Here is a 71,501-nt window from a genome sequence, read left to right on the forward strand (position 1 = left end):
TCTGTGGGAGAATACTTTGACTGACTTGGTAGTGAAGGGATGGAAATTATTAGATTAATAAAAGGCAAAGTGCCAGTGAACAGTCATCCTCAAATTATACCGTCTAAAAAAGGTTTATACGATTCTGTCATCAAATGCCTGTCTTATTCTATATGTTTATCGTAACATTCCTGAGTTCCTGTCTTGTTCTTACCCGGGGCCATGATTAGGATTCCCTGGGGATAGATGAGGAGCAGTGTCTAAAATCTAAGCCTTAGGCTTTCGTAAGTATCTTTCCCTGGAGTTTGTAGATGCTAAGCTTATCCAAAGTTCCTTAAATAAGACATTTTCCTTTCAAATGGTCAGTGTTACAGACCCAAACACTAGACTTCCATCATTTTTATTAAAGCAGCAATACATTTAGAAACTGAAAAAAATTATAACTTCTTGATTTAAAAAAAAAAATTAAATACCTATTAAATAAGAGATTTCCCCCAATAGTGATCATCTGTTTTTGATTGTAGAACTTGAGTGTCTTGCAATGAGTACTTTTCCTTTGGTCATCACTTGATTAGAAAAACACTCGTCCCAGCTCAAACATTACCTTGGGATGACAAAAAGTGAGAATTATTAATTTCATGGCAAATCACAGGTATGATTACTGAATTCTGAAGAAGAGTATATTTTGTGTTTCTCATGTGGCAAGGTGCAGATCAGAGGCACAGGGACTTGCTGTTGGACTGTACATTATACATTTATAGCCAGAACTTTAAACCCCATCTTTAAAAATGTGGAACTTCAAAAAAATCACAATGCATTTACAAAACACTACCATAGTCACCTGAAACTTAACTCACTTCCAAATAGACGTAGTAATTGGAATAAAGTTATGCTCTGTCTCGCTAGCATTTTCTATGTCAACTTTATTATTTTCACAAAAAAGGTATTCACCTCTATGGTGATAAGAATGACTATCATCCACTCCAGCCGGAGTGCCCTCTTCTCAGCCAGGTGGTTCCGCATTAGATCTGTTAGCTCCATGCAGTGCTGAAGTTTTTCATTCATGACCTGCATTAGAAATACAGTAAACAGAAAAATAAAAAAATAAACATTTAATTAAGCAAATAAGTAACATGGTCATATACTTCATAATCCTAAAGGTTTGAAATAGGTTTTCAGTGAAAAATCATTCTTTTAATTCTTACACCTCAGTCCTCTCCCAAAGGCAGCCTGCCAGTGCTCCCTGTCTCCTGAATCCATCTAGAGACATTCTGTAATGAATGCACAGATTGAACTGCAAGAAATAATTTGCATGCTGAAGCTCTTACATTTGTAAGATTTTGATGGAAGATCTAAATATAGTTTCTGAATCCTGGTTTATGGTGGCTGCCTGCGGGTTTTTAACAGTTAAGAAAGGCAAACTTGAAACGTGATTCTTTCAGCATGGCTTTAAGAAAGATAACAAAAACGATTACCTTATACTAAAACTCAAGTCTCACTGGCAAACCCCCCAAACACCAGTGACCTGCTGCACACTTACCACTAGATGGCGCAGCTTTTAGCGCTCACCTGCAGAGGTTCTGCCTGCTGATGCCTCAAGTTGGCTGAGAGGGTTCTTGGAACACAGTCGTTCAGACTTTAATGTAACCACTGGCAAGTTAATACCTCCTCAATCTCTGCAGCTCATTTTCTTTTGGAAATTGAAGTCCAGAAACAAGTTTTTACAAATAGTTTGATTCCCCTTGATTAGTTACGGGGTATGCTGAGGGTGCAGGTTTGGTCAGTGGGAATTTGAGACAAATTAAAGATGCATGTTTGGGGTTCGATTGAAATGTGTTGGTGCCCCATGTTTGTTGCACAGAGCACTGACCAGGATACATGGAACCACACTGGTGGCATATATAACACCTGCCTGTGTTGCCAGGCCTTGAGGTCACTATAGTTTCTTGTGTATAAATGTTTAGAGCAAAGCCTTTTCTTTTTTATTGCTCCCCCTTCTTCCTCTTCCTAGTCCTGTTGGCTGCTGGATCTTGGTCTATAAACATGGTGCTCATCCTTAAGCTTCTTCAAAATACTGATCCAACCCTCTTCCATTTCCTTTCAACTTTGACTAAGGAACTGACATTTTCTTCCTCTACATCATCATCCAACTTATTCCTTAGCCCTCACAAGTTGTATATATTATCACAACTCCCCTGAAACTTTCAAATGTCTAATAGTAAATCCAACAACTTTTCTTGGTTAGAAGCTAAACCTCAGTTAAGCACTGGATAACACTGAAATGGACATTTCCCTTAGCTTCCCTCGCGAAGAACTAAGCTCTGCCTCTGACCGCCACTCTTCCTGAGTCTTCTCTACCCCATCTTGCCTTTGGATGACATTTCCCAAAGTCCTGATCTTGTCCTTGTCTTCTAGCTCTGTACACTTCTTATGTGACCTTACGCACTTCGGTTTGTGTAGATGCTTTCCATCCTGCCATCACTATTGCTAAGATACATGTGTGCCAAATTAAATTCCAGAAGACCATTCTTAGAAATACTAATTTTACAAAGAAACTACCATTGGCATAAATGGAAAACCAGTAGTAGTCCATGAAACAGTGCTTGTTGCCCACACAAAGCTGTGCCCCACACATGTGAAGGGAGATGCACCTATGATGCTCCAAAACCAGAGAGCCTCCCCTTGACAATAAGCGTGTATTGGCGTCAGTGTTATTTCAGGGTCCACGTGTCGCCTAAGTTAATATACTGTACAAGTGTGTGTCGCACATTTTGGGAAAGACAAGTTATCTGCTTTCTGATAAGTCCCAAATGTAAATGCTTAATCCTGATTTCTCTCTGAATTTCTAACTGCCTGTAAAACATCTTGGGAAGTTTCCTGCCAGCACCTCAACATTTAGCATTTCTCAAACCAAAATGGACATCCTGTTAGTCTATCCCGCTTGGGTCCCCATCTCAAATGAGGTCACACTGTCTTCTCACTCAGGACAGAAACTTTTCATCTTTAATCCCCACTCCCTATAGTTACTCTGGGCTCTAAGAGGCGTCAATCCGCCCCCTGCTTGTGTCTTAAATACTACCTGGCAGACCTTCAACTACTCATTACTGCCTAAAAACTTTTGTTTGCAGGGGGAAAGATTCCCTCCATTTTTATGCATGCAGTGGCATCAGAGTTCTCACCCCAAATAGGCTGGATCATGTCACCCCTGCTTAATCTTTAAACCTCTGCCATTGCCTTCTCCGTAACATAGAACCGTTTGACCATTTAGTCCAGTCACATTTTAGATGGTGGCATCCCCTTCGGTCTGGAAGGCGCAGTCTGTGAAATCTCTCCACCCTCCTGCCCCTCCCCATCAGTGCTTCTATGGCACCTTTGTTTATAGGTGCCATAGCAGCTCAGTCATGTCTGCCCAGCACCTCCCCACCCCTGTTACGGAGTTACCCTTTCACTATTTCCAACCATACAATGCTGCCAATCAACACCCACCTGACACCCTCCCCAACCCTCCCCTGAAAAGCCGGATAGTAGACTCAGGCTCAGACACACGTCCCAATCCTTTGAAGCTGCCAGAGTGAAACGAGCTTGGCTCTTCCCTCTCCCCACACCCCCTTGTCCCCATCTAAAAGGGAATGCCGCTGAGAAGGAAAGGAGGCCAAAGTGGCACAGAGGTGCTTGGGGTGGGGGGGGCGGCAGTCCTGATGGTTTGTGCAATAGACTCCCCATTCCCACACTCCACCGCAGTTCTGTAGCGTGAGCCGTACGTGGTGAAGAATGAGGACCATCGAACCGCTTTTCTGTCCTGTTCCAGCAAGAGCAGCCGCCACAAACGCACACTGCACACTTCATTTGGCCAGTCACGCATGTTCCATGCACAGACAGAGCAGGAGAAAGTGGGGACATGCCAGAGGTGGTCGGTGGGAAGTAGGTTCTAAATAGGTGCCAGGAAGGAAAGGTGTGACCCTGAGGGAGACCGTTTCCAGCCGTGAACCGGCAGAGGCAAGCAGTCAGAGCGGGCAACCTGGAAGACAGTGCTTGACTGTGAGACCCCACCCGGTAAGTTAGTGCCAAACTGGGAAAGACACTGCAGACTTACTGGTGGGCAGAATAACCAGAGACGGACATCCTAATCCCTGGGATCTGTAACTGATGCACCAAAGGAGGATTAACATTGTATAGGAATTAAGGTGGCTCATCAGCTGATCTTAAGGAGATAATCCTAGATCATCCGGGTGGGCCCTGCGCAATCACCAGATTCCTTAGAAGTGGAATGGCAGGCAGGAGAATTCCGAGAAACAATGAGCCAAGGCATGTGGGTGGCTTTTAGGAGCTGAAAGGGCAAGGGAACAGACTACCTAGAGCCTCCAGAAAGGAATTACTCATACCTGCCAACACCACGAGTTCTGCTCAGCTCCTGTCTGACTCTGAACTGCAGGATGGTAAGATAACGTGAAGTAAAAGCCGGTTTGTGGTGATTGGTTACAGCAGCAATAGAAAACCAGACCACCCTGCTATAACGTGCTAAAATGGTGGGACTAGAGGCTGCAGGTAATGGGGAGTCCTTCAGTTAGTCTCAGAGTATTTACTATTCACTCTACTGTGTTGGGCAGAGTCGTCTGAATGGTAACACAGACATCCCTGCCTTCTGGCTAAAACGTTCATCTAGAGGCTGGGAGACCGTGAGTTAGAACAGTCCAGGTGAGAAGAGGGGGAATAGCGGGGTGCACGTTAATAGTCAGGGGGCTTGAAGGCAGAGGTCAGTCAAGTATGGTATCCCTCCCTGCTTCCCGAGCCCAGGATTTATCACACAGACCTGCAGTATTTGTAAGTGAGTGAAGGACACTTAGGAGATGAAGGACAGTGAGTGACGTGGAGGGTTAAAGCAGGAAGAGTTTCGAGTTTCAGGCAGACAGCCGGCGGCGTTGGGGTTGGGGAGGCTAGGTGGTCGGTCCTGCCATTCGCCAACATTGAGGATAGATTAGGTCCAGTGTTTTCTGGGTGCAGACAGTGAGTTTCATTTTGGAATCTTAATCGTTAATTAGTGCTAAAATATTTATTCAGCATGTACTCTAGGTGAGGCCTTTGCCAAGAATGGGGACTAGAGCAGGGAAGGGAGTAATTCGGGCCTCCTGCAGCCTGCGTGCTAGTGGTGAGTGACACATGCATTTAACTTAAAAAGGACGCCGAGAGAGGGGACAATGGGGGAAATCTGAGAGACAGCGGGCATGTGGAAGCACCTGGGAACTAAAGGTGAGCTTGTGGTTAGAGAGACATACCTGAAAATTATCAGGAAAAGGCGGGAGCAGAAGTCATGAAAGTAAGACTGGTCGTGGCGTGGGCTATACAAGGACAGAAGAATCCACGGCAAGATCTTTGAGCAACATGAGAAAAACATGGCAAGGGACCCAAGGCTGACTGGCTTCTGTCCTTATCCGCACTCCTGTAACAGCTCTGATCTTTTTCAGTGAGCTCGTAATTACCAAATGAAATGACTTTACCTCCATCCTAAACAACTGGCAATGCTTTTCAGCACATCTCATGCCTAGTCACCGAATTATTCTCAACTCTTTCCTCTAGGAAAAAGCAAAAAAATAAAGTAAAACAAGGAACAACCTTCTCCTGGCACTAGCACCACCCTTTCTTTGATCTGGAATCTTGTAAGACTTGAAAGCTTGTTGAAGGTCAAGACCACTTTTTTTGTTTTTGTGTTTGTCCATTATCTATAATGCCAGAATTGTGCTGAACACAGTAAGGCCAGGTAAATTCTTTTAATTCCTAGTTAATCTTCACTTAATCCAACCAGTCTTGATTCCCTTTGGGATGCTAAGAAAACACTCTGAGAAACGTAGTTTGGGACCTGTTAGGTATGTTTCATAACTCGTGGCAGATGTCCAAAGCGACGTCTCAGAGAGACCAGGGAGTGAAATGAAGAGCATTTCCTTGTGGCGACTGCATCAAGCCAAGCAGGTGACAACAGGGAAGAGAACAGGGCACCTCTGATGCTGGGAACACAAATTCAATGCAGTGTGGGGACAGTTCATGAAACTTGTCAGCTGCCAAAGGAATTTTCATGAGCAAAAGTTTTAGTAATTATATACTAAGTTTTCAGAAACAAAAGTCCAAGTGTTACATAAGGTGAAATGTACTTGAACCCCATGTGTCCATCATGCTCAGCAGGCCTTTGCCCACTATACGTCCTGACCCACATGCCTTACTCTATGGGCCCACCAGCCGAAGCATCCCTTTCTTGGTGTACCCATTCTACATTTAGGGGTAAGTATGTATCACTTCCACTGCTGAGTTTTAAGGCAGGAAGTCCCCTCCGCCTGAATACATTGCAGCTACTACTTTAACTCCTAAAGAAAAATTAAAGTGGATTTTCAGGGAATGTTGGTATTAAGGAATGAGGCTTTTATATTTTCTTCCTGTGTTTTATAATTTTTGCTTTTATAGTAGGTCTCATATTTAGTTCAAAATAGTGTGGCGTAAAGGATAGGATTCAATTTTTTTACATATGGCTATTGTTTCAGCACCATTTGTTAAAAAGATCCCCTTGCTATTGAATTAACTTATATTTGTCAGAAATCAATCACCCATGTGTGTACAAACCTATTTCTGGATTCTCTATTCTGTTCCATTAATTTATAGACTTATGCCAGTATTCAACTGTCTTGATTACTATAGCTTGCTTTAACGCAAATCTTAAAATCAGATAATAAAATTCCTCCAACTTTGTCCTTTTCTCTAAATTGCTTTGGCTAGTCTAGGCCTCTTGTATTTCCATTTCAAAATCAGCTTGTTTGTTCTAAAAGTAAAAGAAAACCTGCTGAGATTTTGATTGGGATTGAATTGAATCTACAGGTCAGTTTCCGGGAGAACTAACAACTTAATAACACTGAATCTTCTACAGACATAGTATATGTCTTCATTTATTTAGTTTCTCAGCCATGTTTTCTAGTTTTCAGGGTACAAATCTTATGTTAAAAAAATATTCCTAAGTAATTCAAATTTTTGATGTTACTGTAAGTGGTATTTTAAAAAGTCATTTCCAATTCTTCATTGGCATATAAAGAAAAACAGTAATTTTTAAATATTCATCTAGCATCTTGCCACTTTGATAAATTCACTTATTAGTTTCAGTGGCTGCTTTATAGATCCTTTAGGATATTCTACATACAAGATCATACTGTCTGTGAATAAATTCAGTTTTACTTCTTTTCAGAGGCGATTTTAAATTTGGGGGCTACAGGTAGAGCCACCCACAGGGACCGGTGCCAGCTTCTCCTGGGTCCCGGCCCGGCCCCTGAAGCCAGCCCCTCAGCTCGCTACCAGCAGAGGGGCAGGGGCGTGGACAGCCCTCTGGTTCCCACTGATGTCCTCCTTATGCTTGCACTGCATCTTCGCCGGGACACAGCTGACCTTTGGTTGTCACCTATTCTTCCTCAGGGATGTGCCGGTGGCTGTTGCAGACTTGACGTGAATAATTCCGTCTTGAACAGCAAGGACAGACAGATAAAAAAGGCCACCTCCCAGGTCAAAGATCAGAACATCTCTTTTGAAACACACCGTGTCCGGGCCAGTGGCAGTGGCAGCTGACTCACTTGCAATGAGGAACACAATGAGACCAGTGGTGGCGGCAGGGCGTTTGGTGGCCTGAAGCTGGGAGTCATTAGGGACAGTAGCGTGAGGGTGACCTGTGTCACAATGGCTACAAAGCAGGTGCCCCTCCTGGGAGTGTGCCCCCACCTTTCTATCCCCTAGGCAGCTCTAAGGGGCCTCGTGGGGCCGGCAACCAGGGGAGCAACAGGCAGCGGCAGCTTGTCCTGGAATAACCCCCGGATCTGTCTCCAAGGCCCCTTTGCTCTGACTGTGCAGTGAGCCCGAGCAGCCCCGCCCAGGCTCTGCTGTTGCTGCTTCTGTCCTGAGCCCGCCCTTGTTTCACTGTCCCCACCTTTAATAAACGTTCTCTCAAAATCAAAACAAAACAGAACCAACCAAACAAAGTAGGCTTTTAAGGTTTTCTCCACTTTTTTCAAAACCTGAAGTCTGCAGCAGGGCGACTTCTAGCATGCGGCCCGGATTTCACGCTCTTGTGTAGTCTCTGCCCCTGGACTGCAGGCCAGGCCAGTGCCTTGTTTCTAACGGGGCAGCACAAATGACGGCATGTCACTGCTTACAAAAGACTGTGACTCCATCCTTCCAGCACATTCCCTCTCTCTCACCCACCGATGCAGCAAGCTGCCACGCCGTGAGATGCTCTACGAAGAGGCCTATGTGGCGGAGCGCCGGGGGGGAGGGGAAGGCATGACAGTGACGGGGCAGCACAAGGGAGACCTTTGTGGTGACAAGTCTGTATCAGTGGCAAGGTCACGTGGATCTACACGTGATAAAGTGCTGTAAAACTGTGCGCACACGTTGTACTACTGTCCGTTTTGTTTTCTACCTGCTTTCCCTGTGTGCTGTACCCCCACTATGGCCGCCCCACCACTTCCACTGTTCCTTTGACAGAGATGTGTCTTGTCCACGGTATTTCTGCACCGCTAAATGCCTGAGGGACAGTTCTACCTGCACGTCCTCTTGCTACTCAACATTAGCTCCTCATCTCCCCCCCGTCCCCACCTCTCACTGTTCTGTCATCTTTCTGCCCCATCACTCAAGGCAGACATCAGTCATCCTTACTCTTCTCTCTCCTGGACTTCCATGAGCAAGTACTTGATTTGCTTAGAGGCTTCTTTCTTAAAGAATCCATTTCTACTCTCGCTGTCACCACTCCAGTGCCAGATCCCACAAACATTGTCTGAAATGTGTGGAGTGCTTCCTCATGGGCCACGAGGCCGCCAGGCGCTCACCGGTCTAACCTCTTCTGTAGAGCGCATGTCAGAATATTCTCTTACACTGAAGAGTTGAAACTTATATACAGAACAAGAAGGGAAGGGGAAATCTACAGGTCTGAGTAGAAGACAGTTCTCCAAAAACAGTTAAGTACAATTTCTTAATTTAAAATTTGTCTTCACATACTTGTGCAAATTATAGGCAACACTGTGCCTTTTTCTATAAAAGTGAAAAATACTTACCTTAACTCTACGAGTAATGCTTAGGAACTGACAGGTTTTATCATAAAGTTCTTCCAGGTTTTCTCTGTCCCAGTAGAAATCAGGAGTGATCAGGAAATCTGAACTCAAGTTTATACGGTGTCTTAAAAAAAGGAAAATCATAAATTATTTTGTCTTGAATTAAAAATCATAGTCTCTTATTTTTTAATTTTCATGGTGCTTTAAGACAATTGCTGACATCTGTAATACTGAGAAACATAATAAAAAATTTAAAAGAATTTTAAGATTTGCAACCAAATTAATCCAATCTTTAATATATTATTTATGAAGTAAGTTAAAAACAAAATGAGAGGTTTTTCTACTTCTAAACTTTTTCATTAAAAAAATGTATAATATACACGAACATATCCTTTTTTTGTAGACAGGTAAATCACATGGCTCAAAAAGAAAAAGGCTTTTATTCACAGATGTACCACATTCCTTTTAATAACACATAAGCACCTTTACTGTAAAGAGAAGGAACCTTAGGGTAAGGACAGCAGGACTCTATAGAAAACTATTCAGAAACCGAAGCAGATTTAGTCCTAACTTCTGAGGTTTGATAACTGGCTGTATCAAATTCTGCTTGCATTACCAAGAGAAGAGGAGAGACTCGACCCCACTTCTTAGGGTTCTTGAGCTATCTCTGAGAAGCATGTAGACAATGAAACGCAGGACCACTGCTCTCCAGGCCAAGCATCCAAAGAGAACGTGGAAGACAACTCAGGTCAGCTACTCACAATGAACTCTATAGTTATTCTTCCCCATACACTGGTGGGGACGAACTACTAAATAACATTCAAGATTTTCCTCCCATGGATCCTCGGAAAAGTAGGAGAAGAATAACCTGAAACCTTTTCACACGCTTACTCGAAATGATGCATTACTACGTTGCATCAATTTTAAGTCACAGTTCTTTCCAGTTTAACATCTCTGAAAGTGGGAGGCATCTTTGTAACTGACAGTATCTTACAAGGTGACAGCTGTAACTTGACTGTCAACGCCTTCAACAATGTATGCCTAAGAGAGAATGTCATGGAATCTACATCCAAATAAAACTAAAAGCCATTTCAGCGAGTGCAAATGTAGATTCTGTGATCAAAAAGCACTGTGTCAGTTTCAACTGGCAGCAGCATTCCTCTCCTGTGGGCATCTTAGGGCGTCTCAGTCAATGAATGTGGTACCTAACTTTTCTGTAGCAGTTAGTTCATTAGCATTATGATGCAGTGATGTATTTTTACTGAGAAGTCCCATTATTCAACTGCTGGAATGTATCTTCCTACATTCAGAGAACGTCTACTATGCTCTCATGTAGGTTTCATGTAGTTTAACTCTGATCTCTTTGCGCATGTAGACTTTCTCCTAGCGGCCCTAATACAGCCCAACTGCTTCTCTCGGGTAAGAGTTCTCCACACTTATGAAGAATGAAATGAAAACACCTGCAATTCCCATAAAGGTGCAAATGCTGGCTCTTTACTGTAGAACTACAGGTATGTCTTCCTGAGATCATTAAATATATGAAACATTTTATTTACTGGGAACATTTTTACCTTAGGGCAAAGAGTTCACCCATTTTCTGCATAACTTCTTCATGAGATAGTTTCACTTTCCTCCCAGCTTTTAAAGCCTATTTGGGAGGGAAAAAGAAAACGTCCATACATACACATGTATCTGCGCTAAGTAACAGCACCGTAAAGCAAATCCTGACATAGCATAGTTTTAATCCAATGCAAATGATAGCTCTTGGATGACTGTCTCCCAGTCATCTCAGGTGAGAGAATAGATAAATAATCTTATCAGGGAGAAATTTTATATTTCATTTTTTCATTTCCCTTCTCCCTAGCATTTTCTATGATGTACATGCCTAATCTCTTACTGTAAATTCTGGGCCTCTTATCCCAAGTATAATTAGATTATTCTTTCACAGTAAAAACAAAATTACAGTAAACATGACTTTTAATGTATTTTCAAACTTTGTATTTTTAATGCCATTATTTTTCTCATAATTTAGCAAAATACCTTTTTTTTAATAAAAAAAGCAGTCACAATCTCTTCCTTAAAGAGGAAACAGTTTGCTATTTTTTCTTTAACTCAGTTGCATTAAAAATATTGTAACACCTGAGGAAAGTAATCTGAATTTTATGCTTGAAAAAAACAAAAAACAAATATGAAGCTTCTTATTCATCATTTTATGTCACTGGGGGTTCCTTTCTTTTTGTCTTTGGTAAAATATAGCTTTCCTAATGTTTACTATTATTTCCTTGTACTCCTAAATATAGTTAGAGTGGGAAATTTGTATTTTACCCAAATACAAATCAATCCTTGAAAACAAGCATAAAACCGGTATAATTACCTCTGGAATGGACTGAATGGATTCCACAAACTTATCCAGTGATGCTTCCCAAATAGCCAGTTTCACTGGGGAAAAATTTCACAATGGATCATTTCTTTATTGTCACATTCACGGTTATACAAAACGCAGAACTGCACAGCACCTTCCCCGCCACTTCAACAATACTTTGTTGCAAATGTGCTAACAATTTGAAACTAAAACTTGAGAATAGTTAATTATCATAAAGGACAGCACCGAAGTAGAAAACGACAGAAGAAACAAAGTAGATTTCCAGAAAGGGCTCCGCTTGGTGGAATTCCTGATTTTCTAATACTGTAGCTTGGGAAGCAGAAAGTGTGAGGTACCCCCGGGACGAAGGGCACCCCGTGGATGAGGCAGGCACGGGCTTCCCCGCCTTTCCTCACTCTAGTGGGGGCTGTGAGTGTAGCTCAGAGGCGTCTGAGCCCCGATGGGTGAGGCCAGGCCCCAGCAGCAGCCTGGGCAGACTGAGGGCAACAAAAATCTTAGGGAACTTGTCCAGATTTATTCAGGTGCATGGCTCTTTCAAAAAAACCTTATAGCCATGGTGACTCTCTCCCATTTCTGTGAAAAACAAGTGCATTCTTCTCCACCGAGGCCTGAGCCAATGACACAGGGCAGGGCTTTCTCTGCTGGCATCAGAGACGGCCTGACGCTAATTGCCACACAGAGAGGAGGGGAAGAAGAGGTAGCATTTTGGAGAGGGTAAGCTTTAACAATGCAATTAACAAAGACTGAGTAGTTTCACCACAGATACCTATTTTATATTCTATCATTTTTTTTTCCCGTAGAGGGGGAGAAAAAAGTCAAAGGAATGCTAACACTTTTCTGAGTATTCTGTGAAAACATACCAAACTCTACTAACAGTTAAACTTTCCTTGATGAAATGAAAATTATGTAACCCTTTCTCTGATGAGGAGTGTTAACTTACCCGAAAGGCACAGAGCATTTGAGAAAGCAAATTTCTCTAGAACGGCCTCATCTAAATCCAGCTCTGAATTTAATCTGATTTCCCCACGGTGAAGTTTCGACTGCCCCCTGTGAAAAGGGAAAGAAATGGATCTTCTAAATCTTAAAAAGCACTTTGTTTTCTTTTGAAAAAGTCATCTCATAATTTTTCTAGAGGTCATTTTAGTAATTTCTATCACGAGTCTTATACATGTTCTCATACCCTTTGATCCAAGTAATTCCACTTCTTGAAATTTATTCTAAGGAAACAAAAGATGCAAAGAAAGATTGTGTACAAAAAACGTTATGGTCCAATGTTTAAGAGTAAAAAGTTAGGAAAGAAACTAAATGTTCAATAGGAGAATGGCTGATTTATAGTAGCCCACACGACAAGAACTATAAAGCATATTTTGGAAGGAAATTAATGGAAAGGGAAAATCATCACCATAAACTGTTAACTAAAAAATGGTGAATACAGATGTATATACACACAGTGTAACCTAAAATCACACTGACATGTGGGTGGGGGGACGCTGAGCAGCTGTGAAGAATTAATGTATACACGTAGAGGACTCGGCGAGGGACCGGGGAGATGGGGGTGGACAGGCAGAATCTGCTCTGACCGCGTCAGGTGAAGGGAAACAAAGACAAGAAAGTGGAGGTGACAAGATGCTTCAGGAAGGAGCTCAGCCCACGCCACAGAGCTGAGTGAGGCAGCGGACATCCGGGGTCAGAGGCAGGAACCACGTAACAACCGCGCGGTGGTCAGGAAGCAAACCACTGAATCTGGGCTCCAAAGAGTGAAGGACTTCCCTCCTCCCTGGACTGGAGGAGGTGAGCTTGTGGGCGGTGTGTGTGTGTGTGTGTGTGTGTGTGTGTGTGTGTGTGTATGTGTGGGGTGAGAGGTGCCTCCTAAGTAACCGTTTGATCTGGAGGCAGAGCACAGAAGGGGGACCCATGGTAACTACGGCCACAAGGATTAATAATGAATAAAATTCTGTTAGCCCCTCATTTTGCAGTTTCTCTTAGTTTGTATTTGTACTTTCCGCTCCGACCACCGGCACTCTGGGCCCCTGTCCTCACCCACTGGTCAGGCGCCCCTGGGCACCAGAGAAAGCTCCTTATCTCTGTCGGGACTCAATGAAATGTGCATGAAAAGCAAAGTGTGCCTGGCACAGGGAGAGCAGTTAAGCTTACTGGCTCCTGCTTCTTCGCGCTTATCCTATCTGGTCTCTTCCCGATGTTCCTAAAGCGTGGCTTTCATCACTTCCTTTCTTAACACAAGACTTTTTTCCCCGTTCTCCTAGACAAGCAGCTCTCTGAGGACAAAGACCTCTCTGCCTGGTTCCTGCTGCCTTCTCTTTCCCCCTAACATCTCTCTTCATTTCCTACTCCTCGCGGAGACAGGCACCAGCTAGCAGCTGCCCACCCATGTACCTTACCTGGGAATAGTATGTCAGGACCCCATTTCTACACATGGTCCTCTTGGATCACCCCCTCATTACATTTCCCACCATACCAAAAACATATCAACAGGGAAAATGGATTTATTTAAGAGAAAACTACTGGAATAATCTGAGGGGTTCATTCTGGTTGAAGGCATACTATTTTACTGATTTAGGCTGCTTAAAAACCTTACCATGTTGGGGTTATTCTATCTACTTGTTTTAACTTACGCGTAGTCTGAGAAAGTAAAAAAAGTGATGTCTACCCATAATATTTAGTATACAGGGGTGAGCAAAGTAGGCTTACAATTGTGAATATGCGAAACACAAGTTTATTCTTGTATTATTAATTATTGTATTATTTTCCATATGAACTGTAAACCTACTTTTGCCCACCCCTGTATTTTTAGGTTTCATGTTTGTAACAATTAACTTTTCTTCTTAGTCTCCAAATTCATAAGTCGTTTATTTCCTTTACTACTTTTACCTCATTGTTCCAAGTGCTTTTTGTAAATCTGATAAGTTGCTTACTCTGTTTTTATGTAGTTAAGCTCTTCATTTTCCCAGTGCACCAATGCAATTTCATAGGGCTCAATTTCATGTTTTTCTAGAATTTGCAATACATGCTTCATCTAGAAGAAAAGGAAAATTTACCAGAAATTATTCGACTCCTTCAGTACAGAAGGCTGTTACAGTGTTAATGCTTATAACGTCTTCATTCCATTTGACAACATTTCTTCCATTGTTCAGTTTTTAAGGAAAAGGCAGATTCACTGATATGAGACTCATCAGGAAGATATATTCACTTGTCTTTGCATTTGGAAACCACAAATGGGCGTAAAGAAGAAAATAAAAATCATTATCCCACAGCCCACTGCAAACCACCAGCAATATTAGGGTTTGAATGCTTTAACACAGAGGTGCGTGCAGAGAGTGATGGTCTTCTCTGCTCTCGTGGGCTCCTCATCGCCACACATTAGATCGGGTGCACAGCCTTCCAGGCTTGTTTCTACGTGTGTGTATATGTACATTTACTTTGCTTTTCATAGAAAAGGGGATCACAGTGTGCATACGCATGTTTCCCAGACTATTCTCCGTAATGCAGAAACCGCAAGGCACGCACATCCTTATGTGTGTATCTTCACGGGCTGGTGGGACTATTTCTTTAGGAATTTGCTAGATCAAGACATGCACACGCACAATTTTTATAAATATTCCTCAACTGCTCTCCACACATTTTTCCCCCAATTTTAGAATCCAAACATTTATGAGAGCCTTCTTTAAACATTGGGTATTGTCAGCCTTTTATATGACCTCAAATAGCCATTTGTATTTTTTTCTTATATTTCTTGGTCATTTATATTTCCCTTTGCTTTAGGAAACCACTCCAGCCACCTTCCCATGCATGTGTTTGCTCTTAGTAAAACTGGGTTTGTATAAAGTATGGTTTTTTAACCAGCTCTGCTATTGGTGTATTTTTTAACAGGCTCTTTTAATATAACTGTATAGTAAACACAGTCTCCACCATTTCCTAGTAATGTTTTTCCATATAATTTTTTTTCTTTTTTTAACATTTTATTATTTATTTAAGTATATTTTATTGACTATGTTGTTACAGTTGTCCCAATTTTTTTCCCCTTTGCTCCCCTCTGCCCAGTACCTGCCTCCCTTCCAGCAATCCCACCCCCCTTAGTTCATTCATGTCCATGGGTCGTGCATATAACTTCTTTGGCTTCACCCTTTCCTATATTATTCTTAACTTCCCCATCTATTTTGTACCAACCGATTATGCTTCTTAATCCCTGCACCATTTCCCCATTCCTTCCCCTTCTCCCTCCTAGCTGATAACCCTCCAAATGATCCCCATACCTATGATTCTGTTCCTGTTCTGGTTTGCTTAGTTGAATTTTGTTTTTACGTTTTAGATTCAGTTGTTGATAGTTGTGAGTTTGTTGTCATTTTAGTGTTCACAGTTTTGATCTTTTTCTTAAATAAGTCCCTTTAACATTTCATATAGTAATGGCTTGGTGATGATGAACTCTTTTAGCTTTACCTGTCTGGGAAGCACTTTATCTGCCCTTCCATTCTAAATGATAGCTTTGCTGGATACAGTAATCTTGGTTGTACGTCCTTGCTTTTCATCAAATTGAATACTTCTTGCCAGTCTCTTCTTGCCTGCAGTTTCTTTTGAGAAATCAGCTGTTAGTCTTATAGGCACCCCTTTATAGGTAACTCTCTGCTTTTCAGATTCTCTCTTTTATCTTTCACCTTTGGCATTTTAATTATGATGTGTCTTGGTGTGTCCCTCTTTGGGTCTAACATGTTTGAGACTTTCTGTGCTTCCTGGACTTGAATGTCTATTTCCTTAGCCAAATTTGGGAAGTTTTCTTCCATTATTTTTTCACATTAAGTTTTCAAATTCTTGCTCTTCCTCTTCTCCTTCTGGCACCCCTATGATTTGGATGTTGATATGTTTAAAGTTGTCCCAGAGGTTCCTAAGCCTCTTCTCATTTTTTCAACTCTTGTTTCCTCACTCTGTGCTGGTTGACTGTTCTTTTCTTCCTTATGTTACAAAGCATTGCTTTGAACCCCAGTTTCCTTCCCTTCACCATTGGTTTTGTGTGGATTTTCCTTCGTTTCACTTAGCATAGCCTTCACTTCCTCCCTTACATGTCTGCTGTACTCAAGCATATCTGTCAAGCCTGTGAGCATTTTTATCACCAGTGTTTTGAATTCTGTGTCTGTTAGGTTGGCTATCTCCTTGTCACTTAGTTCTCCCAATGGAACCTTGATCTGTTCCCTCTTTTGAGCCAGAATTCTCTGTCTCCTCATCTTGACAGGCTCCTGTGTTTGTCTCTGTGTCTTAGGCAGAGCTGTCGCCCCCGTTACGTTGTAAGGGGCGGAGCCTTAGGGGTTCATCAGTACAGGACGACCTGTTTCACCACTTTGTGGCACTGTATGTGGGGGGTGTGCCCAGCACTTGCCCCTTTTCCAGGTACTTCTCCCATTTCCGTATGGGACTGGTGCCCCTCTAGCTGTTGACCTGGCCATTGTTTCCAGAGTGGGTGGGTCTACGGATGTTCCCTTTAAACAAGCGGACTCTGCTGAGAGACTGGCAGTTTCTTCCTCCACCCCAACCCCCACTGGTTTGCACAGTCAGAAGCAATGAGGCTTGATTTTCCCCGGTGCTCGGACTGTGAGCTGCGTGGTCTAGTCAGGAGCTGGGAACACTCCCCAGGTGTCCCTCCCGAGTTTTTAAAACATGTGACTGTGCTTTCTGCTGGCCTGCCACTGCCGCTGCTGCTGCCACCACACAACTTCCTCTCCGCCCCTCCTGTCTGGATGAGTATTCTTCTTTATATCTTTGTTTGATGGACTTCCATGCAGCTCGACTTCTGGAATTTCTAGTTGTCTCTAGTTTTGAGGTAGTTGTATTCCTTCTTAGTTGTTGAGGGAAACCCATTGTATCTGTCCAGGCCTCCATATTGGCCAGAAGTCTTTTTCCACATGATTTTTAAGAGCTGTTGTATAATCTACATTTACTATAGTTGTAGTTAAATTCGTAGTGTTTATTGGACTTCCTACAATTTTGTATTTTGGTTATTTTTCAATTTTGCTATTGTAAACAATGTGTTGATGAACCTTTCTATACATCATCCATTATGCGTAACTGCACTGATTTCCTTTGGATAACTTTCTAGATGTAAAATTGCTGAGTTAAATATAGTAAGCTTTAACATGTACTATCAAATTGCCTCTAAAAAAGGTTGTACTAAATAATTTCTTCAGTATCCCAATCAGGATACTGAAGAAATTATTTCCTGTAAATGATAAAGTTCTAGAAAACTGATCTAAAAATTAGAGCAGCCAGCTTCCTGTTAACTGTGTGTACATTATTAATTTTATAGATTATCATGTACGGAGTATATTCCTTCTGTCTGTAGTGTAGCTGGGATTGTTCTGATTCTCTAAAAATTACCATATGTTCAGAGAATGGAGAATGCAGGAATTTATAAGCCAAAAAAAATATTATGGAAGATAAAATTGCTAGGATAAATATCAGATAATGCAGAGAAATTAACTGGATTATCTGTTAATTTATATTCCAATGGCTCAGACTGTCAAGTGCTAATTAACAATTCATTTTCAGAAACCTGTACTTTTATACTTTTATAATATATTTATACTTACAGTTTTGTCTGTCACATTCCAGAACACAGCAGATCCTTCCCTGATTTAAAAGAATAAAAGAATCAATGAAGTTAAAGGTAGAATACATTCTTTAGGGCCAAACATAAAGCCATGCTTAGAGATAATTTCCTGAATGTATCCAGAATGCAATTAAGAAATATATGATTTATTACTGATTTGACATAATGGTTCCTAGATGGATTTGCCAAAACAAGAACTATTCTTTGAACTCTTGATAAAACCAGACCTCTCAAAAATTCTCTCCTGGTTTTCAGAATAACTTATCGTAACACTGTATGAGGGAGGACCGACCCCCCCCCCCCGCCCAAAACAAAACAAACCAGAGTTATCTTCTGGAGGGTAGGCCCCTTGGAGTAAAGGCTTCCCCCTCTAGGGAAGTGTTCTGGGAACCCCCCTGTATCAGTGCACCAGCTGGAGTTGCTGTGAGGGGCTGCATTCAGCCTCAGTGAGTTTGTTTTGAAGAGTCTTTCAGTGCATTTGCCCATTTCATGACGGGTGATCTACCAGTGCACCTGCCCACACTGCACTGAGTGTTCAGCAGTTTGACCAAAAACATGGCGTGACCCCTGTGCCCGACCTCCCGATTCCCCTCCTGAGCAAGTCTTTTTTGTGTCCCTGGATGAAAAAAGTGCTCAAAGGGAAACATTTTGCTGAGGTGAAAGAGGTGAAACAAAAATGGCAGAAGCACTAAAAGGCATTAAAATTGATGAGTTCAAACTGTTCTGAGCAGTGGAAAAAACGTCTTGAGAGGTGTCTTGCATCAGAGGGAGAGTGCTTTGAAGGTGACTGAAGTTTAAACATGTGGGAATAAATACACAATTTTTTATAAATAAATCCCGGGTTTTGGGGGTCCCTGCCTCATATAACTTGGTGTAGCTAGACTATTTCATACCTGATTCAATTCTGAAAATCAGAGTAAGGAAATTTTTGAGATTCGTCTAAATTCTCTGATAGGTTCGGCTATCAGAAGAGAATGGAGGGTCATGCTTTTCATAGTCTGGGATAAAGAGACTGAGATCAATTAAAGCCTCAGGCGGCCACAGGCCCCCGAGGAGCAAGGCCACCCGTCCCTACAGTGCTTACAGCAGAGCTACTGTATAGTGAAGCCACAGCAGCCCTCTGCGTCCAATTCTGGCTTTAATAGAATTTAAAGCCCCCAAACTATAAACCGACTTGTTTTCATTTCTGAAGTCTGATGCACTGAGCTGTTTAGGTAGTAAAAAAAACAAAACAAAAAAACGGAAATTAAGGCTCTGGGTTATCTCCCTAGAGGAAGGAAAGGTGGAAATGAAAGGAAGATAAAACTACGCTTGCCCTGTTATCAATCTTCAGACATTTCTTAAGCACAGCACTTAGTGTATGTATGGGCCTATGCTGAGCATCTGGGATACAAAGATGAGTATGGTCTAGTTCCTATCCTCAAGGATCTCCCAATCTAGAAATGACTGACACCCAGACCACCAATTACGATCGCATGTGATCAGTGTTCTAACAGAATCAGGCGGCATATACTTAGATGTGCTTCGGAGGGTCACAGTTCCCAAAGGCCCAGCAGAGCTACTAGCCAAAGGGGAGAATGAGAGGAGGTAACTTGGCAGAGGGCACGCCATGGGCAGCCTCTCAGAATAAACAGCCAGGAGTCTGAATGGCTGCGGATGTGCACAAGTAACGGGCACGCAGGGTAGAGGCAGGGAGGAGCCAACCCCTCAGGAACTTTGTGCTTTGATAAGGAATTGGGTCAAATGCCACAGAATATTAAGCAGGAGAGTTCGGTGATCAGAATGACCTATTGAAAAATCATCCTGCCTGTAACAGAAAGACTGGCGGTGGGTAAGAAAACAGGCAGGAGACCAGTCGAGCAGATAGTCTCAGAACGGGGATCTAAGAGGTACTCAGCCACAGGCAGAGCATTAATTCAGAGAGTCGCTGCTAGGCAGATGGGAGGCCTCGGGCACTGTGTGCCCTCTGCCTGGAGCTGGGCTCTGCACTGTGGAATGCAGAAGCCTCCTGTGGCCACTGAGCACTTGAAATATGCCTGGTTCCGACACAGAGATGCTGTGATGCAAAACACTCACCAGGTTTCAAAGACTCGGCATGAAAAGAAGAATGTAAAATTTTGTACACACGAAACTAATACAAACTAATACTGAATGTAAATTGTAATTGAAAAAAAACATTAAAATTACCCTGTCATATTCTTAGGGAAGAAAATGTAAAATTTCATTAGTTATTGACCAAGTACACATTGAAATGTTAATATTTTATGTATATTGCATTAAATAAAATGCACCATTTAATTTAACTTTTGGCATTACATGATATTATTAGTGTTGCTCAAAATTAAATTCATCTTTTTTAATGTTAAAAAATGTGGCTATCGGAAAACATATCATTTCAGGTGAGGCTGCATCTGTGGCTTGTATTATGTTTCTAATGGATGGCGCTCACCTGGAGGAGGGGAGAAATCAAACGCCTCACTGAGGCCAAGGGGACACCATTACACTTGGACTAAATGCTGAATTCTTGATTATCTCCAAAGTAACATCAAAAGAAAGGTGAGTCATCAACAGGAACAATGACAGGGCTTCCAGTCAGCATCAACAACAAGGATGAGGACCACAAAAACTTCGTCGAAGTTTGGATCCTTATGGATGTTCCCTTTGCTTCCGGTCTGCCACCGATCAGCCCCCCAGTGGTGGGTAATTCACTTACTCCCCGGCTGCAATATGGGAATAACAGGCCTCTCTGAAGTGGTGCGGGGATAATACGGAATTATTCTGAGCGGTTTTTATTCTCATTACGCTTCCCCTCAGCTACTCTGGAGTATTTGATATGAAAACCACCTTTAAATAAAGGAATAAGTGTATATGAGTTAGAAGTCTCTGGACAGGTAGTGGGCGAAAGCCTGGGCTAACGAGCTCCAGGCGTGAGGAGGAGGAGGGAGAAGAGACAGCACGGCAGGCAGCCTGAGTCTGAGGAGCAAGGGCCCTGAAGATGCAGGGAAACAGGACGCTTTACCTCTCCCTGGTAAGTGCAAATCCAGGTTTACAAATGGAGACAGCCAGGGGAAGATTATTTCCTGGTTTAAAAAATTATTTTACAAGAGGATTTACCAGAAGATTCCTAAGCTGACAAACCCTCCCAGATATTAATAAGAATCAAAGGCTGAATTTAAGTCGCACATTTTGAAGCCAGTTACTGTTGAGAGCGGAGGGACCACCTTACCTGACCAGAGGCCAGTGAGGTTTTTTTCTTGTCTTACCTGAAGAAGAACATTGTTCCAGGATCACCTTCTTTTGCAGAACTTTCCACACCCATCACCAAAATATTTGATGCGTCTGTGATTTAAAACAACTGACTGAAAAGCGATGTCATGAAGGGACACAAGGTTTGAGAGCCCCCTATAAACTTTTAATCAAGAAATCACGACCATTTCTTCATAGACCATCAGACACTCCGTAACACACTGCCCACCTCTCTACTAAGGTTTCTCCAAGTATTTACTACATGAACACGAAAAGGCCGTATGAAATTACTTTCACAAAACATTCAACAACCGGTGATACTATTATTGTGCTATTTGAAATTGCTCATTCATACCCATTCTGATGCAGTAATTACCAGTGCAGTTAATAATTATTAAAGTCTTAGTTTCAATACAACTGGGGCTCAAGAAGTAAACTTCTTTCTACCAAATTAACTTAAAATAAAATGTAAAGATCCATTAATATAGTCTCATCCTTTAAATACCATTTTATTTACAATTCTCAAACTACTAATCTTCCTGAATTTGAAATGAATCGTGTAAATTGTGGGTAACAGAAAATATACAGAAACAAAGCTACTGACCACTTCAAAGTTAATTATGAGAACTACTACTGTAGTCATCAGTAACATTTAAATATTTTAACTTTTTGAATATTATTAAATATATATTCATATACAATACTCAATAAGAAGCTACCTTTATAATAGCATAGTAATTGTTATAAGTACGTATTTTATAATATAATTTTAAATGTTAATTTATCAATTAATAAACATACTAACATTAGTATGTAAAAAGTATATATAATTTCTTAACCTAAAATTAGGATCCTCAAAGTTTCAGAATTCCTGGTAGAGGCTGGGGCACAGGGATAGAGACCCAATCCTAAACTGCCTTTTCTGGGGAACTTAACTTAGCCCTAAGTCCTACAGAGGGCGAAGTTCACCTACGCAGGCAAGAGCAATGTAAACAGACATAGAAGATGCAGCAGGGAGAAGGGTCCATGAAGCCCCCAACTGCGTGGTGCTCGGGCCACCCTGCCCGACGGCCAAGGACAATTTTCCATCTTAGGGTCCCTGGACATAGCTCTGTTTTTCTAAGTCAATTATGTCTGTTTTTGCCATCAAATAGGACAAAAAGTCTGTTTGGATCATCAAGGCCGAAAAGGCAGAATGACATTTCAACTATTTCTTCTGGCATCAATGATTTTTAAAAATCTTCTCTGTAGTAGTAGGGTTTTCAACCTACTGCTTTTGCTACTTTGAGGTAAATTCATGAATTTTCATCAGTGTTCCATGTTACTTAATTTTTAATAAAACGCAGACTATTTTCTTAAGAATCCTTCCTGATACTATCTAATATCCTCCGTTCATTTTTAAAATATTGTGATTATCTTTTAACTAATTTTCTAAAAGTATTGGATTGTACTGGTAAATTTTTCTTAAAAGGCTCTCCCCAACATTTCTATCACCTTTTTGGTTCTTCAGTAACACTAAAATAACTTTTTAGTGAGACAGAAATGAAGTGTCATGGCCTTTGTAATCCCAAGTATATACTATTGATGCTACACAGCTTAATAGAGTTGATTGATTTAAATCTGAGAACCAAGTTCTCTGTGAATACATTTTAATTTATCTTTGTTATGTCCTTTGTATGAAGAGGTTCAAGACCACTTTTATGATGCCATCTCTTAAACAGAAAATGAAACTTAAGCAAATGCATATTTAAGACAGTAGCATAGGAAAATTACTTTCTAATGTACTTTAACATACTTGGCCCCAGGTTCAAGAAGATGTACCTCTAGGCAAGCTCGTTACTTCGACGTATCCACGAGAGGTCAGGTCTTGAGAAAGAGGGCCGAGATGATACTCATCCGCAGTGGCAAACGCTGTGCAGTGCATCAGGTTCTGTTCCAGGGACATCAACATGGCACCAGTTAGCAAGAGGCTGGAGTATTTGCCATGGTCGCTGTCAGCTTACAGGGCTCCGTTGTGCAAAGCCACCATTTTTTTCAAACAGCTCCAAGGCTCCCACAAGGGGTATATTAAGGATGAGAACAGCAGCAACAGGGAGATGGACTGCAGCTGAATCTACGGAAGAACTTGCTCCTGGAAGCCAAAAATCACAGCACAGGCTGTCCTGCAAGGAAAGCTGCTCCCCCGCTGGCAGTGGGTCAGGCACAGGCTGATCAAAAGGTGTGCGAGGATTAAGGCGTCATACGGGTGCCTGGGTGAAATGCTATTGAGAAAGTCTCTCCTCCCCTGAGTTTCCGTGACTCTTTTTCACAGCAACATTATTATTTAAGGTCACTGAATAGCTTGTCGTTAGCCTTGTATTGTATAAGCAGAGCTGACTTTAAACCTACAAAAAGAATTACCAAGCTTTTACTCTGGTTGGTACTAAACAAAAAGTTCTGTCCATCTGAGAATGCATCCAGGTTTGGTTAGTGCTTTGGTTCTTGCACTGAGACCCGTCTGTGTGTACATGTAAACGTTCATGGTTTCTGTCTGTACTGTACACACATGGACAGTAATACGTCACAGTGCAGTGTTTTTGTCAAACTGTAAGTCAACCCGTTAATGAGTCCTGGTATCAGTTTAGTGGCCCAAACCAGTTTTGAAAAATACTGGAGTACATTATTCATAGTAAGGATAAATTTTATTGTATGCAGTTTTGTGTCACTTGGGTATGTCTAAGTATGTATACATGGGTCACTAGGTATGTATAATATAAAATATGTTTCTCACTTTGGGATGTGGTCACGTTCAAAAGCTACCTGGCACAAGTGCTAAGAGTTCAGGCACGGACTGACTGAAAAAAATCAGAATAACAATAATGCCTGTTTTGTAGGGTTGTTGTGAAGTTTAAACAAGCTGATCAATGACAACTGCTTAGAACCATGGCTGGCTCAAACGTTCAACATTTCTCAGATTGTAGTTTTTAAACCATCAAAATTATGGGAGGTTAAAAAGTTCGTCAAGTAACTTACATCTGAATAGTCACATGTTCATAATTTTGTTTTTAGTATCTGCTGATCTGAACATTAGTGATTCTATCCTTTTGATATATACGGCTGCTTTGGCCCATCACTGGTCAAAAGAGGTTCGTGAGTCACTAAATCAAAATTTATTCCTGAGATTTACTCATTTCAGCTCCTAAATCCTTTCCCTGCCTGTTCCATTCCTAGTGTGAAATTCAAGAAAAGTAGTACATTAATCCCTTCTTCCCCCCTTCTTTTGTAACTGGACAATTGGCCATTTCTCAAGAAACGGCCTAGCCCTGCTTTGCCTCTTCTTCATGCTGTTACGCAGATCTACCATGTGGTTCAAAAAGTAGCAAAGGAATTAACAGAGGATCTAGGGATACTCGCAAACTGAAAAACCTACAAGTGATAAAATATCTACTCGTAAGCAAAATGATTTTAATGTAGTTAAAAGAATTAAAACCACACAAAGCTGAAGTTGCTGTTCACTGTCAGGATGAGTGGAGGTAGTATCCACCTTTTCCAGTTAAGCTGATTCCCATGGTCACATACAAAGGTAGGAACGCTATCACACAGATCTACACAGCCAAAGTATAGATACTGGAGCACAGGAGTCCGTTAGTTACATGCTTAAGGCTTAGGACTGCAAGTACTGTTTGTTCTTTTAAGGGTCCATAAAGTTAAAATGAGCTGACAGGAAATGAGTGAGCTGGCTGACAGAGGAGAATCCTGTTAAGAAGCATCGGATCAGGTAAGAAGGCCACAGTGTGCTGGCCCTACTCTTGAAGGCCAGATAGATTGCCTGAAGCTTGCTAAGCAAAAACCACTGTCCGTCAGGCTGGATGCCAGAAGGACTTCGGTGACTGAGAAAGCTGGCACCTTAGTTTGGGCTGGAGTGGGAAGAGCAGGAGCCACAAAGGGAAGATGAGGGAAAAGCAGAAGGTCAAGAGATTCAGTGGCGGATCTTTACCGGAAATGGCAGGGCACGACTGTCTCTAAAACCGGGACTGTAAACTTGGGCCCAGAGAACGACCAGCTCAAGAGGTGACTCGCAGAGGGCTTTTAAGATTTGAATGAACTATCAACAATAAATAGCAATTTCACACAAAATCCAGATTTCCACCATCGTTTTTTTTTTTTTTTTTTTTTTTTTTTTTATCACCAGCATTTATAAAACCAGAGCCAGGGAAAGAACTTGGTCTGGGGACACATGCATGGCCTTAATATAGCGAATTTTTAGCCTGCCCTGATTATTACAAAAATCAGAACAGCGAGAGTATTTGCAGTCCACCATCTTTTGATCAAGTGGAAGATGGACTTGGGTTGAGGAAGGGGCCCGGGTTCCCCAGCCCACACAGTCCCATCCGCTCCCTCCTGTCCCACTCCCTGCTGTCTCGCCAGCTCCACCCTCGCGTGATACTGACCAGGACCATCTGTGCCGAAAATCCATACTATTTTGCACTCTCAAAAATGAAGCAAGGCAAAGCATTTAATCACTATTTCCATGAGAAAATTTATTCTGAGCTCCAAATAGTCAGATTATAAATAAAATTTAAAACACAATCTGTTTTTCACTTAGCCATTCCAAGGATCTGCGCAGATTTTCTGAAGACTGTTACATTTCCTTCTCTCACCATGTCCTACTTAGTTTGGCTTTAAATTCCAGAAATGTCACATGGCGTACATGGCTTACCACATTGCTTTCTGTATCCTCCTTAGACTTGAACCTGAATCTCTGCTTAAGCTGTGTCTTCTATTAACAAGTGATTCATAAAGCTTTCCAATTTGACTTGGTAGACGTATCTTTTCTATGGTTTTGTTTCTTTTGCTTTTAAATTTCGAGACTGTATTTAGATCCATTTGATAAAGGGAAAGAGGGCAACAGAGTGTCTTGTCTTTGCATTTTTCCCCAGTAACTAAAGGTGTTATTACTTTGTAAGAAGCTTTTATTTTCACACGTCTTATAGTGAGTCATTATTTATTAAGCATTTTATACATATACACACATAGCACAAATTTCAGGTTTTAAAATGGGGTCAATAACTTGTTCTTAAATAAATGTGCCAAACCAACCAAAAATAGTTATTGGACTTCAGAACTAAATTTAGGCCTTTCTATTTTAAAACATTAAAAACAAAACAACCCAAAGCCAAGAAAACCACAGCATTTTCAGTATGTGGTTTTTTGTTGTTGTTGTTTTTTCTGGCCACAGAAAACATGTTCCAGCAGATGGGGCTAGAAATCTGTATATGATTCTTGTTTTAGAGCATCACACACGTTGATGGAACACTCCTCTTAAAAAGGAAAGTTTATTTTTTTCCCATTCTAGTACTGAAGAACGTTAGTGTGTTACGGCAATGTTGTGTGTATATTACAAAGCAAGAAATGCATGCTTTTCTTGTTATGTACAGACTGTAGGTGGACGTTATTGACACCAGACACGTTTTATGTTACTGGCATAATGCTTTAGGTTTAAGCTTTTTGACTCAACCTATGGCGAGAAATCATTTCACATACATGGTGCATATATACATATACGCGCACCCCCCCCCCAATAACTGACACAAAGCTTCCCTAAACAATAGTTTTTGGACTTCCGGCCAAGATGGAGGCTTAGATGGACGCGCTAGGTCTCCCTCTACAACTAGAGAGGAATACAACTACTTCAAAACAAAGGATAACTAGAAATTCCAGAAAATAAAACTACACAGAAGCCCAACATATGAAGTTATAAACCAGCGGCGCCCTTGGGGCAGGTAGGACGAGCGAAAGGGGGCGGTGCTGTTTGCGGTCGCACCTGGGACAGCGGCGGGGAGAACAATCCCGGCTGCAGTCGAACCCCCGGCAGCTCGCGACCCCAACGCTGGGGAAAGCAGCCACCACATCGCCTTGAACAGTGAGGCCCAGGGGGGCAGGAGGACGGATCCCGGTCTCCTAGCGGAATAACTGTGTGAATCCATCTTGGACCCCCGCCCCCAAAGAAAGCGCCACAGGGCTGCGAAATAGGTCGCGGACAGGCACCGGTCGCTGGCTTGTGACGACAAAGCACCACGGCACAGCAAAAAAGACTGCCAAAGGGCGCCGGTCGCTGGGTCATTACGAGTACACAGGCACTGCCCCCTACAGCCGGCCCAAGAAAACAAAACGCATCTGTCAAAATGAGGCAGACAACTATAGAAATCCCGGTGGCACAGCTCACCAGGCAACAGATGGAGAACCTGACAGATGAACAGATAAGAAACCTGTCAGATGCTCAGTTCTGGGCCATTGTTATCAGGTGGCTTACAGAATTCACAAAAGATCTGGAAAAAGATGAGAAAGAAGCGAAAAACACTCATAACGAAAGGAACAAAACCACATACGAGACAGATGGTGAGGAAATAAAATCCAGAGTTCATTTCAACAAACCGGAATATGGAGAAGGAACAAGCAGTCAACCAATGCAGCGAGAGGAAATGGGAAGCAACGATGAGAGGATCAGAAACCTCTGGGACAGCTATAAAAGGCCCAACATAAGAATCATTGGTTTGCCAGAGAGCGAGGAAGATGAACTAGAACTTGAAAAATTGAGTGAAAATATAATAAAGGAGAACTTCCCAGACTTGGGGAAGGAAACAGACTTACAGGTCCAGGAAGCACAGAGAGTTCCAAAAAAACTGGACCCAGGGAGAACCACTCCAAGACACATTATAATCAAAATGTCAAAAATTAAAGATAAAGAGAGAATCTTAAAAACAGCAAGAGAGAAGAAAAGAATTATGTACAAAGGGGTCCCAATTAGACTATCAGCTGACTTCTCAAGGGAGACCCTGCAGGCAAGAAGGGACTGGCAAGAAATATTCAAAGTAATGAAAATCCAAAACCTACAACCACGAATACTCTATCCAGCGAAATTGTCATTCAGAATAGAAGGGCAGAGAAAGTGTTTCCAGGACAAAATAAAACTGAAAGAGTTCATTAGATCCAAACCACTGTTATATGAGATGTTAAAGGGACTGGTTTAGAAAAAGGAGGATCAAGACAATGAAATCTAAAATGAAAACTGCATCACAAGAAACAACAGAAGCTAGGGAATTGAAACAAAGGCAAACTAAACAGGCAACGAGAGTGGAAAAAGAACTTTAGGTACGGGGAACATATTGGGGGGAGGTCAACAGGGAGGGGGAATGGGGAGAGGGAGGGAGATGATATAGGAATTAAGGATCATGGTAGGAGGGAATGGAATAGACGGAGAGAGGTTGAGAAGAACTGTATGCACAACTAATGGACATGATCTAAAAGGGGGGGGACAACTGGAGGGAGGGGGGCCACCGGGTGGAGGGGAGCAGAGGGAAGGGAAATTGGCACAAATGTAATATTATAATCAATAAAACACATTAAAAAAATAATAATAAAAAAAAATAAAAACAATAGTTTTTACCTTTACCACTTGTAAGGCATTCCTATACTTTTTATTCTATTGCATTAAAAGAAATAAAAACCCACTAGTTAAATGTACAGTACACTGGGGTGTTCGTGGGAAAGCTGGGCACCGGGGTAGCTCAGAGCAGTGCCCCTCACGCTCCGGCATTCCGCTCCTGAGAGACAGGACATGCCAGGTGGCACGGTCGTTGCCGTGATCACTTATGAGCCTGGGCGATGAGGGTTGAACGTCTCAGTAGGTTATGATCTCTGCCAACAGGACCAGGTAGAGCTGATTCTGACAGAGAGGGCAGCGAACCTCATTCTGTCACTTCTGAGTGCATGCCATGTGGCAGAGGAAAGTGGCGTGCTCAGGAGCACTTGTGGGGGATGACACACATCATGCCTGCCTTTTGGCACAAAGGACAGTCCCTCCCCCTCTCAGTCCAGAGGGGCAGAAAGGGCTATAGCTCCACAAAGGACTCTCCATGACGCCCATGTGGAGATGGAGGGGTCCTGTCTTTGGGGCAGAGGGAAGCCAGCCCTCTAGGAATAGAGTACCTAGTCACATCTCAAGACTGAGTTCACCCATAAAAAGTAAGATCATCAGAGAATAACGTTCCAAAATTATATTATTTCAGATCACTTTAGAAAGGTTTTCAGAAATGTAAATCTTTCTGCTATTTTCCTGGGATTTTAGGGAGACATTCTATTTTTTCTGTTTTTGCAAAACTCCAACTGAAGTCCTATCTATTATGTTACATAATCTCTCCTATATAAAGGACCTAGGATATCAATGACTCCTTAAACTTGGTGATGGAGGAAGTTATTTCTTGTGAGACATTTTTATGTTTTTCTTTTTTTTTCACCACCAGACAACGAGAAATATATAACCCAGGAGGCTTTCCTCCTTTCTTTAATCACTGGGAGTCTCAGAACTACAAATTCAACTGAATGAATTATTCATACCAGGTACTCAATAACATTTATTTCTTTGTCCATGTCGGTTGTTTGCTCTATTGTAAATGTAATGCTTTTATTATCTAATTTGAAACTGTATTAAAATTTGAAAATCTACTTCAAATCCTCTCCTGGAAGCAGAAAAAAAAAATCCTACAGAAAAATAAAAAATGGAATAGATGAAAATTGCTTCCAAGTATAAGGACAGCCCAGAGAAATAATGCCTCTTCGATAGTTTACAACCGACAGCTACATAAAAAAAGTGACATCTTTGACCTTGTCAGCATCTTCTTAAGAAACTTGGTTATGCTCTGTGCTGCTAGACATAACAAAAGAAAACAGGAAGCTGATCTTCCTTCTTCTGTATGTGCTATGAATCCAGGTTTTCACATGTAATTCCACCTCAGTCACTTACATACGGAAATTCCGCGACTATCACAAATCTGAACAATACAATCGAAAAACCAGGAGCTGGGGCGCGTACGGCTGCTTTCCGGCTGAGCGTGGGTTCTCGGACGGGCCTCGAGTCAAGGTGAGGACCTGAGTGCAGCCCTGCGAGAGCGAAAGTGGGCCCTTTCCATCCTCCCACCCTGCCGTGCGGCTCCGAGAGGCCCCAGCAGAGCCGTCGGACTGAGCTAGGCCCCAAGTCTAAGGGACGTGAGATCCTTAGTCTGTAGGTCCAGCCACCAGTTAAAGGAAGTGGAGACGTGCCAGTTCCTCACAAGGAGCCAAGCAGGTGCCTAAATCACCTGTCCATTGGCCCTCACTCTTGTCTGCTGTCCTGAACAACAGCCATCATGCCTCGTGGTCACAAGAGTAAGCTGCGTGCTCCTAAGAAACGCTGCCAGAAGAGAGCTGAGACCCAAAGTCTTAAGGATGCTGGAGCCTCTGCAGGGGAGGAAGAAGACGCTGCTTGCTGCTCCTCTTCCGTTCTGGGGGGCACGCCCTCTGGCTCCACTGGTGCTGCACCTCTCCAGGCACCTTCGAGTGCCCCAGACACCACCAGTGCCGCTGCACGTGTTTCACGCAGAAGATCTGCTAGAAAAGCCAAAAGCCGTGTTGAGAAAAGTAGAAGTTCCCCCCAGGCCTCACCTTCCTCTGAGAACTTTGCCCTTAATCTCCTAAGTCAGAAGGCGTGTAAGTTAGTCGAGTATCTGCTGTGTCACTATAAATTGGGGGCGCCCATGAAAACGGCAGATATGTTGAAGGTAGTACACAAATGGTACAGGAAGAAGTTTTCTGAGGATATTCTCAGCAAGGCGTCTCAGCAGATGGATATGATCTATGGCCTAAAATTGAAAGAAGAAGAGCCCAATGGAGATTTCTACACCCTCGTCGATGATCAAGATGACGCCGGCGATGGGAATCTGAGCCCAGGCTGGAGATTTCCTATAAAAGGAATTCTGTTGCCTCTTCTGAGTGTGATCCTCTTGAATGGGAACCGCGCCACTGAGGAGGAGATCTGGGATTTCCTGAATATGATAGGCGTCTATCATGGAACATGTCACTTCATTTTTGGGGAACCCCGGAAGCTGATCAACCAAGTTTTGTTGCGGGAAGAATACCTGGTGCAGCGGCGAGTGCCCAATAGCTACCCTCCATGCTACGAGTTCCTGTGGGGTCCAAGAGCCCACGCTGAGACCAGCAAGATGAAAGTCCTGGAGTTCATGGCCAAGATTAATGAAACAAAGCTCACGGCGTTCCCAGGCCTTTATGAAGAGGCTTTGAAAGATGAGGAAGAGAGAGCTCAAGCCAGAGCCCAAGCCAAACATAAGACTGGCCGTCGTTCCAAGGCCGGCGGTCGCCCCATAGCCACATCTCACCACTCCCTTCACCCTGAGTGACATCTAGATGGAGTCTTCAGTCTGGTGGGAAAGGCCGGTGAAACAGTTTCTTACTATGCAAATTTTCTTGTTAACTTGCCTGTGTGGGGTTTTTTGCATTTGCAAATGTGCTTTTGACAGAATGTTTCTTTAGGATTCAGAATGTAAGTTTATGAATGGCATTGGTCACACATTTATTGCCGTGTGTCAGGTTAGCAGTAGAAGTTTCCTTTTTGAAATGTAAATTGGGAATCCTTCAATCACTTTTGTGATCCAGAACAAGATAATGCGGCTTTAGGGTAGGACTATCTTTAGCGATGTGAAAGAAGTTTACACTGACCTAATAGGGAACAGTAGGTAGATATACAAAAGGATAGATAGATAAAGTTAAAGTTAGTCTCTTGTTACAGATGTTTATACAATTAATGTTGGCATAGAATGTTAATTTGGATTCAGGTGTACAACATAGTGATAAGACATTTATATAACTTCGAAGGTATTCACCCTCATTGCTCTACAACCCATTTGAACCATATGTGTTATAACAATACTCTTTGCTGTGTTACCTGTGCTGTACCCAGCTGGTCTGTTACAGCCATGACAAGGACACCAACTGCATGACCACCTGTAGATGGATGCGTAAGGAGGATGTGGTACATATATAAAGTTGGTCATTTCTTGTTTGCTAACTGCACTTAGTGCATCGTTGTACCAATTGTAACGATATGTACCTGAGTGTGCTTCTGTTTTTCAAGAATGTTTGATAATATAAACGGTAGTGAATCAGGAAAAAAAAAAAAAAAAAAAAAAAAAAAGAAAAAACCAGGAGCTGGCAGGAAGAAATGGCGAGAGCAGTACTCACGCCACTCCCATCCTTTACATCCTGGGTTCAGAGCAACCATGCAAGAATTTAAACAAAACTAGAATCCAAAACAAAAAATCATTAATTGACGCCTAACTTCATAAACCAAAGATGAATAATGATGGTTTGCACATCTTTTCAAAGGAAGTAAAAACACACAACAAAATTAAACATGCTTAGGGTCTACTCAGAATCGATGTTTTCAGACAGACATGCTAACCTGTTTTCTGACAGACTGAGCAGCCCTGATCAAGTTTTAAATATTCTACATTCCTATTTTTTAATGTCGAGGAATAAAAATCCCTTTGCCTCTTTTCCATCCTTTCCAAATAAACACTTACTTATTCAGGCACAGTTCTAGGTATTGTGCCACACAGGAAAGTTAACAAAGGGCTTGATCCTCACCCTAATATCAATCATTTAGAGGGGAAAGGTGATTGATTACCTCTGAGAAATTTCCATATACCTTTTAAAAGTGAATGAAAATACCCTCTTCAGCCTTCAAAGAATAAGACAGCAAACACCTGCCCATGCCATGCAGTCACCACGGACCAATGAATGCTTACCTGTCTGCTCAGCTACTAAAAAAATTATTTCCAATTTAACAAAGAATTCCTACAGTTTGATTCTTTTTCAAATGGGTGGTTTTTTATAGTACTGTTCCTGGACTGAATTTAATACTCATCTCCTCTTTCAAAGTTTCCTTAGGCCAATAACTAACCCTTCCACAAACTATATTTTTACATTTAACTGCGTATATTTTGTCTTTTACACGTATCACTAATTCTTAAATTAAGATTTTGATTCCCTCTGGATAAACCCAGTTTTATTATTTGGCTTCGAAGATCTGGATGAAAAAACTGCTCAGCTGGTCGCTAATTCTCTGAGGCTCGCAGTAAGGCTGTGGCAATCTGTGGCTTAAGAGTGGATGGTTACCAGGAGAGAAGCCACCCCCCCCCCCCCCCCCAGTTTTACCTCGTTCACAGAGAGAACTGGGAGGTTGGTCCTGGACGGCTGCCTGGTCCTCGATGCTTTTAGTGGTCTCTTGATGTGCGGAAAGTCTTGTTTAGAATTAACCGTTTCTGCTGATGCAGATGAGTAATGCCTCTCTAGTACTTTTATAAACCACTTAAGACCTAAGAGATTTGGTTTGTGAGTCACTTTCCGGTGAGTCCCCGACTCTCTGGTTGGAAGGTGCACTTGGACATCTTGCCAATATGCAGTGTTTAATGCAGAGAATATGTCTGCATTCGATACGTTCTGGTTCATTTCCAGAATCTGGGACTTATTCAAACCACCAGCTGCTGTATCAGGAAAGAGAAAATCCAAGTTCTGACTTCTTATTAGGATGCTGCATGATGCACTCTCAAATTCCGTAAGTGGTTTTCCTGTTTGATGAGCAACTCTTCGGCACCGACGGGCTTTCGATAAAATACTATGAGATCCGGCCAGGGCACTGAGAAGTCTGGCTGACATGACCACATCCCAAGCTAAAAGAAAAAGAATTCAAAGATCAGGTTTTAAAAAAACTTTCAAGCAATACCTAATAAAGGGCGAGGGTAAAAGGGGAACATCTGTAAAAATGTCAACAATAAAAATAAAGTTAAAAAGTACATATTTTTCTAGGTAATAGGCGTATCTCTGTAAAAATATCTGCAAAACAAATACATCTTAACCTAAGTCTTGCAAAAAATGAAAGAGAACACAAAAAAACCACCCAGATTAAATAATAAATACAAGTATTTCTGCCACTTTTCCTTTGGTCTTCTTTCTGGAAGATTAGAAGATTATAAAGCTTATGACATGACAAGGATCTTAATAAAGAAATAGTGATGAAAACTCTTTGTTTACTTCATTAGCGTATCTATTTTTAAAAATCTCTACTTATGAATTCCTTTATTCAAAATGTATTCAGCCTTCACGATGAGATAACAGTGAGCTAGGGCCAGGTATGCTTCCATGAAAGGACAGGGTCCCTGCCTTCGTGGTGCCAATGGTCTCCTGGAGGAGACTGGAATTTTTTTTCTGTTCTTCCTTTCTTTTAAAAAGATCTTATTTATTTATTTTTAGAGAGAGGGGAAGGAAGGGAGAGAGGGAGAGGGATGTCAATGCTTGGTTGCTTCTCGCATGCCCGCAGCTGGGGACCTGGTCCACAACCCAGGCATGTGCCCTGAGAATCGAACCAGCAACCCTTTGGTTCGCAGGTTGGTGCTCAGTCCACTGAGCCACACCAGCCGGGGCATCAACTGCTCACTGTAACTTGGTGGAAAAGGCCCTTACGGAAGACCTATATATGAAGTATTGAAGAAACACACAAGGAGCTTACCCAATTCTACAAAGAAGAGTCAGGTAAGGCTCTTAGGAAGATTTAAGCTGCTACTTGAAGTAGAAGGTGCTTTCCAGGCTGGGGGTGGGCATGGCAGTTGGGGTACCAGACATCAGACAGACAGACACACACACACACACACACACACACACCACACACTCCAGACAAAGGAAACAGACTATATACATATATAAGTAATTTCTCCCTTATTCATAGTATAAAATATTTGTTCTTTAAAAGTAAGCCTGTGGTAGACAATTAATAATAATTCTTTAAAAAAAAATAACACATTAGTTGCTGGAGATTCAGGTATGAATCAATGGTCCCAGAATGCACAGTCTAGACTAGTGCAATAAGCACTAAAGCAGAGGGATATATAATACAAACTGCTGCTGGGCCCGGGGAAGGGAGCCTCTGGGGTCAAAGGTGGTAGGACAAAATCAGAGATGACATTTGAACTGGGTCTCGATAGGGCAGAGGGATCAGCAAATCAAACGCCCAAGGTACACAGTTTTGTTTACTGACAAACAAGTGCCAATGTCAGGGGAGGCCTAAGAGATCAGGACTGAAAAGGAGCCCGTGGCCAGATCATAAGCATCCTAAAGACTTTCTGTAGGTAGGGGAAGCCAGAGCTTTCAGATGTGAGACTCACGTGGTCAAAGGTATGTCTGAAAAACATCCTTGGGAATAACGTAGAAGAGGAAAGGAGAGAGGCTAAAAGACATCACTCACCGAGAACTTTCTACCCACCAAGTGCTCTGATTCACCTTGCAATTATCCTAGAAGGCGTTTTACAGGTCAGGAAACTGAGGCTTAGAGAGACTTGATGGTCAGAAGTCAGCAAGCTGCAGAATAGTAATTAAAACATAGGCTTTTCCAATTCCTTGTAACCACGGGGCACCACTCCACCTTCCTTTAGAAGGAAGAGGACAAGGATGAGTCACCGTGCTACTTAGGAGGCTGCTTTCAAAATATCTTGACAAGGTGGAACTCTGTTTTAGTCTGTCCAATGAGCTATTACGGTTCACCTTTAATTAGTGCTATTCCCTGCCAACTGAACCAGTGGATTTTGAAGAATAGGCTTATTAAAAATTTTTAGAAATTTGTATACACAGGCCTGGATTCTTCCATTCTCTTCTAGGAAACTCTTACCTCCAAACCCTAAAGATACCTTTCCGTGGAGATTACCTGAAGCACCAGGACAGAGGAAGTAAAGGCTCCAGGACAAACAAGAAGTGTGTTTTCTCTCTCTCTCTGCTGAGAAAGACAGAGGTGTAGCATTTAAGGTGCCAACACACAGAAATACTCCGGCTTTGTTAAATCCTAGACCCTACCTCAGGCTCACACGCTCTGAGCTGTACAGTAGCCACTCGGCACAAGTGGCCACTGAGCACTTGAAATGTGGCTCAATAAGATAAGAAAAAATTTCTCTCGTATGTTGTATTTGATACAGGGTGGGGCAAAAGTAGGTTTACAGTTGTTAGTAGGTGAAACGGATTATTCCTGTATTGTTTAATTATTGTTATTTTCCATAGGAACTGTAAACCTACTTTTGCCTCACCCAGCACTTGATACAAACAGTAAACTATCTCAATAATTTTTATATTACTTGTTGAAATAACATTTTTAGATCTATTGGGATACATAAAATAAATTAAAATTAATTTCAACCATTTAGTTTTACTTTTAAAGCTTCTCGAAAACTTGTTCCATGTGTGGCTTGCACTGTGGGGAACCGCTCCTTGTGGTTTCGGGGATTGTAGCCCAAGCTGTGAGCCAGGCATCCCCCACCACACACACCACCCCGGGAGGTCTTTACGTCTCAGCAGAAAACTGAAAGGCTGTGTGGCAGACAGGAGCAAAGGCCACTGAGAGCATTCCCATGGGAACTGGATTTAAAGAATGCATATTATGCTTTAGAGCTTGCTCCGCTTTTCTTATCCCTTAGTTAACTATAAACAATCTGTAGCTAAAAATGCATGAAGCTTTGCATCTGACGTCAGCATGGCGTCGGGATGTTTAGCAGACCCTGACACAGACTGGCCACTGTGTTCTCTATGTTGATATCTGTAATCAGTAACTGTCAACTGTAACCCAAGGGTCTGAAAGCTTACTGATGATTCATAAGTCTTGACTTTGTATCTCCTGAATCCCCTCCTCAAAAAAACGCATGGGGAATGGAGATCTTGTGCTTTTCTCCACTAGAGGGAATAGCTACCTCCAATTCCCCCCCGACAAAATGCAGTGTCCTGGATAAATCTGTTCCACCGTAGTCCTGAAACCATGACAGAGAAGATTCCAACCGAGCCGGGCATTGGAGGCAGCTCAGCCGCATTGCACTGCACTTCCCCTGGACAGCGCTGCTCCAGACCCCGCCAATGCCAACGCCACCATCTCAGATTCTCAATTTCAAGCATCTCCTCCCCAAACACTACCTCCGCTCTTTCCCACTCACTTCCTCTCTATGACCCAATTCCAGCCATTTTTCACTCCAAACAGGACCTACAATTCGATGATCCAACTACGTACTTTTTCCATCATCCCTCATTCTCCACTTCCCTTCTTCCACACCCAGTTTCTATTTCACGGTCTGCCCCTATAATCTCTCTCTCCCCCACACCTCAAACCCCTGGCACCCCTCTCTCTGCCACATACCCACATGATATAACCTTAATCTGAATTAAGTATAATTCACCTAATTTGTGCCTGGACTCCTGCAGCTGAACACAGCTGGAGAGCAACCAACTGTGCGTGCCATCTGGGCTTCCTTTAAAATCATGACCCCTCACTTTAGCTGGGCCTTTCATGCCGTTCAATGATCTTAACTGTGTGTCCTTACTATGTTCTCCTCACACCTTCAAGGTCCCCTCTTCCCTTTGCACTGTCAGTAATGACCTTGCTTCCTGTCTGGCTGACAAAACAGAGAACTTCCTGCCTGCCTATTGCTTCTGTGCCCAAAGACTTTGTCATCCCTTCTGCGGCTCTATCTAGAGCCAGGTCCTTCATCTGCACACCGAATCTTAACCCTTCCTGCCCACAAAAGGAATGATTACGCTCTCCCCCCTCCCTCTTTCTTCCATGCCATTTATTTTCTCTTTACTGGCACACTCCTGTTAACACGCAACCATGCTTTAATTTCTCCCATCTTATAAAAACAACTCTCCCCTGACTCCATCGTCCCTTCCATACAATATACCTTTTCTCCTAGTTCCCTTCCTTTTAGAGGATTTTTATTTGCTATCTCCAACTCCTCATCTCTGATTCTTCTCAAGCCCACTCCGATCAGGCTTTCATTCCTACTACTTCAGCAAAACCCACTTGCCAAGGCCTCCAATAACCTCCATATTCCTAAGCCCAACGGTCAGTTCTCGGTGTTTGTCTTCCCTGCCTTAACAGCGACATCTGATACAGTTGATCATCCCACCCTCCTGGAAGCACCTTCTCCTCTTGGCCACTTACCTACCACACTGGTAGCACCTTTGGTCTCTTGCTAGTTACTCAACCCCTCAAAAACAGAATGAGCCAAGGGTCATTATTTGGGCCACTTCTCTATTCTCAGATCTTGGTGACCTCACCCAGTCTCAAACATACCATGACCACACGGTGATGTTTCTCTCCCTCTCTTTCTCCTTTCCCCTCTCTCTAAAATAAATAAATAAATAAACAAACAAATAAATAAAATATTTAAAAAAAAACAACATGCTCAAAAGTCAGTCAGCTTCTGAAATCCTCCTACAGATCCTGTTCTTCCCAGTGTCCCCATTCATGAAATAGCAATCCCATTGCATCTTTGCTAAAGCCCAAAACCTGGAGTCCGCCTTGGCTCTTCCGTTCATTCTCCACACCCAATCTATCAGCAAACCACCTGGCGTTATTCCAACTGATTCTTACCATCAACCCTGGTCCAGGTTGCCATCTTTCCCAAAGATTACTGTAATGGCCCCCTAACTTATCCTCCCTGCTTCTGTGCTTGGCCTCCCACAGATTCTTCTCAACACCGCAACCGACGTGATCCTTTGAAAACTTAAGTCAGATCACAACTTTCTCTTGTACAAAATTGGACAGTGGCCTCATGCTTCACTCGAGATAAAAGCCAAAGAGCTGAAAATAGCTTGTGTGGCCGGGCATTCTCTGGCTCTTTATCTCTCTAACGTCTCCTACAGCTCTTTCCCTTGCTCACTTTGCGCCAGTCACTCTGGCCTCGGGATCTTTGCATTCATTGTTCCATACGCTCTTCTCCCATTGAGCCTTGGCTCACACGTCCCTACCCAGTGAGGTCTTCCCCAAGCAGCTCATTTAAAATGCACAATCGGCACCCACTCTCTATCTTCCCCCCCTTTATATTTCTCCATTGCATTTAACACCACTTGCATACCTAGTACTTTTAATCTGTTAATTCATCTAACGACATGTGAACTGAGTTCCTATCACGCGGTAGACATTGTCCTACTTGCTGAAAACACAGAATAGACGGAAGTCCCTATCTTTTGAGCCTTACATGGCACCGGGGTGACCGACAATAAACATGGTAAATCAGCACGATATATAGTCAATAGTGACAATGCTAGACGGGAAACAGAAGAGGAAGGGGTCATTTGTCTCTCTCCTTTTTAAGCTTCTGAAGATCGAGGTTTGTCTTTGGTTCATGCTGTGTCTCCTGTGATCACAGTGTCCAGCACACAACAGGTATTCAACTCCCACTTTTACGTATGAAATACAAAGCGTCTATTCAGTTCTCGGGCGCATCTTCTACTAAGAAAACAGTATCAACCTGGGCCCAGTGGCGCTCATCTTTGGGAACATACCTTTCAATTCTTTAAGCTCGAAGTTATATTACCTTTGCAGTTACCTTTATACACTGGCTCAATGCCGTTTCGTGTTTGTGGATTGCGTGCTTTGAACTCCCAGCTAAGTCGACCGAAGATCACTGCTAGAGGCAGGGGACCATGGCGGTCCCGGTGAAACCTGTGACGCGAGAGGTTCAGGGCGGGCAGGAGCAAAGAAGGGGGACCACTGTGCAGGGCCACACAAACTGCGAGGATAAGGCAGCGCACTAACCTCTCCGCTGGAAGAGAAGAGGGGCGCACCGAAGGCGCAAGCCTCTGCAGCCTGGCTGCGCAGACAAGGCAGACCTTCCCCAAAGCCGCTGAACTGCAGCCCTGGGACCTTTCCCGGCGCCCGGCACTGCGCAGGCGCACAGAATCTGGGCCCCGCGGGGCACGCGCTGCCCTGTCCACGTGACCGCCTGGCCACGTGACCCGCACCGCCGTGACCTTTTCCGCTCCCGAGGCTCTGGGGCCTCCCGGTTGCTGCGGGCTTCCGCCTCCCGCCCGCCTTCCTGATTCCGCTTCTTGTGCCGCCCTTCGCTGTCCCCGCCTTCGTCCCCGGAAGATCTCCTCGTCCTCTAGCTGGCCATTGTTTGTCTCTCCCAAGGGCACCCAATAAAGTTCCTTCATTCAAAAGCGCTTTTTTAAAACACCGGTCCCTGCCTTTCGCAGCTCCTCCTCCGCGGCCGCACCGCGCCTCTCTTCCTGCGGCGGGGGAGACCCAGGCGTTGGCTCGGGGAACGCGGAAGGTGATGGCGGGGCGTCCGGCGTCTCTCTCTGGACAGGACGTAGGGTTTGTGTCGCTTTCTTCGCTCAGTCCCTCGGCTCCTTTACCTCCTCCCCACTTTTGCGTAAACCTGGGCCTCGCGGGGAAGCTGCGGGGAACCCGCTGGGAAACCGCGGCGGTCGGGACGGCGCCCGCTCGCCGCCGGCTGCGAGTTCCATCCTGCGGGAGGGCTCCGCTTCCCGGCGGCCGCTCGGTGTCGCCGACTCGCGCGCAGGCGGGGGCGACGCAGGCCCGAAATCTGAGTGTCCCGGCGGCGGCCACCCGCCCCGCTCCAGGCTCGGATCGGCATTGCAGCATCTTCCCTGCGGTGGTGTCGTGGCCTCTTCCCGTACACGGGCACGGAGTTGGACCCCGGACTGAAATCCTCCAGTTACCGCACCTCTCCCTGCCGTGGTCATTCAAGCGATTATTAGGTTTATATTAATTTGTACTGGATGGTTCACTTGTCTTTAAAGTAGTTTGATACAGTTTTTTTTTTTTTTTTTTTAACTCCTGCTTGACTCCCTTGAGAGTTTATTATGCGCTTCCTGCCTCCTTCCTGGGTATTGCAGAGCGTGGCTCGAGCAATGTGGTGTTTTTCTATTGCCGATCAGATTAATTCATAATCCCACTATTTAAAAAATGCATTTTGCTTTTTAGACATCGTGTTGGAGCACCGTAAAAAAAATCCATTTGTATGAATTGAATGGCCACATTTATATTTGAGATAATGTCCTTACTCCAAGAAAGTGACTTTACCAGGAGTAGATCGAGGCCTGAGAGGTACCAGTGGCCCAAAATTTAAGCCGGCACTCAGGTTGTGCAGATCTAGGGAGTGTTTGCTTGAAGGTTGAGCCCTGGGCTCACCTTGTGTCCTGGCCTGGGTGGGACCTTGCCCCGGAGTACAGGCCTTTGAGGAAATGTAGTAGCTGTGAAGATAGCAATACACGCTTTCCAATGAAGTACAGTCTTCCCAGGTCTGTCACTTCTTTTTGTATCAGCTGCCTTGGAAAATTGAAATGTCAGTCCACTTAATATTCCTACTCTTCCTCCAGGGAATTACTAGTGACGTTTAAAAGATAAATTTTGAGCACCGTGGTTAAATTCTGATCACAGTAGTAATTCACATATTAAAACCTAATCACTGTTCAGGTTACTCAAATACCACAAAAATAAAGTGTGTTGTGATTTTTTATTTTTGCTATTTTATGATTTTATAGCTGTCATTTGAGGAAACCTTGAAACACTCAGAGTATAACCCAATATTTTTTAAAAACCAGTAAGATATTTGAGGTTTTATAAGTGTGATGATCCCAAGTTAAAGTTAGAATAGGTGATTGGGCAGAGGTATTCTCAAAGTTATTGTGTCAACTTCCTGTGTTTTTACTTTGTCTCTGATGATCTGAAGATATAAATGAATTGATCAGCCAAGTTTTGTGCTCTCTAAAAACTGCACAGAATTTTACCACTTACTGAGGTCTACTTTTTCTGAATCTTATGTATTTTCTTAAAAAACTAATTACATTTAAAATGATAATCTGTACATCTTGGTTTTTGTATGTCTAAAATCAGGACTATTATTAATTTTTTAATGAGAATATACTCAAATTTTTCCTTATCTAGCTTTCTTTGATACTTCTAGAAAAATCACGTTTTTTGGTTGGGAGTGTGAGCTGGTATGGTAACATGCCTTAATTTTGTTTAGGGACAAAACAGGATGGAAGAAGTCATTGTGCAGGTAGAGAAGGGAGCAGGAAAAGCCTTTGGTAATTAAAATTGTCTAAGAGAAAAAAAGAAAAAAGCAGGTTCATATCTTTCTTTATGTTTAAATAGAGTCTTCCAGGCTCTTTTACCACCACCGCCTCATTCATTTTTCTAAGTAGGTGATGTCACTTAGTAATTGACCTGGAAGGAGAGCCTATTTGATTTTTAGGGTAATTCTTTTTCTGTCCTATTCACCTCGTTAAACTAGTTTCTGATTAAGGGAAATAAAGGGAATGGAACGGGAATGGTAAGAATGATTTAACAAACTCCAGGGGAGAGTCTGAGATTAGAGGCACAAAGGCTGCTTGGTTTGGATGACAAATCAGTGGAATTTTCAGATTTTCCTATGTCTTAATATAGTAGACAATGTTGGTTTTCCTTACAATGGCTGTGTGAAAAGGAACTTTAATTTAAATGACCTGATTCAGAAACTGAAAGATGCCCCATCTTCTGGTATTAACACTACTAAGTAATACATTATGTTTGTGACTCTCTTCTAGATCGTTTGCATATCTTACAATTAAAGACAGAATACCACAGATCTTAACCAAGGCTATTGATACATTGCATCGACATAAAAGTGAATTTTTTGAGAAACATGGAGAGGTATGAAATTATTTGAATTTTAATTATTTTTTTAACTCTTTCAACAGAAACATAGTAAGCAGTTTCCGCTCTTTGATAATGGTCATTTCACTTATAGATAATGAAAGGACTTGTGTTCATAAGATGAGACTTAAAAAAGGCAGAATAGATAAGCAGGATAGTGTTGATATATCTGGGTGTTCGCTGGTTCAATTCCTGGTCAGGGCACATACCTGGGTTGTGGTTCGGTTGCTGTTCGGGGTGCGTATGATAGACAACCAACCTTTCAATGTTTCTTTCGCACATGATGGTTTCTCCTCTTTCTCCCTCCCTTCCCCAATCTTTAAAAATAAATAAATAAAATCTTTAAAAAGATTGTAAATGTAAATGTGTATAATAGTTTGTGAAGTTGTAAAACGTTCCGTAGTTTGGTAATATAGTTAGTGTTTTCTTCTTAAGTGTAGGTCCATAAAAATGTGTTACCTTAGAGGAATTATTTGTTTATGTACTTATATATAAATTTATTTATATATAGGTTATTCATATATTCTTTTAAAGTATCTAAATATTTCTTCCATATTTCTGCAGAAAGGCATGGAAGCTGAAAAGAAAGCTATTTCTCTTCTTTCTAAATTACGGAATGAATTACAAACAGATAAGCCAATCATCCCATTGGCTGAGAAGTTTGCTGATACTGACACATGGAATCAGTACCTAGAATATCAACAGAGTCTTTTAAATGAAAGTGACGGGAAACCAAGGTGGTTCCACTCACCGTGGCTGTTTGTAGAATGCTACATGTATCGCAGAATTCATGAAGCTGTTATCCAGAGGTAAGTGTATCATCACCAAATAAATGTTTAGAGAATTCATGATTTTTCTGAAATTATAAAATGATAAGTTAAAAAATAAAAACCAGTGGAAACCTGAATTTAGTTCAGCAGATACTAATGACACTACTGGAAATCCTGTAGATGTTACGACAGTACCAGAATAGGCATAAGATTGAATATGTGAATGGAGTAGGAACTAATTAAAAATTCTTTTAAAGAATTATTTTTCTTCTAAAGTAAAATAAATTGTACTTATTGAGGAAAAAATTTTAATTTGAAATAATTATTTAAAAATCATGAGACAAAGTAAGCATATGCTTTGTTTATAAAAATAAATATGTCAGTTTGGTATAAGTAATCAACAGGATAGTGAGTCACTGCATTGTTTTATGCACTGTCTTAATCTCGAGCCTTGTTTTGTTTATTTTTAAATTGATTTTACAGATAGAGGAAAGGAGAGAAAGAAAAAAAAATAATTTGTTTTTTTTGTTCCATTTATTTATACATTCATTGATTAAAATCTTGAATGAACCCTGACAGGGATGGAACCTACAACCTTGGCAAATTGGGAGGATGCTCTGACTCACTGAGCTACCTGGCGAGTCCCTGGTTGTTGTATTTTAATGGCTAGATTAGAAAAAGACTAAAAGTTAAATGCTCTTAATTACTTTTTATAAACTTGCCTATACTACTAATTTAACTTTTCCTAAGAAATTCTATACAGAACTGATTTACAGAACACAAGAAAATGGGATGTGGATCATTCTTTTAACTTACAGGTTACAAAAATACAGATTTGCTGAATGAGAGGAATCTTTTGGTATCTGTTTCTAAACATAGCATAGGATAATTTAAAGCAATCAGTCAAATCAGCTGTAAAAGTAAAATTAAAAATTAATTTTGGGAAACATGCATACATTTGAGAATTCATTAGCTTTTTCTGTCATAATCTTTATAAATTATAATTTGTCATTTTTGCTAAGTAAGTATTTTTGAGACTTATGTTCTAAAAGCAAAACATACTATATATTAAAAATCTAGCCCACTGCCTGGCACACAGAAGGCATCCAAGCAAAAGACTATAGCTAACATAGAGGCTGTCACACATTGAATACCACCTACCTTCTAGTTACTTGGCAGTTCAGTGAACTGTAGGTGTTATTACGGTTTCCATTTTATAGTTGAGGAAACTGAGGCTTAAGGAGGTTGATAACTTGCCCACGATTCCATGACTAGTAAATGGTAGGGCCAGTATTTAAGCGTGGTCCGTATAAATTAGATGAGAGCCCTCATCAAACTTTTCCAAGTAGTACATTTGGATGTATGTCATGAACAAGGGTTAGTCTGAAATTCTGGGTGAGAGTTTTATAATTTTAAAACATTTGTATTAGCCAAAGATGCTTCAGGTTGAAAGACTGGGTAACGGAGTTTGGTTTAGTGGAGTGTGGACGTTGGAGGGGCAAAATGAATGCCGTTTCTGAGTTTTATTTTAGAGGTGAATCAGGTTCAGAGAATTAAAAAAATCTAGGGCATATAACCCAGTTGGGGGGGGGATTTTTTTTTAACATACAGAATTTGAAATCACTATATTAAAAAAAAAATACTGATAATTTAATTTTTTGATGGTGGGGCCTGGGCATCAGTCTTTCTTTCCACACCTCAGAGATTCTGCACAGCCTGGGTTGGTTCTGCTGGACAGGAACAGCCTGTTGAAAGGGGTGGAGGCGAAGTTTAGCTCTGAGTTTCAGGAATGAGAATACATATTAGCTGTGGGTGTGGAACTGTCTCCCGCTGATCCCCGTGGTAGGTACCTGCAACTCTGGGGCCTGTGTGGCAGCGTCCGAGGACTGGATTGCAGGTCAGCGAGCACTGGGGTCGTTCGCAGATGTCCGGGTTGTCGGGGTTCTTGGCGGAGGAATTCCTGTCCGGGCAGCTCCGAAGTGACCAGAGAAGGGTTTTTTTTGGTCTGTTTTTTTTTTTTTTAACTTTTGTAGGATCCCAAAGCATACGTTAGCTTTAAGACATGTTCATGTTGATTTTGTCCCTGGTACTGAGACATACTTCTGATTTACTTTGTCAAGATGTATGTTGTAGTTCTTACTATAGTTTAATAGTTGAATAGTCTGTGACTAAATTAAGATTCAAAGATCTAGCCATATGTGAAATTTAAATAAGTAAATATCCTTCAGGTACTGAAAAATGAAAGTACAGAGAAAAGAACAGACTTTTTAAGCTTTTATTAAAGTGTAATATACATACATAACAGTTCCACATATCTCAAATGTTCAACAGATTTGACCAGAACATGCCTGTGTCCCTAGTGCCCAGGTCAAGAGGCAGACCCTTACTAGGACCCCAGGAAATGCCCCCCTTGGATCTCCTTCCAGTCACTACCATCATGGGCCCTCAAGGATAACCAGCCACTACCCTGATCTGTGTTAGTTTGCCTGTTTTTAAATATCATTTAAGTGAAATTACATGGAGTGTAGTTTTGTTTCTGATTTCTCTCATTCTGCATTATGTTGGTGAGATTCATCTATTGATATAGTTGGCATTTAATTGTAAATCATTTGTTTTCACTGCTGTATAGTATTGCAGTCTGTGTGTATATCACACTGTTTACCTATACCATCGTTGATGAGTATTTGAGTAGTTTCCAGTTTGGGGTCATCATGAAGAGTGCTGCTGTAAACATTCAAACACATGTTTTGGTGAACATATGTGTGTGTTTACTTCTGCAGGGCAGGTACCTGGGAGTGAACCACTGGGTTGTAATGTATGCACATACGCAGCTTTAGGAGATTCTAAAATAGCAAACATTTTGAAATCAGAGATCAGAAACATGAGCTTACTCTCTTAAATACAAGAAATAAAGCTCATTCTTAATATGAGGTGTGACTTTAACGAATGGTTTGTTAATAAAACACTGGAACAAAGGTTGGCAAACTTTTTCAGTAAAGGGCCAGATAGTAAATGCTTTAGGCTGTAGGGCCACATGGTCTTTGTTGAAGCTACTTAGCTCTGTCACTGCAGTGCCAAAGCAGCCCTCCCATGTCACACAGATGAATGAGAATGGCTGTGTTCCAGTGACACTTATCTGCGGACACTGAAATTACGATTTCATGTGTCACAGAATATTCTCCTGATTGTTTCCAGCCATTCAAAAATGTGAAGCCATTCTGAGCTCACAGGTCACACAGAATGGGCGGTGGGCCAGGTTGGGTCTGCAGGCTGTCTCTGCTCACCGCCAACATTGAACCCATGTATCCCACTAACTTTTGTCCTTTTAAGTCACCTTGAGAGACTGATTGATTTCAGCAATGCTGCCATTGCTAAAAACGCCTTTTAATTCTTTGGAACTTCTTTCAGAGCCAGTGTACAAGCCTCATAAGGAACGTTAGTCTCATTTTTTAGTTACTCCTTACTTTGGACCAAAAATGTTTTATTCCATTTGATTACCACACCTCATTCTATCGAAATTGCTCTGAGTGACCTTTGGCTGTTTCCAAAAAGAAATTAACTGTGAAGGATGAAGACACACTATCACTGACAGGACGTTTAATGATGTGCCACAGGTTCTGAAGAAAATTCCAAAAGCGGAATTCCCAAAGTGCTTTGAGCAATGGCAGCATCCCGGATAAGGGTGCACCCCCGGGTGGCTGGCTGGAAGGAGGCAGCAATCATTTGGATGTATGCATTCTGGTACGTTTTTGTCTTTTAATCCATCCCGTTACTCGGTCCTGCTGTTTTTACCCTAAGGTGGATGGCCCCTGGAGAGAAGTAGCTAATTTAGAAGATTATATAGTCTGAATGTCTTTCATAATTGATTCTGAAAAGGCTATCCTGTTAGTATTTATGCCTTCTTAGTTAGGTTTTTCTAAGGCTAGTATTAATATTATTTGATCTTTCACTGGCCAGCAGGAAGATGTAGCCATGGCACATGCATCACCATTGGTGAGACTCAACTTGGGAGGACAAGTTACCAAAAATAAATAGAACATCTACATATAAATGATCAAAATTGGTCATTTTAGTAAAATTATACATTAGTATTATCTGATTTATCTTAAGTAGTCATGTCCCATAATGCTTCTATGTTTGACTCACTGATGACTATATTATATTCAAATATTCTGTTTATAGCCATATGTTACTTGGGAACCTGTCACATTGAACACCCCCAAAAAATGTTTGTTGAACTTCAGGAATTGTCTTGAAATTTTACTTCTCTTTCTCCTCTTGCCCTGGAAATCCTGCTTGGTAAATAATTATGAATATGGTCATAGTTATTTAATACTTACAGCAAGATTTGATTAGGGAACTTTTGACCATTAATTAGAAGGAGTTTGGGGGATTTTGGGTACTTTGATGATTTTTGTGTAACATAACTTGATCTATGTTATATCTAGTGCCTGTTACCAGTAATTTTTGAGACTGAATGTTATTTTCTTTCCTTTAAAGAATTGCAATTACTGAAATGTGTGAAGAAAAGATAGAGTTATATAAATGTTTCATTTATGTTTTTCTCTTAACTTTAGTCCACCAATCCATGACTTTGATGTGTTTAAAGAATCGAAAGAGCAAAACTTCTTTGAGTCACAGGACTCTGTCATGGCTTTATGTACTCACCTGCAGGAGTTGATGAAAACTGTAGAAGACCTAGGTGAAAATCAGCTGAAAAACGAGTTTTTTAAGCTTCTTCAGGTAATTGTGATAATTAATCTCCTGAGTATATTTGTTTATTAAAACAGTTAAAAAACAGACTGGTACACATTTAATGGCAAAGCATGTATATACATTGTCATTTTAGTCATAATTGACCATTTATCAGTTTAGTAATAGTATTATTCAAGAGATGAAAATCCATTTAGTCTCTGAAAATGGGTCTTGAAATATCTTCTACTCCAGCTGGAGGTAATTTTAGTGGCTTTGCAGCTTCTGTCATTCTTGAGAGAATGCTTCCCAGTTGTCTGCTCAGCCTGGCCTGACCTGAGTTTGAATGCTGGCTTTGTCTCTTATTTGCAAGTTACTCAGTTCCTGAGTGTTGGTTTCCTCGTCCTGGTACACGAGGCTGGTCTTGCACACCTCATAATTTGGCGTGAGGAACTAGATTCATTCAGGTGGGTGTCGCACAGTCTGGAAGACAGAGTGTGCTGTCGTTGTCATCAGGTGGAAACTGCTATGTAATGTGGCTTTATTACAGTTTTTCATTTGTCTTGTATACAATTAGATTTAAATTCTCATTCAAAACATCCTTACATTTATGTTACTAGATTTGGAACTGTTTGAAAATGTTGTAGTTCTACACAGTAGTCCCCTGGCCCTCACGTCCTAGGAAAAGTTAGAAATGTTTTCAGAAAGAGGTGCTAGAAAATGTTTTGAAGAGCAGTACAGCAGGGAAGGGGGCCGTGTTAAATAGGGCTGCCAGGGACGGGCCTGCTGGGACGCAACTTGGGGAAGGACCTGAAACAGGTGGAGAAGGTCCGCAGCGTATCTGCGGGGAGCACTCCCCCCGAGGGGCTGGGGAGGGGGCACTGCCAGGTATGTGAGAACCAGAAGGGGATTCTGCAGGAAATGAGGCAGGTTAAGTGGAGGGGCTGGCAGGGCCACGGAAGTCCAGGTAAGCAAAGGGAAGGCCTCGGGTTTGATTCCTAAAATGAAATGGAGAGCTGTTAGGGGTTTTGGATCAGGAGTCACATTAAATGACTTATTTCAAGGATTACTTCCGAGAACAGACGGCAGGGGCTCGGGGTAAAAACTGGGAGATCTGTTATTAAATGACTCACGTGAGCGGTGATTGGATCAAGTTGGTAGCATAAGAGGTGTTCAGTATCACAAGATGCCGGGTATTCTCTGGCAGCAGAGGCTCCGGAATGTGCTGGCAGGCCATGGGAAGTGACAGAGTCCTGCTGAAAGGTGTAGGGTGGCAGAGTGAGCCGAGTGATTAGAGGAAAAGGCTGATTGTGAGTCTGGAAAAAAAAGTGTCAGGGAGTCGCTAACTAATAAGCCTAGCTATCCTCTCTCCCTCTGAACGATCCTTGATGCTTGGCTTAGGAGTGAAAAGAAAGAAAAGCAGCATGTTACTCTTTACCTGTAACAGCCCGTTCTTTCCTAGTCTTTGAATGTGTCCTTTGCCTCATAAGGAAAATTGTGAGGAGGAGGAGGAGTACCCATCTGGTTTCTGTCATCTGCTTTGGCCAGCTACTACCCCAAATTGCCACTCAGCTCCCCAGTAAAGGAGGCCAGAGTTCCTCCCGCGTTGCTCATGATCACCAGCGGGTCAGCTTCCTGCGAGGAGCTCCAGATTGTGTTAGTTTGCAGGAATATTGATCTATTTTTCAAAGCCATGGAACCCCAGCCCTGTCCACATAGACATTTCTGTGTCTGCTCCGGCCAGCACCACTCTCGATGCCAGGCGTGTGACGGGGAGAGACGCAGACGAGTCCTCGCCGTCCTAGCACTTGTGGTCTTGAGGGCCCAGATCAGAACTACAGACTGGAAGGGGGTGTGAAGGACATATGCCGGCGGCTGGCAGAGACCCTGACCGCAGCTGGGGAGGGCCACCATCTGCACCACCTCCGTTTCCTCATCAGGCTTGGACTCGTGCTTAAAATGCATATATAATATGAATAAATAAATATATATGTGTACACGTTCATTTCATCTTTTAAAAACGATATTCTTGGTTAGAAAATGCATTTTCCTCTTATGTTGAATCTCAAAGGAGCGGAGTCTCTTGGCTAATACTTAGTGAGTAGTCTGTTTTAGCTGATATTTATTGAGTGCTTCCCTATGCCAGCTATTGGGTACATTACTTATACCCATTATGTTTGTTCTCACAACAACTATTATTACCTCATTTTTCAGTTGCATAACCTGAACCTTAGAGATCATATGTAATTTACTAATGGTTGTTAATTGGAAGTGCTAAGATTTGAACCCAGGACTGTCTGATTCCAGAGCCTGCACTCTTAAACATGTAATTTTAGTGACAGCTTAAAAACAAGGGGGGAGGGGGGATGTTATATGTTGTTTCTACAAAATAAGCTTGAATAGTTCCAATTTAAAGTTGAATAATAGATTATTAGAGGTAGAAGGGTTTTTAGACTACACATCACCTTGTCCAATTTCTTTATTTTACAGGTGAGAGAACTGAATCCCAGAGAGATTGGGTTTACTAAAAGAAATTGAGCAGTTTTGGGGGGAGGAGGGGCTAGGAGAAAAAAGGGCGCTTTTATTTTTTTCTTGCACTGAACTATGAAGTAAACTTTGTAGCTTCTTTTTATAGCATCTGATCATGTTCTCATGTCTGCAAGATGCAAAAACTTTTATTCTGATTAAATGATTTGGGTCATTAAAATCATTCAAACCAGTTTTTGAAAGTTCACTACATGTTGACCAATTAAAAGTTTCATTGTTTTACCTTTCTATACAACATCACATAAACATCGTCTTTACATTATTAGACAAAGTAGATTTGATAGATATTTTATATAGAGTTTTATAGAAATGAATTTATGAATATTTTTAGCCAGCTTCCCCCCCACATTCCACATATTAGTTTTTGTCAGTTATTTAAAAGAAGGGTAAATATTTTGCACTTTTTCTTTTTCAGATTTCACTGTGGGGAAATAAGTGTGATCTGTCTCTCTCAGGCGGGGAAACCAGTTCTCAGAAGACCAATATAATAAATTCTTTGGAAGACCTGAAGCCTTTCATTTTAGTGGATGATACAGAACGTATTTGGTCACTACTTAGCAACTGCAAGAAAACGAGAGAAAAAGTATCTATCATTAGAGTGGATATTGTTCTGGATAATTCTGGGTTTGAACTTGTTACAGATTTAGTATTAGCTGATTTCTTGTTGTCTTCTAAACTGGCTAGCGAGGTCCATTTTTATGGGAAAATGATACCGTGGTTTGTTTCTGATACTACCATACATGATTTTAACTGGTTAATCGAACAAGTAAAACATTCTAGTCATAAGTGGGTGTCCAAGTGTGGCGTTGACTGGGAAAACCATATTAAAATGGGCAGATGGGTTTACCACGATCACATATTTTGGACGCTGCCTCATGAATTCTGTGCGATGTCTCAGGTTGCTCCTGACTTATATGCTGAACTACAAAAGGCACATTTAATTTTATTCAAGGGTGACTTGAATTATAGGAAGCTGACAGGTGACAGAAAATGGGAGTTTACGGTTCCATTCCATCAGGCTTTGAACGGCTTCCATCCTGCCCCTCTCTGCAGCATACGAACATTAAAAGCTGAAATCCAGGTTGGTCTGCACCCTGGGCAAGGTGAACAGCTCACCGCTTCTGAGCCCAGCTGGCTGACCACTGGGAAATACGGAGTATTTCAGTTTGATGGCCCACTTTGACTTGGTTTAGGAACTCTTGAGTTGTATAGAAAAAGCCGACAGGCAGTTTTCATCCTCAGAAAAGCAGTGCGTGAATTTAGTCACTTGACTGCCTTGCATTAGCTCTGGGAAGCTTGGCTTCTCGGCGCTCAGTTACATACACTCTGTATGCTTTTTCCTCTGAACACTGTGCCCCTTACATTGGGGACAGATGGATTAAGCTAGTTACAGATATTTACATTGATTTCACGTTAAATGCATATTTTCAAGTGGTTTTCATTAGCTTATTTTTAATTGGCCAGAAAGCATAATATAAGTGAATAAGTTAACTTTTTAAAGTATTATGCTGCATGGTTTTTATTTAACTTGATTTTGGGCTCTGGAAGTAAGGGCGCTGTGAAAATCTACATCTTAAATACGCTTTGTAAAGAGAGACATTTCTTACAACTGTGATATTTGAGTACGTGAAAGTAAAAATTACCTCATAAGTGAATTGTACTTTTGTCCTTAAATTTTATTTCATTTCAATAGCCTGTTTTATTTGCCTGCATTTGGATTTTGATTGGTATTTGGAATGGTTGGTAGGAAACACAAAATGGAGTGGAATGAAAGACTTGGTATTTGAAAAAATTTAATACCTTTTATGTTCTTATGATATCTGAAATGAGCTGAAGTAGATTATTTTAACACTTAAGTGTTTTAAATGAATAGATCTTTAGAGAGAAAAGAACTTGTATGTTGAATTTAGAGTACTCCCAATGAGTTGATTCATTTTTTATATTCTTACACATTTATTGGTGATTGCCAGATCTTAAAGACAGTGTCTTTCAGGTCCGTTTGTTTTGAAACTGAAATTGGAAATAAACCTGGAAATGTTTTCTTGCACTAGAATAATAAAATGAATTATACTGAGTCATATTGGTTTTATTTTCCAGTGGGGGAAAGTCAAGAAGGGAAGACTTAGGTAAGGTGTATATAATGAAGCAACTCGTGTATTACAGGAGTTGCCAAAGCAGTTCTTAAATTATCTCACGTAAACATATTTTTGATGAAATGTTTATATAAAGCTGCATGTTTTAAATTTACTCTTGTAATCACTAAGTTACGTAAATACTGAACATATTGGAATTAGTTTAAATTTTTTAAAAATTTATTTATTTTTAGGGAGAGGGGAAGGGAGGAAGAAAGAGGGAGAGAAACATCACTGTGAGAGAGAAACATCGATCGGTTGCCTCTTGCATATGCCTCAACTGTGTACTGAACCCTCAACCTAGACATATGCCTTGACTGGGAATTGAACCAGCAACCTTTTGCTTTGCAGTACGATGCCCAACCAACTGAGCCACAGCAGTCAGGGCACGTATTAGAATTATGTGTAGGCACTTGACCTAAGTTAGAACACAATTGTATATTGGTAGGGACTGCATGGCCACGGTGTGCGCTATAGTGTAATATATTAACATTTTCCAAAACTGGATGTTTTTCCTATTTTTACTGTGTTTATTAAGAACATGAAATTAGGTTGTCTGAGGAAATACTTCACCCCCTTTTTCAAGAAAGCAAAACTAGAGCAAGCAAGAAAGGCGGCACTGTGGAAGTCTTTAAAAAAATGCTTAGCAGGAGGGAGGACCCTCCTGTAGTTTCACTGGTGGATTTTTTTTTTTTAAACCAACCTTTTTTGCGGTATGATTCACATAAAATTCACCCATTTAAAGTGTACAGCATTTTACTATATTCACAGGGTTGTGCCGCCGTTACCAAAATTAAGTTCAGAACATGTCCGTCAGCCCTGGAAGAAGCCGTGTGCCCGTCAACAGCCGTTCTCCATTCCCCTCTCAGCACTTGGCAACCAGAAATCTACTCCCCGTCTCTGGATTTGCCTGGTGGACATTTCATATGGGAATCATAAAATAATTGGTCTTTTGTGATCGGCTTCTTCTCAGGGTTCATTAGATGAAGTGTGTATCAGTGCTTCATCCCCTTTTAATGCTGAATAATATTCCATTGTATGAGTATACCACATGTGGATATACCATATTCATTCATCGGTGGATGGACATTGGGGTTTTCCACTTTCTGACGAATAATGCTGTTAAGTTTTTTGGGTTTTGGGGGGGGGGGTTGCTTTTTAGTTCTCTTGGGGATATACTGCGCAGTGAAAGTACTAGATCAGAATGCAGCTGTGTTTAATGTTTGGAGGGACTGCCAAACTTCTTAAAAGTGTTTGATACTTTTTGCATCCCGCCAGAAATGTGCGAGGGCTCTGATTTCTCCCCATCCTCGTCAGCACCTGTTATTGTCTGTGTTTTTTATTTTAGCCACGCCACTGTGTGTGAAGTTGTATCTCATGATTTTGGTTTGCGTAACCCTAATGGGTAATGGTATTGTGCATATTTTTTGTGTGTGCTTATTGGCCATTTGTAGGTTGGTGAAATGCCTCTTATTTCTTAAGTATATTTTATTGATTCAGAGAAGGAAAACTCTGACTCCAAAAAACCTCCGCTGCCTTGCGGCATACCTCTTCAGGGGAAAGGCTAAGGGAGTAAACCCTGACAGAAAATCCGGAGCCGGAGTCCCTAAGGCGGTTTGACGTTGTAGTCAACACCGGCAACTCCTGCGGCGCACCTGAAGCCAAGCTGTATTGACTCCGTCTTTCCCTTGGACCCTTCAGCTGCGAAGAGAGGGGGGGTCTGCTGCATGGGCAACAGCAGACCCTCCATATCACCCTGCCCAGGCTCTGTAGCTTCAGCTCCACTGGAGAGGACACTCCAGCGTCATCGCAAGATGTCGATTCAACACGGGAGGAGACAGATACCGTGTCACTCCCGAGTCGGACTGCACAGCCATTCTCGGCGGTGCAGATAGACTCTTAAGAAGCTACACCATCGTCTCTCGAGACGGACGGCTGCCGACGACGACGATTTTATTGATTATGTTGTTACAGTAGTCCCAATGATTTTTCCCTTTGCTCCCCTCCGCCCAGTACCCCGCTTCCCTCCAGCAATCCCATCCCCCTTAGTTCATGTCCATGGGTCATGCATATAAGTTTCATATATTATTACTAACTTCTCCCTGTATTTTGTACCAACCAATTATGCTTCTTAATCCCTGCACCATTTCCCTATTTCTTCCCCTTCCCCCTCCCAGCTGATAACCCTCCAAATGATCCCATACCTATGATTCTGTTCCTATTCTGGTTTGTTTAGTTGGATTTTGTTTTTTAGATTACGTTGTTGATAGTTGTGAGTTTGTAATTTTAATGTTCATAATTTTTACCTTTTTCTTAAGTCCCTTTGACATTTCATATAATAATGGCTTGGTGATGATGAACTTTAGCTTTACCTTGTCTGGGAAGCACTTTATCTGCCCTTCCATTCCAAATGATAGCTTTGCTGGACAGAGCAATCTTGGTTGTAGGTCCTTGCTTTTCATCACATTAAATACTTCCTGCCAGTCCCTTCTTGCCTGCAGAGTTTCTTTTGAGAAATCAGCTGTCTATGGGAACTGCTTTGTAAGTAATTCTCTGCCTTTTTCTTGCTGCTTTTAAGATTCTCTCTTTATCTTTCACCTTTGGCATTTTAATTATGATGTGTCGTGGTGTGGTCCTCCTTGGGTCTAGCTTGTTTGGAACTCTCTTTGCTTCCTGGACTTGTATGTCTATTTCCTTTGCCAAATTTGGGAAGTTTTCCTTCATTATTTTTATTTCCTTTGCCAAATTTGGGAAGTTTTCCTTATTTTTTCATTTAAGCTTTCAATTTCTTGCTCTTCCTCTTCTGCTTCTGGCACCCCTATGATTTGGATGTTGATATGCTTAAAGTTGTCCCAGAGGTTCCCAAGCCTCTCCTCATTTTTTTTCAACTCTTGTTTCCTCAACATGTGCTGGTTGACTTTTTTTCTTCCTTATGTTCCAAATCATCGCTTTGAACCCTGGCTTCCTTCCCTTCACCATTGGTTTTCTGTGGATTTTCCTTCATTTCATTTAGCATAGCCTTCACTTCTTCCCTTATGAATTGCCATATGTAAGCATATCTCTCAAACCTGTGAGCATCTTTATCACCAGTGTTTTAGACTCTGCGTCTGTTAGGTTGGCTATCTCCTTATTGCTTAGTTCTCCCACTGGAACCTTGTTCTGTTCCCTCTTTTGGGCCATACTTCTCTGTCTCCTCAACCTGACAGGCTCCTGTGTTTGTTTTCCTTCGTGTCTTAGGTAGAGCTGTCGTCCTTGTTACATGTAAGGGGCAGAGCCTTAGGTATTTATCAGTACAGGGCGACCCATTTCACCACATTGTGGCGCTGTATGTGGGGGAGGGGTCTGAGAGGGAACAATGCTGCTTGCTCAGTGCTTGCCCCTTCCTGGCACTTCTCCCACTTCCGTATGGGACTGGTGCCTCTCTAGCTGTTGCCTTGGCCATTATTCCCAGAGTGGGTGGGTCTGTGGACATTCTAGGACTGTGTGGGCCCTTTAAACAATTGGACTCTGCTGAGAGACTGGCAGTTCCTTCCTCCGCCCCAACCCCCACTGGTTTTCACAGTCAGAAGCAATGAGGCTAGATTTTCCTCAGCGCTGGAACCATGAGCTGTGCGGTCTGGTCTGGTGCTGTGAGCGCTCCCCAGGTGTCCCTCTCAACTTTTTAAAATGTGTGACTGCACTTTCCGCTGGCCTGGTGCCACTGCCACTGCCGCCACCACCACACTGCATCCTCTTCACCCTGGCTCCACCCCTCCTACCTGTCTGGATGAGTATTTCTTCTTTATTTCTTTGTTTGTTGGACTTCCATGCAGCTCGATTTCTGGAACTTCTGGTTGTCTCTAGTTCTGAGGTAGTTGTATTCCTTCTTAGTTGTAGAAGGAGACACAGCGCGTCTGTCTAGGTCTCCATCTTGGCCAGAAGTCTGAAATGACTTTAATTTCTTTGCCCATTAAAATTAGACATCTTTTTATTATTGAGTTGTACGAGTGTTTCCACATTCTGTGTACAAGTCTCATTGGATATACTTTGTGTATGTTTTCTCCCATTCTGAGGCTGGCTTTTCACTTCCTTGATGGTATCATTTGCAGCACAGAAGTTTTAGATTTTGATGAAGTTTTATTTATTGGTGTTTTCTTGCAAAACATTGGTTTTTGAACTATTTCTTAACACTTAGAGCCACTGAGGTGAGGGACCACGGCATCCAATGCACAGGGCTCTGCCTGCAGTCCCCTCCTGCCCTCCCACTTGTTCCCATCCCAGCGGGTGTGGCCTCCATGTGTTTGGCATAGGGTACAGAGTGGTGTGATGGGGAAAGCTCAGGCTCTGGAGTTACCTGTGGTTTTCCACTGAAGAGCCGAGTGATCTTGGGAACTTTTCTAAAACAGCATCTGCAGTTGTTTCCACTGCTGGTACCACACTCGGTTAAGTATAATGTAACTCCCGGATAAAGCAGCTCATACGTTTCATGCAATACATTTTTATCAAGACAGATTCGATATCTTAGGGATATTATGATGGAAATGTGGATGAAGGACAGGTAAAAAATGGAGGATGGTAGTTTATGCTACTTTTGGGTAGAATAGCAGATGAACAAGATTCGTAGGGATGGTTCAGCTTTTAAAAACATAACTTCGGGCAGTATTTTGTGTTTGGTAAAATGCAGTAATGTTTTCGAACCTTTATAAAACCAGAACCCATGTTCAAATTCAAGGTCATGTTTCTATAAAAGAAATACCCTTCACGAAAAGCAATATTAACATAGTTCAAATCCTTTCCTTACATTTTCTGAAAGTCCCAGAGTGGACTGATAACAGTTCAGAGTTAGATTAATTAAAATTCCCTCTTCCACCCAAGTTTCTCAAAGCTCTCTCTGCCCCAATCTCCACTGAGCCTTGTTCTGGTGCTTCTGCCTCCACAAAACTTCTCTCCTTTTTTGCTGGACTGGGGCTGAGGATCAGGGAGACTGAACACTTCTACACATGCTTGTCGTATCACCTAGATGAAGTGCTAACATCAAGTCTGATACAGTAGGCGATATGTGATGCCTTCAAATTGTAGAAAATGAAAAAAGCAGAGGGAAAAAAATGAGGAAAACAAGAACATAATTTTACCATCTTCAAATACTGCTGCTAAGATTTTGATACATGTATCTCTAAGCTTTCTCCACGTATAGACATGTTTTTTACATTTCTAAGATAAAAAAGCAGGGTCATACTGTTTAAAATTTTGTTTTTAATGCTGAAGTATGTCTTTAATTCCTAAAATTCTTGTCTGATTAGTTTTTGTTATTGTCATTTTACTTTTGTGATTTTTTCCCTAGTTTAACTAATCATTTCCTCCTGGAGGGATAGAAGTGGGTTTTTTTTTCTTTTTTTTCCTTGGATAGCAGTATGACCCGGGACGCATAAATCCCTGGTTTTCTGTCAACTGTGTGACCTAAGTCACATTCTCACAATTTTACTGGAAAAGGAGAAGTTATTTCTGGTCGGCTTGAACAGCATTCAATCCCAAATCCAGATTTCCCGAGGGAAAGCTGGAGGCGCGCTGAAAGATACCAGCATTCTGGCACCCTCTGGCGGCCACCTGAATATTCTGGGAACCCGGTCTCTTCCGTTGCGTTGTAAACTAAAGGCAGGGGGATTCTGGCCCATGGGGTTCCCATATGCTGAGCCAGCCCACTGGCAGCTGCCACTCACATCCTTCTCCGCCTTCCTGCTTTTCCTTGGTAGGTCACCTTTCCCGCTTTCAGTTTATTTGATGTATTCACCCCATTTTCAGATCTTTTAGAAAATAGAAGGGAATTCTTATGGAAGACACTTCTAAAGCATTAATTCCTGTTAGTCATACTTTTGGGGGGGGGCAGCCACTGACTGTGTCTTCATGTATTTGTCCCACACACCATGCTGAGCACGGAATGGGTGCTCAGTGAATGATAGGTGATGAACTGCATAATTAAAAAAAATATTTATTTATTTGTAGAGAGAGGGGAAAGGAGAGAAAGAGAGAGAGAGAAACATCAGTGTGTGGTTGCCTCTCGCACACCTCCAACCGGGGACCGGCCCACAACCCAGGCATGTGTCCTGACTGGGAATTGAACCGGTGACCCTTCGGTTTGCAGGTCGGCACTCAATCCACTGAGCCACACTAGCTGGGGCCAAATTCTAGCATTTGAAATAATTTTTAAGCCTCTGAGGTTCTGCTATTTAAATTGAAGCCTGAAGGATAAAACGAGTCTGCTAGAAAGCCTGATTAATTAGATCGTTTAGTACTGGTTGAATGAATTAAAGAAGTATATAACTGGCAATTTCCCAGAAATGTCTGCATTTTTTAATATTGTTTTATTCCTTCAATATTGTGATCAATGTTCTATTAAAAATTCTTCAAAAATGTGATTTTTAAAAAATGGCTACAAACATTTCTTAAAAATTCTTACCCGAGGACATGCTTATTGATTTTAGAGAGAGGGGAAGGGAGGGAGAGTGAGAGGGAAAGAAACATTGATTGGTTGCCTCCTGTTGGGGACCAAACCTGCAACGTAGGGTTTTGCCCTGCCTGGGAATCAAACCCACAACCATTTGGTTTACTGGATGATGCTCCAACCAACTGAGCCACACCAGCCAGGGCAAATGGCTACACACATTTGATCATATAGCTCGGTCGTATTTTCTTTTGCTGTGTAGATTGTTCTAAATTTTTGCTATTAGAAAAGCTAAAATGAACATCTTTAGGTAACTTAGTACCCATTGAAATGTGCAGATCTTCAGTTCCTGTGAATTATTTGAAGCCACCAATTACTCTAGTCCTCCCAGAATAGTGTTTATTTTAGGCTTACAGCCCCAAACTCTCCAAATTGAGTGCTCGTTTTATATAAGAGGCAAAGTTGCTTTTCTCCTTAACAAATTCATACCACATACCACGCTGATGACTTTCAGTTCTGCTTGAGTTCAATACACAGTTGAGGCACAAGGGGGAGATCCTTTAGCATAATAAAGTGGCTAGATTTTTCTTCTGTACTATTTAGTACAGAGATTTCAGCAAGAAGAACTGGCAGAGTATAATTTTCACTGTTGACTGCACACATTCTTGTGGTTTCAACGTTAAAATCGTTACACTGGAGCTAGGATTCTGGCATCCGTTGTGGTAAACAGTCAGGTCAAAGACAATGGAAGTGTGTCCTTATTCTTCCCCTGGCTGAAATTTTATGTATACTGTAACACAAAACAATATTACCGTGGTTTTTCATAGAAGTATATCAAAATATGTGAATTTCAAACAATTAAAATTCAGGAAAAGTGAAGAAAAGAATTAGAATTTTAACAATATAAGAAAGTCACACTAGAAGAAACTTTGTAAGAAAACAAAAATAATTTCTTTCCACTTGCTTAACCTTTGCTTGAAGGAAAGCAATACAGTACTCCCTCACTTATCGTAGGTATTACATTCTAGAACCTCCCACCCCCGCAATAGGTGAAAATCCCTGAAGTAGGAACCTTACATTTATTTTAGTATTTATATATATTTTAAGGCTTTATAAACCCTCCCCACGCACTTATAAACCGTTCCCAGTCCCTTATTAACCTTTCCCACTCACTTATTAACCTTTTCCACACTTTTATAAACACTACTTATGTTCTTAAATATATTCTACACTCTTAAACCTATGTAACTTTAACAACATATGTACACAGTACCACGAAATCCTGCGATATAGCAAAAAATCTGCGATAAATAAATATAATATTTTAAAAAATCCCGCGGTACAGTGAGACCACGATAAGTGAACCACGATATAGAGAGGGACTACTGTACTGTATTTGTTTTCTTACTTTGTAAATTTTAATACAACAAATTAATTTTTACCATGATTGAAAAAAAATGAGCTAATATTCCCATTCTGTAGTACATTTAAGAAGATACAAACTGGAATTGGTATGTCTTCAACACAGAAATTCTACTGGTGTCTGAGGCATTCAGCAGATACAATCTAGGTGGTCTGTAAACTTGGGTGGGAAAAAAAAGGTCATCTTTGTTTTTATGAATATCGAATTGAAATTTAGTATTTTTCTCAGTTTTGCATATGGGCCATGAACCTCAGCAATATTAGCAGTAACAGTACCTTGGTCACCTGCAGAAACCACGGGTCTTTTTGTATTACGTTACAGTTGTTCTAGCTATCTTGAAATACTGTTTTATCACCATGTCAAAAATGTAGACACTTGGAAGAGTACAGGGCACAACGGCAGGTTAAGAATGTCTGCTCTTATTTTTCTCCTTTTCTTTCAATTTTCCTTCTTCACTTTTCACAGAGTTGGTGAAAGGCATGTTAGGTTTACTTTTATTTTTTGCAGCAAAGAAGAGACACATTATACTGTATTTTCTCTTCCCATCTCACACTTTACTTAATGCTAATCCTCTGTTGTCCAGCTGGGTGTAAAAGAAAGAAAGGATTTCACATGTGCACATGGATTGAGTCATCCTTCACCTTACCATTAGGAGCTTTTTTTGTTTTAATTTAAAGATTTTATTTACTTATGTTTAGAGAGAGGAAAAGGGAGGAAGAAAGGGAGAGAAACATTAATGTGTGGTTGCCTCTTGCATGCCCCCAACTGGGGACCTGGCACGCAACCCAGGTGTATGTCTTGACTGGGAATTGAACTGGCGATTCTTTGGTTCGCAGGCTGAAGCTCAACCCACCAAGCCACACCAGCCAGGGCAGGAGATTGTTTTTCTTAAATGAAAAAGTGTAATGTTTTCTCTTAAAATATTATAAAGATCCTAAAAATCAGAAATCAGAGCTGTTTAATATATAGAGCAAGAAGTAAAACTCAACAAAAATTTTGTGCATAGTCTCAAGTTTTTATGGTAATTGACAGTCAGTGAATATCAAACACATATAAGTGCATTCTAATCAGAATAGGTACCATTCATGGAGCACTATATTCTGGGCACAACATTAAATGCTTTACTTATAATATGGCATGATATCCTCATAAAAATTCCGAAAACAAATTTTTTATTCCAGTAAACATCTAGAAGTACCAAGTCTCAGTGATTTCAGCTAACACAAGGCCACTCAACTAGACAGGGCCAAATTTAAACTTCTATCTGCTGGTGGATTGAGTGCCAGCCTGCGAGCCAAGTGTTGCTGGTTCGATTCCCAGTCAGGGCACATGACTAGGCTGCACGTCAGGTCCCCAGTTGAGGACGTGAGTGAGAGGCAATTACACAGTGATGTTTCTCTCCCTATCTTTCTCCTTTCCCCTCTCTCTAAAAACAAACAAACAAATTATTAAAACAAAAAACAAAAAACAAAACTTCTATCTGCTGGACTGCAAAACTCAAGTTACAAGTTTTATTGGATATTGTTATGTTATTAGCATAATTTGTAACCTGCAATTGAGTTCTTTTTAAAAATGAGTAAATATACTATCAATGGAAATGTGAACCATTAGATTATGTGACTGATAAGCCATCTTACCAGTTAATAGTCTCATCAGAAGCAAAAAACTGAATTAAATATCAATTTTATGTTTTGAAATGATTTAGAAAGGGGATGGGTGAGAATAGATTGTTTTTCTGTATCAGATTTCATATCATTGGGCACATGTGAATGCATGAAATTTTACAATAGGCTGAACACCACACTGAGAAAGGAAGTCTTTTGTAAAGACTTTGATGTTGAGGGTTGAACATCAGCAAACCCAGTAATGAAAGGATGCCTCTTATGTTTCATGCCACCAACAAGCTGAAAAACAGTGGGTAGTTATTTTGAGGGGAAATTATTCCTTAGAACAGATGGAAGTGATTTGATCAGAATGAGCTGGCGCATTCTTCCAACCAAAAATTGTTTTTCTATCTTGGTGAAATCCAAAATCTGTTCATATAAATGATTCCACTTCTTGCCTGATCTTTGATAGCATTAATGATAAGTCATTTAAAATTAAATGAGGCGCAATTTTATATTCATCTGTAAAAGTGTGCCTTAATTCTTTATTTCTATTTCCTTTTTCATCAATTCTCAAGCGGAATGTGAGTTGAACTGCCGAAACCTTGATAATGGTGATCTTAGAGAAGACCCATCAGTTACTGTTCATTATTGAGGTAGGTTCTTGTTCAAAGAGTTGGTATCTTGGGCAAGGAACTGAATTCCAGTCCCAGCTCTGTTACTGATTGACTGTGATTTTTAGCTAGGTGTTCAACTATTCTGCTACTTAATGTTTTTATATAAAGCAGTGAGCTTGCTTGGAGCTTTATCTGTGATTTTATGTTCTAATTGTGTGGTTTTTTTCTCCAGTGCACTAAGACAGGCAATCCTATTTACTCTTCTGACACAGAAGTTGCCATTTTACCTTTGCGAAAAATTCTACTTCCTTCTTTCTACTTTATGTGATTTTTTCTTCACCAAAAACTCTAGTTTTCCTCTGAATTAGTCTCTGTTGAACCCATTGAAAGATTGGCTGCTTTCCCCTGTGATTCTGATGTTTAAGATGATGGCTCCTACCTCCACCCTGGACAGGTCGATGGTACCTATTATACATGACCAAGTTCTTTTCCAAGCTTAACCATTTTGGAAATTTTAAATGGTTTCTATAAGACAAATCATGAGGATAAAATTAAATATGTTGGTAAATAAAAAACAATGGGTAAGATTTATTTTTAATTATAAGACTTGATTGAGCCCTAGCCAGTATGGCTCAGCTGGTTGGGCACCATCCCATAAACCGAAAGGTTGCAGATTTGATTCCTGATCAGGGTACGTACCTAGATTGCATCTTGGGTCCCTGATTAGGGTGCGTACAGGAGGCAACCAGTAGATGTTTCTCTCACATCGATGTTTCTCTCTTTCTCTTTCTCCCTTTCTTTCTCCCTCCCTTTCCCCCTCTCTAAAAGGAATTAAAAAATAAAAAGAATCGATTGAAAAATTCCTCACTATAGGCTGCAGACACTACAGACAGAGACTCTTCATGAGCTGGAGGAATAGTGTGCTACACTGAGGCACCTGGCTTAGCAACAGGACTCTAAGGGCAGACACTGAAATTGACACTGTTCATTGACTGGATGAAAGCCATTTTCCCTCCTGGTTTTCCCGGCACAGCCGCCATCTTGTCTGAGCATCCTTCGCCATGTCCGTACCACTCCCTTTTCCAATGGTTGCTCTGAAAAAGAGGCCAGTGGGAGGCCTCTTCTTCCTCTGGAGGTTCCCATGTCCAGATATGATGCTCCGTTTGCTCCATTTTACGCATGAGATAATAGACTCTTAGAGAATAAAAAACTTGCCAGCTGGTAGCGAGGGGCAGAACCTGTATTTGACCAAGGTCAAAGGGGCCCACACCCACAGTTTTTGCCACCACCTACATTGCCTTACATAATCATAATACTCTATCATACATTGTGCAAATCACTTTATACGTTTCAACAGACTTCACATACTATGTCACCACAAGGGCACTATGAGATAGGATATTCACTTACTTATTTTATTACAGATATCTCTATTTCCCGCTCCCCGCCCCCCACCCCATTGCCACCTCCACCGAACCCCGCCCCACTTTCCCCAGTCTTCACCACACTGCTGTCTGTGTCCCCGGGCTATACGTGTGTGTTCTTTTATGTGATCAGTTTGTTCCTTGTTTCCATGCCTCTGGTTCTATTTGGTTCGTCAGTTTATACTGTTCATTAGATTTCACATATAAGTGAGATCATATGGTATCTGTCTTCCTCTGACTGGTTTATTTCACTTAGCGTAATAATCCCCACGCTGTCACAAAGGGTAAGAGCTCTGCACCCCTATATTTGCAGCAGCATTATTTACAATTGTCAAGATCTGGAAATAGCCCACGTGCCCGTCAGTAGACGAGGGGATAAAAAAGCTGTGGTACCTTTATATAGTGGAATGCTATGCAGCTGCAAAAAAGAAGGAACTCTTACCCTTTGAGCTAGGTTATTTTTATTGTAACTTGATCTGTGGGGTAACAGAGGTTCAACAAAGTGCACACAGCTAGTAAGTGGCTGGGTTGGAGCCTGAACCCCAAAGTTCCCAAGTCTTCTGCCCTTCCTGTGGTCCCATAAATTATTTCGGACATATAGTAAGATCTCTCGGAGATCAAGAATATCACTGAAAAGTTAGGCTTTGTCCTGTTGGCCCCTGGTTCTGAACCTGTGCTTCTCTGAGCTCTTGGGGGTTCTGTGGAGGTGTCTTTGGGGTTTGGGGAGGCACTTTAGTGGGACTTGAGCACCCCACTTGTAGTCAACAAGTTGAACCAGGAGCGTCTCCAGAATGGTCTTGTGCATTTTGGGCTTCTGAAAAAGACTCCACTTGAACAAAGGAGAAAGGCTTGGAAACCGTTGCTCTAGATGACAGGGAGCCACTGAAGGTTTCTGAGAGGGAAAGTGGTAAAAGTCACGTTTAAAGGTCAACTTGCCATTTTGTAGCACAAAACTTGCAATGGGGAGACTCTAAAAAAGACTTTTAGAAAGAAGATAAAATGAGATGTAACAAGAAGGGCTACTGGAGACAGATGGGGGAGGGTAGAAGTTGGAGCAAGGTGGGGGAACAGCAGACAGTGAATGTTCCTGAATTTTAGGGTCCCTGGGACTTAACGTTTTTACATATTTATTTTTAAATTTAATGTTTATAGTTAACTTGACTTTTTTCTTTTGGGATATAGTTCTATGAACTTGAACACATGTATAGATTTTGGTAACCAACACTGTAATTTGAATACAGAACAGTTCTATTACGCTTCCCAAACTTCCTCGTGCTATTCCTTTATAGTCCCCGGTCCCCCCTGCCCAGAAACTCCTGGCACCAGAGATCTGTTCTTTAGCCTTATAGCTTCGTCCTTTCCGAAATGTCATAGAAATGGAGTCATACGGTGTAAAGCTTGTGAGACTGGCTTCTTTCACTCAGCATGCCTTTGAGATTCATCCTCGTTGCTGCATGTATCAATATTTCAAGAGACTCTGAGCCAGGAAATAAGGTTGTAAAAAGAAGCGACGGCTTGATAATGTTGGGACCTAAACGTTTTTGAGCCAGAAAGAATAATAATCAGGTTCTATGGATTCTCTGGGGGAATTTGTTAATTTATTCATTTGTGCTGTTATTTACTGAGCAATAAGTATGTGCTAGGTACTATTTTCAGTGTGGGGGATATAGTGATGCACAAAACAAAAATCCATCCTCCAGGAGCTTACAGTCCAGTGAGGGAAACAAACCAGTCTGGGAATGATCTCCCATCAGGAAGTGAGGGGTGCTGGGGCAGGGTGGAGGGTGAAGAGGCAGTTGAGACAGGGTGGCCAGGGAAAGCCAGGTCAGCAGGGCAGAGTTTATTACAGGCCTGAGGGAAGTCCACAGAGTGGCCATGCAGCCGTCTGGGAAGTGAGGGGTCTGCTGTAGGGAAATGGGGTGTAAAGGGCCCTGGGGTGGGCGCGTGCTCACCATGTTTCAGAAAAGACAAGGAGGTGTAGACAGAGCAGGGGCGAGACTGGCCAGGTCATGTGGGGTCTTGAGGACCATTTAAGGACTTGGAATTTTTATTCCAATTGTGATGGGCAACCGTTGCAGGGTTTCAAGCAAGTGACCTGCTCAAATTTATAATCTGTAAAGGCTGCTTGTGTTGTTGGATTGAGAATGGACTCTTCAGAGAATGTGTACAGAATGGATTGGGAGAGGGGCAGAAACTGAGGCAAAGTGGCCATGTCATACGGGTCGGAGCTAAACTGATGGTAGAGAAGATGGAAGGAAGGTAAATGTAAAAAAAAATTTTTTTAAGAAAATGAAATTTATTACCTAATGGTACATAAGTTGAACATTTAAATAAGGGAAACTAAGGATGTTTAGTATGACTGTACCTATGTGATTGAATTAATGTAAATTATGACTTTCTAATTCTGTTCCTACGAGCCCCTACAATTTTGTTAAGATCTTTCCAGGGGTGCCCAGAACAGTTTGGGGTGGGAGTCCCATTTTCAACCCCCACTTTAACAAAAGCAGTGCCAAGATGATCTGTTTTATGTATATTTGCTTCCCTGTAAAATTTCACGGAAGTGTTACACAGAAAAAAAAGGAGGGGGTTTACTCTGTGGAAAACCATACACTCAAAAACTTCCTATTCCATGAATGAAGAGCCTTAGTTTCCCCACAGACAGAAGCAGTGCTGGCTCCACAGTGTGGGGGAGGGGTGTGGGGCCAGGGCACAGATCTGATTCAGTAAGAAAACAAATTCCTCTCAAGTATTTTATTTTTTACTTTTAAAAATGAAAATAAATTCATAATATATCTCCACTCATACATTTTTAACATTCTTCAACAAAATTCAGCAGATCAGGGTTTTTTCTTTTTCTTTTTTTTGCTTTGCTTTATTATCTTTGTTTTAAAAATGATGCATTGTTGCCCTGGCTGGTGTGGTTCAGTGGATTGAGCTCTGGTCTGTGAACCAGAGGGTTGAAGGTTTGGTTCCCAGTCAGGGCACATGCTTGGGTTGCGGGCCAGGTCCACATCTGGGGGTGCACAGAAGGCAACCACACATTGATGTTTCTCTCCCTCTCTTTCTCCCTCCCTCCCCATCTCTAAAAATAACTAAAAAAATCTTAAAAAAAAAAAAAAAGATACATTGTTAGCCCTGGCTGGTGTGGTTCAGTGAATTGAGCGCCAGCCTGTGAACCAAACCAGTTCAATTCCCAGTCAGGGCACATGCCTGGGTTGTGGGCCAGGTCCCCAGTTGCGGGTGCGCAAGAGGCAACCACACATTGATGTTTCTCTCCCTCTCTTTCTCCCTCCTTCCCATCTCTCTAAAAATAAATAAATGAATTTTTTTGAAAAAAATGGTGTATTGTTAATTAAGGTTATTCTAGCTGTTATCACAGATAAATACCCAAAGCCCAGTGGCTTAACAGAATAGAATGTATGTACTCTTACGAAGTCCGATGGGCGGGGATGGGTGAGTGGGAAGTGACGGGGTTATCGGCTCCATGCAGACATTCAGGGACCCAGGCTGATAGAGGCTCTCCCACCTTCAGTGTGTGGCTTCAGAGGTCATTCTGGAATCAGGACCGAAGCAGAAGATAAGGACAGAGGAAGCACACAGAATCCAGGTTTTCTGAGCCAAACCGGGAACTAAAATACTTCACTTCTGCTCACGTACCAAAGGCTGGAATTCAAGGCCACACCTAACTAAGTTTAGTGAACAGCTAAACACTCTGTGCTACATGTACAATTGCAAATTATTGCAATAAAAATTGCAAACAAATAAACCTGAGCCCTGGATTTCAGTTTGCCCTTGGGGCAAGTCAGGTGTATTTCTGTTCGAGTTTTTGTGACTGTGTGTGAAGCCCGCAGGGCACAGGATGGATTCCACGTGTATTCTGAAGTGGCTGCCTGAAGCACGAGATCGTAGGAGTTAGGAAAATTCTTACTTTTTCTCATTTTACGTTTTGGGGTTCTGATACAACTCACCTCCCCAGTGAAGTCTTCTTCCAAACTATCAATAGGTATTTTTTTTTTAGCACCAGCTATGAATGACCATTTTGTAATATGGCTCTCATTTCTTTATGGTTGCATTTTGTGCTCGCGGTGGCTGATTTATCAAATGAAATAAAGGCCGTGTACACTCATAAATCAGTGTGTTGTATCAACAAGGAAACTTCGGGAACTATCTCAAGAGACATCTGTCCCTGGGAAGGCCGAGGCGTTTGTCCATTTCTTTTAAAAATGATTAGCTGGATGCTTGGCTTCCTGTATCTTGCTTCCTTCTCTCTCTTTTATTAGAGGCAGTTTTATAGACCAAGGGAAACTTATGGCTAGTAATACAAGCTTATAAAGAGGGTATTTTAATTGAGGTCATATCGGTGAATCAACAGAAGATAAAATCTCTTTCCAAAAATTAGACTATTTTGGGGATGTTGTTGAGAAGAGTTGATGAGGATCACTTTATGGGTATGTATAGGGTTGGCTAAACCTCAGTGAGTAATAAAACATAGCCTGGTCTGAATCAAGAAAATCATGGACAGGGGAGAGCAATGGGGGAAAACTGGGACAACTGTAATAGAACAACAATTAAAAATAAATAAGTAAATAAATAAAATTTTAAAAAATGAAAAAGAAAGTCATGGAAATGTTTTTGAGTTCTTTGTGAAAACCTCAGCACGTGGTGAGACTCGATATCGAGAAACCAGAGCAGCGCATGAACAACAGTCTTTGCTCTCAACTTCCACAGATTTTTTTAACAAGAATTATGTGTTGCTTTTTTGAAAGAAAGTTGGCATAATTTGAAAAGAATCCCAAAGCATGTCTGAAGTAGGGTCAGGAAAATCCCACACTCCCCCACTCAAAGCCATAAGATTTTCCAAAATAATAAAGGCATTTAAAAGATCCAGAAGAAGCTGGGGTGTTGCTTAATTTAGAAACCACATTTGCTTTTGCAAGTTGATTTTAATGGAATGTTTGGCAAGTTCTCATATTTTTTGGTGGAATTTTTAACCTTGGTCCTTCAAGAACTCCCAATATGCGGGAGCAAAAAAGAATCTGAGAAAATGCACTTCTTTTTCATCTCTATCCCAGGGTAATCTGGACTCACTGGGTGGGACACCAGCGTCCTGTGGTCCTGTTCTCTTGGACACTCGGGCACATCCTGTGAATGGATGAGGATTCTGAGGGAAGCCAAGTTCCCTGGGGTCAACTTCTGGCCACAGACTTTCAGGTTTTGAGGGTGGAATGTTGGTTTTTAAAAACCTGAAAGCGTATTTATTAATTTAGATGAGAAATAAACTATTAAATGGACAAGACATTAACATTTGAGGTCCACCACTTCCCCCCTGAGCTTTCACTGTGCAATGACCTCCCTTGTGATGATCATGGATTTTTAAAAATGTTCTAATGTATTCAATTAAGTCCAGTGCTGTCTTGGCTGGGCAAATAAAAAAAATAAAAAATAAGATGTTTGCATTTCTCTGCTTTAGTTTAATCAAAGGCCAATTGATTTCTAAGTTCTTGGGGATGAGGCACCTCTGTTGCTGCCACCTACAACCCCTTTCTAACACCCTTATTTTCTGAAAACATGGAAAATGATTTAAGAATTTATTCTCATATACTGAGTTGTCAAAACAATTTTTTAAGCCTATGATCTTCCAAAGTTCTGAGTAATTTAGAGTAAGAGTAAACACTTTGTTTTCTTCACCCCCCCCAACCCCCCTTTTTTGCAGTGCTTTGTGCGGGAATTTTTAACTCCGTGTTTTAAAATAATGCTAATAGCTAACACTAATTTTGTATTTTGTTCCAGGTTCTGTACTGGACACTTTACATACATTAACTCATGCAATCCTTGTAATAGCCCAGGGGTTAAGTACTGTAGTACAGATGGGGAAATAGGTCTGAGGAGATGGGCAAATTTTCCCAATATCATCACAAGGCTAGGAAATGGCAAAGCCAGGATTTCATCCCAGGCAGCCTGCTCCAGGATCTGCCACTTAACTACTGTTTGAGGACCTCCAAGTCCAGGGATGAATTCAACGGCTTTTAGTGTTTTTTAAAAAAGGACAGAATCTTTCACATAGGTTTATACTTTACTAGTGCTTTTTATATTTTCATGTATACGAAAAGAACTAGATCTTATTTATAACATGATTTCAGTTAAGGGTACGTCTGCTGATTGCCAAGTTTGTTAAAACAGGGGAAATGCTTGAACCTACAACATTTTCACTGGGTAGTCTATTATTTTCTGCTACCTAAAAGGAGTTTTTATTATTATTATTTTTTATTATAGCTTACATTCAATATTATTTTGTATTACTTTCAGGCATATTGCATAGAGGTTAGACAACCATGTACTTTACAAAGTGTTTCCCCTGATATTACCAGTACCCACCTGGCACCAAGGGTTGGCTTTTGGGAAAAACCTGCAAACTACATGGATCAGTTTTGATTTTTCAGTAATACAGCTACCGAATTGATACAGCAGTGATACTTTCAATATTGTAAACCTCTCTTTTACAGAATATATTGCTTTATAACAATGACAAATATTTTGTAAGCATCATGACTTCATATTTCTTCAAAGAATTTCACAGTCTCTTTGATGCTTTCAAAGGTATTATGCACAATGAACTCTGACCCCTGCCTCTTTTTGCTGATACCATTAACTTTATTTTTAAAACCATATCAAATTAATACAGAGCAATACATATAAAAGTTAATTATTTTTAAATAATATTTAGCCTGCTTTTTAGAATGCATGATAAATGCTGCAAATCTTTGAACTCGTTTTTATTCTTTTTTTCACTTTTTTCATCCCCAAAGAGTTTCAAATATAGAATAAAAAATACTATGAGGCAGAAAAAAATAACAAGATTCACATATTTTTCTTCATTATTTTATCTCATGTGACAAAATCCAAAGCTTTGTACTAGTAGAGTATTTTTGGAAAATCTAATTTTACTTCAGGTGGATAGTTCTGAATGAGAATATATAATTTTATTATTTTTTAAAGTATATAATTTTAAAAAATTCATATGTTATGGTCAATTACCTGAATTGGTTGCAAGTACACTTGGCTTATCCCATTTAATTATCACATTATTAAATATTAGTTAATTAATGGCACTTCTCACAATGAGAATATTTGTAGATTTAAATTGGGAACTCAAAGATACCAACCACTTTGTATAATAAACAAACAGCAGATCATACAAACTGCAGTGGGCATGTCAAATGTAATCAGTGACCAGAATACAGT

The 71,501-nt window shown here is 41.4% G+C and overlaps 3 protein-coding genes and 1 non-coding gene across 5 annotated transcripts; 2 read left to right on the forward strand and 2 right to left on the reverse strand.

Moving 5' to 3' along the window:
• Positions 1 to 363: 363 nt before the first annotated feature.
• On the reverse strand, positions 364 to 39,869 carry RMND1 (required for meiotic nuclear division 1 homolog). Of its 2 annotated transcripts, none has more exons than XM_090279983.1 (12): positions 39,726 to 39,869; positions 33,317 to 33,831; positions 23,111 to 23,219; positions 21,307 to 21,382; positions 18,024 to 18,063; positions 14,364 to 14,464; positions 12,371 to 12,477; positions 11,422 to 11,486; positions 10,619 to 10,695; positions 9,051 to 9,171; positions 931 to 1,047; positions 364 to 583 (listed from the first exon to the last, which is right to left on the reverse strand). In XM_090279983.1, exons 2-12 carry the CDS (start codon positions 33,815 to 33,817, stop codon positions 551 to 553), a joined length of 1,347 nt encoding a protein of 448 aa, XP_090136109.1. In that variant the 5' UTR covers positions 33,818 to 33,831; positions 39,726 to 39,869; the 3' UTR covers positions 364 to 550. The 2 variants fall into 2 exon arrangements, with proteins under 2 accessions (XP_090136109.1, XP_090136110.1); XM_090279984.1 differs by lacking the exon at positions 39,726 to 39,869 and adding an exon at positions 39,505 to 39,698.
• LOC150007961 (small nucleolar RNA SNORA72) lies at positions 25,449 to 25,581 on the reverse strand. The gene has a single exon (XR_016512102.1). It is a non-coding gene; the product is annotated as a small nucleolar RNA SNORA72 (small nucleolar RNA).
• Positions 30,454 to 31,500, forward strand: LOC150007962 (melanoma-associated antigen B2-like). The gene has a single exon (XM_090280144.1). The coding sequence runs from the start codon at positions 30,454 to 30,456 to the stop codon at positions 31,498 to 31,500; it is 1,047 nt and encodes a 348-aa protein (XP_090136270.1).
• Positions 39,870 to 39,989: 120 nt separating the features above from the next.
• On the forward strand, positions 39,990 to 52,717 carry DCPH1 (damage control phosphatase 1). Its single transcript, XM_090279986.1, has 5 exons — positions 39,990 to 40,286; positions 42,524 to 42,629; positions 43,197 to 43,441; positions 47,980 to 48,145; positions 51,057 to 52,717. Exons 1-5 carry the CDS (start codon positions 40,246 to 40,248, stop codon positions 51,822 to 51,824), a joined length of 1,326 nt encoding a protein of 441 aa, XP_090136112.1. The 5' UTR covers positions 39,990 to 40,245; the 3' UTR covers positions 51,825 to 52,717.
• The last annotated feature ends 18,784 nt before the right edge of the window (positions 52,718 to 71,501 follow it).

Source organism: Furipterus horrens, unplaced genomic scaffold (genome assembly GCF_987537825.1).
Source record: "Furipterus horrens unplaced genomic scaffold, mFurHor1.1.pri manual_scaffold_6, whole genome shotgun sequence".
Classification (NCBI taxonomy): Eukaryota; Metazoa; Chordata; class Mammalia; order Chiroptera; family Furipteridae; genus Furipterus; species Furipterus horrens.

Excerpts from the sequence above, each read along its gene's own strand:
- LOC150007962 (XM_090280144.1), top strand. The coding sequence starts at position 30,454 with ATGCCTCGTGGTCACAAGAGTAAGCTGCGTGCTCCTAAGAAACGCTGC.
- DCPH1 (XM_090279986.1), top strand. The coding sequence starts at position 40,246 with ATGGCGGGGCGTCCGGCGTCTCTCTCTGGACAGGACGTAGG. Across the intron at positions 40,287-42,523 it reads CTCTCTGGACAGGACGTAGG|ATCGTTTGCATATCTTACAA; the intron begins GTTTGTGTCGCT and ends ACTCTCTTCTAG. Across the intron at positions 48,146-51,056 it reads AGTTTTTTAAGCTTCTTCAG|ATTTCACTGTGGGGAAATAA; the intron begins GTAATTGTGATA and ends TTTCTTTTTCAG.
- RMND1 (XM_090279983.1), bottom strand. The coding sequence starts at position 33,817 with ATGTCAGCCAGACTTCTCAGTGCCCTGGCCGGATCTCATAGTATTTTA. Across the intron at positions 21,383-23,110 it reads AGTAACGAGCTTGCCTAGAG|ACGCATCAAATATTTTGGTG; the intron begins GTACATCTTCTT and ends TTTAAATCACAG. Across the intron at positions 11,487-12,370 it reads AAATGCTCTGTGCCTTTCGG|TGAAACTGGCTATTTGGGAA; the intron begins GTAAGTTAACAC and ends ATTTTTCCCCAG.